Source organism: Diadema antillarum, unplaced genomic scaffold, assembly GCF_040938485.1.
Source record: "Diadema antillarum isolate AM-2024a unplaced genomic scaffold, OU_Dant_1.0 seq00000243_RagTag, whole genome shotgun sequence".
Taxonomy (NCBI): Eukaryota; Metazoa; Echinodermata; class Echinoidea; order Diadematoida; family Diadematidae; genus Diadema; species Diadema antillarum.
The window spans coordinates 1,626,385-1,698,473 of record NW_027271287.1 but is presented as its reverse complement, the minus strand read 5'-3'; the positions used below and the strand labels follow the sequence as shown (position 1 = coordinate 1,698,473).

Below are 72,089 nucleotides of genomic sequence, written 5' to 3'. Positions count from 1 at the left end.
TTACGGACATGTACTGTCTAAGGCAAATTGTCTCATAGGGTATCATGATTTCTATTGCACTTGACTATATAATAGGCAGTTTTTTTTGTTTTTTGTTTTGTTTTTTGTTTTGTTTTTTTTACACCAAGGAAGTTCCAAAGAAAGAATTCTTTGTGTAAAGAAGCCGGGTGAGGCGAACACATGTTCGTACTGTGCATGTCTACGGTGACTTCTCATGTACTTTACAGACAACGATACATGGTCCGGAGCCGAAATTCTGACGGGGGTAAGTATGGTTCCAATTGCTAACCAGGCAGCTGAGATTCGCAGACCATCGGATACCCTTCTACGCCTTTCAGGAGAAAGAACCTTAAAGGACAAGTTCACCTTCATAAACATAAGGATTGAGAGAATGCAGCAATATTAGTAGAACATATCAGTGAAAGGTTGAGGAAAATTGGACAATCGATGAAAAAGTCATGAATTTTAAAAATTTTTGTGTTGGAACTGCTGGACGAGGAGACTACTACAGCTTGTGATGTCATATGAGTACAACAGTATAAAGAAAATGTAAAGAAAATCCAACATATTTTCATTTCTTTTCACATAACAAAAGAGCATTTGACTTGCCTCTTTCTAAAGGCAGGGGGAATAATATTACCCATAACATATGTCAGTAACGAGTCAAGGGAATGTGTACTTTTTTCAAAAGATGGAATTTTGTGAAATTCTCTTTATATTTTCCTTATATTGTTGTACGCATGTGACATCGTACACTGCAGTAGTCTTCTCATCCAGCGGTTACTGCTCAAAAACTTCAAAAAATCATAACTTTTGAACGGATTGTCCGATTTTCCTCAAACTTTCAATGACGTGTTCTACTAATATTGCTACATTTTCTCAATCCTTATGTTTATGAAGGTGAACTTGTCCTTTAAAGAGGAATATTCGAGGCCAGTGGTGTCATTAGAAAGAGTAAGATTTGACAAGTAAAACAGTGAAAATTTGATAAATATCGAATGAAAATTAGAAAGGTTATACAATTGTGAAGTTTCGCTAATTTCTGCAAAACGGAATTCTTGTGTAGTTGATATGAATATGCAAATGAGTGATCTGATGATGTCATCACCTCAAAATTTTTCATTTATCGTGTACAAAATAATGACGAATATTCCATTTGAACTGTTATGAAATATGTAAAACATATAGCAACACGAAAACTAGTTGAATAACTTCAAAATAATGATCAGTCAGATATATCAAGATTTGAGACTGTGGCATAATTGCATTCGAAATTTCAACATTTCTTGTAGACCTACAAACTAAATGGCAAGTTGTGAGGGAATGACATCATCACCTCACTATTTGCATATTCATATTGACTGTTCAAGAACTGTTTTATGATTAAATAGTGAAACTGCAAATTTTTATAAAGTCCTTATTTTTCATCCGATTTTGATCACATTTGCATTGTTGTGGTTAGATAAAATTTTATTCCTGTTTTACATCCTTGCTTCCAACTGCACTAGATTCCCCTTTATTACATGCTCAACTTACACCGGATGACCCCAAGCGCTCGAGCCGGAGAAAAAACAGAAATTCGGTGTTTTCGTCGACGCGACAACACGTCCATCGAAATATACCAACGCGGCGAGGCTGCTCCTGCGCTCTCGCGCGAGCGGTATGATCCCACATGGCGTCGCTGTCGCTTGCATTTGCCCCCGACTTTCAGCGGGACGATGATTTGGTGATCGACAGCGTGATGTTTCAAGAAGGCCCAGATCTTGCTCCCTCCCCTTTTTTTCCTTTTCTTCGAGAAGTTGGCCGCGAGATTAAAGGGATTGGATAGTATTGGTTGAGATGAAGATTCAGCTTTTAACTTTATGCGAGATACTCAGCAACCACTTTATCAAAATGTAAAAGGTCCTGTTTACCCTTAGGAACAGTGATTTAAAACATGTTAAAGATATCACATTTGATGCATAGGTTTAGGTAGGTTGTATGACAAAACATCCTACCATGTAAAATTTTTGCAATTAAGCTTATAAATATAAGGAAATATCAGTATTTTTCTCATTAAACCATAACTGTAAAGGGTTTAATCTGGAAACAGTTTTATTATAACTATTATTCACATTTTGTTTAACTAACAATACTTAACATCGATTACGGATTCAGATTTTTACAGTGGTTGTTTCTATCCCTAACTCACATTTTAGACCTACACGTATTTTAAAGCACTAATGCTGGGTTTTTGTTTCTTCTGCGAATGGTAAATCATGCCTTCGAAGAGCATATACACTTTTTAGAAGATTTCAAAATCTACATGATGAAAATCGGTTTTGAAGTGGCTGACATGTCTACAAACAAAGCAAAACAAAGCGATCCTCTATACTAAAAGGTGCGTCCCACCGTTTATTAGGGCAGTGTAGGATCGCTTTGTTTTGAATATTTCAGCCATTTCAAATCCACCTTTAGACATATAAACTTTCAATTCCTCTTAGAATCATATACTCTTTCATATTTCATAAGAGGTTTCTCATTACCAAAAAAAAAAAAATCGTCCTCAAATAACGTTGGAAATCTAAAGCCCAATCTCAACAGAAAAACAATACAAAACACTATCCTCTAGGATACGGAACGCATCAGTGAGAGGTACGTATAAATGACATCACCCAACTCCCTAAAGACCTACGCGATGATGATTGACGCACATATCTGGAGTACTCAACTGGGCCACACACAACAACTTACTTGCTCATGACATTGAATTAGCTCTATCACTTCTCGCGAAGGGAGGGGGGGGGGAGATATTACCACTATAAGCACATGGGAATGTTACATATCAAGTTTGGTGAAGATAGGTACTGCGCTGGGGTTTTCAAGAAGAGTCTAAAGTTTAGTCACGACGAACAATGACTGATGTCAGGCAGAGTCGTGCAATTGGGTCTGGTGAGCTAAAAGTGCTGGAGACGCAATCAAATTATCCACCTGAAGGAGCACTTCTCTTTCATAAAAAAGAAGGAAAAAGAAACGATAGATCATCACTATCAACTTGTGTGTAGTGTTGCTGATTCAATGGATCATTTATTTTCAACCTCCTGTTTGTATAACTAATCCGTAATGACATTTATCCGTGTATGCACGTCCGTGACATCTGATCTCCTTATAGCTGCTGGAGTGTTTGCGGAAACCTTACCCGTTGGGATTTTAATTTGTCGCGATAGACTGTGATTTATGAATTGTTCTCTGAAACAGGTGATGATGGGTTTGGTACGCTTCGATAAATGAACTCTCAAAAAACTTTGATTTTGCTCCGATTTTTTTTAAAGACTAATAATGCAAGCCAGGCAACCGAGAATCAAGCATTTATCTGTAACGGAATTCACTCTTGGTAAACTATTATTATTTAAGTTCAACTGATTGTATTTCAAAACTGATTACATTGTAAATGCTTTAATTGTTTTAACTTTTTTTAAGTCTTTTTCAATCCTTGAAATTGTTTAGATTCTGATGACACTACAATGAAACATCTTAGTTTTAATGGAATATTATTACCACAAAGCGTAGCGATCATTTACGGTAACGTCTTGACGTACCTGAAATCGCCTCTATGTAACAATAACATGAGATTTCTGTTCGCCTTTCCTAGTTGCTCTTTTCCATTTCTCACGTACACTGCATACGGTTTGGATTAGTTACACGTACTGGTATGTGTTTATCAATGTGTCATATCAAGCTTGTGTGCACCTGCTAATTTTTCCTCTTTTTTGTCTGTTTTTGGTTTTTGGTATGTATAATTATGTACGATGATTATTATTGTTTTTGTGAAAGGATGGAAATAAAAAAAAAATGAAAGATTAAAAAAAAAAAAGTGTCATATCAAGTATATAATATATGATCCCCCACCTCCCTCCCGGCTCGGAGGGGAAAATGAACCAAATCCAGAGATCAAAATTCCAAAAATTCCTGCTAGTTGTGAATGATGTCATTTTGAAAAGTAGAAACATTGGCCCGGAATTTCCCCTCGACTTCGAAAGTAGGATTTACAGCTACCCTATATCTAGGGTTGACATGAAAGCTCACCCGAGATGGCTAGGGGTGCGCATTGACACTGGTTGAGCAGTGTCACTGACGGTTTATTTATCTATTTATTATTTTGTTTTATTTTATTTTATTTTATTTTATTTTATTTTATTTTATTTTATTTTATTTTATTTTATTTTATTTTACTTTTTTATTATTTTTGGGGGTGGGGGGTTCTCTAAGCCAAAAATAGCCTGCGAAAGGCCAGCAAAAAAAAAAACAAAACAAAACAAAACAAAACAAAACAAAAACAGAAAAAATGGGTTCCGACACCTTAGCAGTCGTGAAAGGGGGTGCTTTCAAAGGGAAAGAAGGAGCATAATGTGAACACTCTGAGTCGGGCGTAGCCTCCCATATAAAGACAGACTTTCCCCGGATGTGAGCTTGACACGTAAGATAATAATAAAAACAAAAACAGAAGCAAGCAAACAAACAAACAAACAACAAACAAACAAAAACAACCTGTTCAGCTCACCTGCAAAAACCTGTGTGCGAGTCAACCACAGCATCGGGGTAAGCAGGAAGCCAAATGACAGTACTCGACCCATGATCTAATACACAGCAAGTTTTATCTCGCTAGTATCCTGTGTAGAATAGATCCAGACACTAAAATAACTACAACAACGCAAGGAACTTGATGATGGGGGCGGGGAGTTAACCAAGGTTGTTGTTTTTTCCTAGGTTAACGATACTCTCCTATATTAAGTAGAACTCTGTCATTATTGTTATCCTAGCTTGTCAAGGTGTCCATATCTATACGCCATGTCCCAGAGGGACATTGTGTGGCCAAACATATTATCCAAGGATGAAAGAACCAGGTAACATTAAATTGAACCCCAGACTCAACTGGTCTGTTTTACAAATCCAGAGCCATTTCAAATATACTGTGGTACTCATGTATTATAGGAAAATAAAGCTCAGACGTTTGTTTGCGGATGTACGCTTTTACAGTGCAGTGCAATAATGCATTCTAATTTGTCTGTACATGCATTAAACAATTCGTTACTTGACTGTAAGCTCAGCGTGTTGCGGGAAACAGTCTATATTCGCAATAATTTCGAATCATGGGGGACTATCATTATAAAGTCTTCAGATTTCTGCGAGATTACAGGAACTGTACAGCACTGGTGGAGGTGAAGATTCGGCTTGTAACGTTTTGCGAGATAATTAGAACCACTCTATGAAATATTAAAGAGCATACAATTCTTTGGGGAAGCAAAAGTTTATTTGATGAAAATAGGTTTTGAAATGACTGAGATATCTAAAAACATGGAAGACAAAGAGATACTAAAAAAAAGTCGTGGCCTGTCAATTTTACAAGGATCGCTCTTTCTTTTCTTTTTTTTTTTTGTACCTCGGCCATTTCAGGGCCAATTTTCATCAAATAAACGTTGAATACTTCTTGAAATTACATGCTCTTCAATATTTCATAAGGGGTTTCTCATTATATCACCAAATATGTTATAAACCTGAATCCTAACCTCAACCAGTACTGTACAGTCCTCAAGCAAAGGGTGCAAATCAAAGAAGCAAATAAAAAAACATTACAGAAAGCTACAGATAATCGTATGATTTTATCAAGAACTGCACTTCAATTTTGATCTCTTATACTTTCTTCTATATCGATGTTGTCATCCTAGAAGCTCGACGAAGAGCAATATGTGACCGCAACCTTTCCATAACTTACCGCAAGAACGACTTTTTTAGAGTAGGTTGTGCCCGCAGGTATAGGTTAAGTCACAATATCCGAGAGATCTTGTCTTCGATCCTTACACTGGTAGCTCTCTCCCCCAATTGCTCCCTTTCCCCCGGAAAATGTGGCTTTTGTATACATCTCGGGGATTTTCCACTTTTTTATAGCTTCAGTGAGGCGGATGTGTCGCTCCCCATCCTTGCCCCCTCCTCGTCTACAAGGAATCCTCCCAGGGGGTTGCCGCGCCGCTATGCGACTACATCGCCTGTCTCATTTTGCACCTGCCCTATTTTCGTATCATCTTCAGACTATGACAAGGTTGGGATTTCCAAAAAGGGAGTTATATTTTTCGACTTATTTCACAACTACAGGGAGAATTCATTGAGTGACGTTTTAAGTGAAAATGACCTGGGGAACTACAACAAATGTCGCTGGTTCTCGGAAATGCAATCAAATAATGATTAAAAAACAAAAAACAAAAAACAAGCCCGGTAGATATTTCTACCTGATAAACTTATTCCCTTTATACGTTTGTTCGCCCTAACTATAGATTATGTTATTATGTTTATCAGTGCAAATGGAAACATGAAAGGGGCTGCTCAATAGATGATTTCTTTCATTGCCATCGTGCACTAAGCAGGCCCGTTTGTAATAACCAGAATTTGTTTGCTTGTTTGTTTGTTTTTGTTTGCTTGTTTGCTTGTTTGTTTGTTTTTCGGGGGGGGGGGGTCAAAATTGAAAATAGTGGCCTTTCAACCTGGGTCCCGTTTCATAAAACTTGTTATTAGTAATAACTGCCATAGATTATTTCCATGACAAATTTGGTCTCAGCCAATCAGATGCAAGAAACTCAGTAGCTTATAGCAACTATCGTAACTTGTTGTTGAAACAATTTTTATGAAACGGGGCCGTAGGTGTCAACTTGGACGTGAACAAGACACTGAAGGCGAATATACGCGTAATATACGCGTTTATTTCGGTAACCTCTCCGCATGTTCTTGAAGACTCCATTCACTGTCTTCATTACCCCTAAACACTTCTAGGCATTTCCACACTTTCGGGAGAGGGCAAAATTTTCGCGGCCATTTTTTGTTTGTTTGTTTTGTTTTTTTTTTGATCGAGACCAAATATGGAAGAGAAGATGAACTCTCTGACACTTTCGGCAGTTTGTCTGCATTGTCGCGAGGGCATCGTCGGGGCATTCCCCCTTTCTGTAACACATCCGCCTCAGATTTTGCTCTATTTTCAACCCTCCGCACAAAACTTTCACTTGGTGGGTATGGGAGACAACGATCCTGAACAATGGCCAGGATTTGAATGCTCTATTACATTGTCATGAGAAATTCCACTATCACAGCTAGTCTTTTTTTTTTCATCCTCAAATGTAGTGTATGCAAACACATGAAAACAACTGCTAACTTTTTCATGTGCATGCATTTTACCCTTTACCATGAATTCAGACTAGCAGTACCCAGGACAATCGATCATGAATTATCAACAGAGCATTCATGTGCCTTGGAGCAACCAGGGAGGTGGAAACAGACTAGAAGCCTAGTTAGCCAGAGCTCTGAAAAGGTGGTATTCGTGGTATTCATGTCTATTGTTCAAGGTCATTGTGAGAACACACTCGCATACACATCATTGGTTCCTGTGTAAAGTTCAACTTTGTACAGAGGGTTCAAATTTGACCAAAATCTGAAGCTTGACTTTAAAATTAATCATGGATTTAATGAAAATGATTCATACTCTCAAATTCAAATCACCTTCAACTAAATTGTACACTATTAAGCTATTACTCACATCAATGACAATGTTATCTGATGTTTATTTTTGAACTATTAAAGGGGAAATCTAGTCCAAATATAAGTTAGTCTGATAAGAAAGAGTAAAATATTACAAGTTCAACGGTAAAATTTTGATCGAAATCGGGTGAAAAATAACGGAAGTTATGATATTTTGAAGTTTCGCTAAGTTTTGAGAAAACAGTTCTTGAACGGTCAATATGAATATGCAAATGACAAAGTGAGCATGTCATCCCCTCACAACTTGTCATATAGTTTGTACATAAAATTGTGAAATTTCCAGTTTTTCATTCAAACGTAATTATGCCCGAGGCTCATATCCTGATATAGTGACTGATCATTAATATGAAGTTACACCTTGTATTCAACCACGAACGACATCATGTTTCAGACTTCAATGACAGAAACATTAAATTTTCCTCATTTTTTTGTACACGATCAATGGAAAATTTTGAGGTTGTGACATGGTCAGCTTACTCATTTGCATATTCATATCCACTGTACAAGAACTGTTTTGTAAAAATTAGCAAAACTTCAAAATTTCATAACTTCCATATTTTTCATCCGATTTGAATTGAATCTTTACTTTTGAACTTGCAAGATTTTACTCTATTTTTATTAGACTAACTTATTTTTTGACTAAATTTCCCCTTCAAGGGTCAAAAGTGGGAATTTTTTTTTGTAACACCTAGTACTACATGATGTGAAATTACATGAATTGCCTTGAATGTCCCTTTAAACTTGCTCCGTTATACAGTCACTTTGCTCGACCAAACCATTGTTTATCAATGGACATGCGAACATGAAATGGATTTGATGATTTATTTCATTACTACCGTGCACTATTAAACAGGCCCGTAACTAGGATTTTATTATTATTATTATCATTTTTTCCTATCACAAAAACACTTCCAGGCACATCTATACTCAATACGCATGAGATTCGTAAAAGAAATGTCGAAGGACACGACATTTCGCACAGTTTTTCTTTTCTCGCGTCTGCCGCGAAAAGAATGCAGAAAAAACGTAATCTACCCCCGCTAACTTTCATACTCTAGTAGACGCTAGCCATTTCAGTCCACCCCAAAGAAGAAGAAGAAGAAGAAGAAGAAGAAGAAGAAGAAGAAGAAAATCGTGCACAACGGTTCGAGCGTTTGTATTTATGAATTAAAATTCAACGACGGTGTATAGTGCACACATGGGGGGGGGGGGATGTGAAAAATCGTCAATCAAAAGGTAAAACAATATTTTGGTTATCTTAAAATTTGCAAAGAAACTTAAAAAAAAGAATGGCAAACTATTTTTTCTAAATTGCTGCAAGATTTTCTCATTAACTGATCAAATTATTTGGAAATAATTCATAACATCGAAACGCAGCGACAGAGAAGGAGGAGGGTGGGGAAGGGATGTGATATCCCCCCCCCCCTCCCATGAGAGAAAGAGCATTTTGCGTTTTAGAATTTGAATTCAACTCTCTCGTGCACATTTCAGTGGAATATTAGATTTTTTTTTCAATCAAAAAACGTAAGACCATATATATTGTTTTCTTATTACCATTACAAACAAAACAACCAAATTCTATACTTGTTGCATGACTTTATCATTTAATGCTCAGATTATTTAAAAATGTCATGTTTAAACGTAGTAAGGCTGTGGAAAGGAGTGTCCTCCCTCCCACACAAGGAGCGTTTGCTTTTGTAAAATTTAAATTCAGCGACCTGGTGCCCATGTTTGGGAAAATATTTGGAACATTTTCAATAAGAAAACGTTAGAAGACAGGTTTGCCGTTAATTTAAGTTGCACTCCCCAAAACGCACATTCACTTACACACACACAAGACTAAATTGTTTCATTGTTGGCGTGTAATGAAAATAAACAACGGGGATGGGATTACCTTTTGCATTACATTATAATAGCTGGCTTCACGGAAGCCAGCTATGGCTGACAGTGCAAATATGAATTATGATTGTAAAAGTGGCAAAGTGGTTGTCCAACCTCTCGGTTATTCAACCTCAATACTGCCTAACGAAAGAGATATGAAAACTACGCTTTTCTCTGAACCTCTCATAATGATACCGGTATTTTAACCTCATAACGACAATATTAGCCTGTCTCATTCAAGTGTCATCCGGGCTTCCCCCTCCCCCCTCCCCCCCCCCCCCCCCTCAAAAAAAAAAAGTTAATGCTCCAGATTCGTGGTAGAACCAGGGAGGTGGAAGAGCCCTGATAGAACGTGAATATACATATATACAGTCTTGTTATTTTAAAGCTCCCCTAAGTGGGGGGAATGCACGGACGGCTAAGGAATATTGGCATAGTTGACTTATTGGGAAATTTCGATTAAATGCCATGACATCAAGTCAACACCCCAAACAAGACATTGACAAGGAAAATTAGAAATTACGCCGTGCGTAATATATGTCCCCGCCGGAAGTAGTATTTTGTAGCAAATGTACAATATAGGTCAAAAATCAAGGTCAAAGGTCAAAGAAGTCAAAAGTCAAAATTCTGTGTAGAAGTTTTGAAGCCCTCACCTTGTGCCATCATATAAAGCAAACGGAATCGAAATCGGGTTAGAAATGGCGAAGGAGTAGCATTTTGTAGCCAATGTACAATATAGGTCAAAAATCAAGGTCAAAGGTCAAAGAAGTCAAAGGTCAAAATTCTGTGTAGAAGTTGTGAAGCATTCACCTAGTGCCATCACATAAAGCAAACGGAATTGAAATCGGGTTAGAAATGGCGAAGGTGTGGCATTTTGAAGCAAAATGTACAATATAGGTCAGAAATCAAGGTCAAAGGTCAAAGAAGTCAAAGGTCAAAATTCTGTGTAGAAGTTTTGAAGCCCTCACCTAGTGCCATCACTTAAAGCAAACGGAATTGAAATCGGGTTAGAAATGGCGAAGGAGTAGCATTTTGTAGCCAATGTACAATATAGGTCAAAAATCAAGGTCAAAAGTCAAAATTCTGTGTAGAAGTTGTGAAGCCCTCACCTAGTGCCATCACATAAAGCAAACGGAATCGAAATCGGGTTAGAAATGGCGAAGGAGTAGCATTTTGTAGCAAAATGTACAATACTGGTAAAAAATCAAGGTGAAAGGTCAAAGAAGTCAAAGGTCAAAATTCCATGTACAAGTTTTGAAGCCCTCACCTAGAGCCATCACACAAAGCAATCGGAATCGAAATCGGGTTAGAAATGGCGAAGGAGTAGCATTTTGTAGCCAATGTACAATATAGGTCAAAAATCAAGGTCAAAGGTCAAAGAAGTCAAAGGTCAAAATTCTGTGTAGAAATTTTGAAGCCCTCACCTAGTGCCATCACATAAAGCAAACGGAATCGAAATCGGGTTAGAAATGGCGAAGGAGTACAAGCATTTTGTAGCAAAATGTACAATATAGGTCAAAGGTCAAGGTCAAAGGTCACAACTGAAATTCTGTGTAGAAGTTTCAAAGCTCCCATGTAGTGCTATCACATGAAGCAAACAGAATCAAAATTGCCTCATAAATGACAGAGAAGTAGCAAATTGAAGATTTTGATCACACACGGACGCACACACGGACAGACGGACAGACACACACACACATACGGAGCCCGTTTCATAGTCCCCTGCTCGAACTCGTTCGGTGGGAACAAAAATCTTTGTAACATCCAGGCCCTGCCTATTATGAGCCCTTGCGGGAATCGATCGCCAGTTAATCAACAGAAAATCTTCTCGTTAAAAAAATACTAAAGCAATAATATCTATATTTTCGAATTAAAAAAAAAACAATATACGCGTGTATGTATATATATATATATATATATATATATATATATATATATATGTATATATATAAATTAATATATTTATATTCAACTGTGTATTCGACATTTTGTAGCTAAAACCGTTTCCCAAAAAGTCATAATTGTTGATGGATTACACAATTTTATGCATCAATACAATTTCATACAAGAATACAATTAAGTCACTCCTTGTTTGCATAAAGTATTAAAACTTTCTAGATTTTGTTCAAGGTATTCCGTCTGGGAGACCTGCAAATTGCCTCCTCATTAAATCACGCAATATTCTGAAATACCTTAACTTTCTCAAACCAGTTCCTATTTTGATGTACCACTGTTTGAAATTTTAATGTCCAATGACCCCAGTCGTTGGTACGTTAATGAATAGAACGATATTTTTGTTCATATCACGCGATTATATATTAACGTCGGTAGCCAGCACAAAGGTCGCTATCGCGCAACGCGATGGTTGCGGATAGCGACCTTTGTGCGGGCAAGCAACTTCCTGGTACATGTACTGAAATCGAAGACGGAATGCTACTGTATCGTAGGCTGTTCTCATTACAGAGGCACAGGAAACTTCAGTACATTGCGACAAGAGCATAAATCTCGTCCATTTTCTGACTGGAACAGAACTATGAAAGGCGATACGAATTGCGTGCAGGGATTAATAGAATGATGACCTATAAGGCGTATCTGGTTAAATGTCTGCGCCATGAGATAAGCTCGGGGACGTAAACCATCTCAATTCTCAATTTGTCAGGTAGGACTCTTTTAAAGCCGACGCAGAAAGGTTAAAATATAAATAAAAAGATAGATTTTAGCAACAGTTCCCAAGGCGCCCAGACAAAGGTAAACAATAGTAGCTTTCAGAACACATCACGTACACTACTAGTAAATGACAGTAAACGGGGTAAAAGCATTTTTCACAGATGATTAAATGTGATCCTTCAATATGCATGCGACATTACACTGTGGAATGCCACCATCTCCTCTCCCCTGGTCACCATAGAAACGTGCATTGCTTGGTCGTCTCTGTGTGAATGTCTCCTATTTCACTGACGTGCATCCTTAGCATCTGCGGACCCTGATGAACTCTGCGAGTCATGCAGCTGCCTTGGAACTCTCCCGCATCAATTTTATTGCCACATCTATCTCGGATTATCTAAAGGACAGGTTCACCTTCATACACAGGTGCATTGACAGAATGCAGCAATTATATACAGAACACATCAGCGAAAGTTTGAGGAAAATCGGACAATCCGTTCGAAAATTATGAATATTTGAAGGTTGAGCGCCGTTATCGCTGGATTAGAAGACTACTTCAGCTTGTGTGGCAACATGGGTAAAACGATATAAAGAAGATAATGATAGATAAAATTCAACTTATTGTCACTTTTCTTGCATAATAAAAGAACACTTGACTTGCCTCTATCAGAAGGAGGGGGGGGGGAGGTAATATGATTACATTGTATTACCCTTAATAAATTCAATGACAAGTCGAGTGAACGTATACTTTTTTTAAAAAAATCAAATTTTGTGAAATTCTCTTTTTATTTTCCTTATATCGTTCTATGTGCATGTGACATCATAAACTTTATAGTGGTCTTCTCATTCAGCAATGACTGCGCAGAAACTAAAGAATTAAAAATTCAAATCTTTTGAACGGATTGTCTGATTTTCCTCAAAACATTCACTGATGTGTTCTATCTAATGGCTGCATTCACTCAAAACACATGCATGTATGTATAATCATAACGGTGAACTTGTATTTTGATCGTATAGTGAAAGCGGAAACCCACAACCCTGCAGTCTAAGGGCTCCAAGGATCATAGTAAACAACTCCCCCGGATATTAGAGTCGGGCATTGTTTACCAAGTCCATGCGAATGATATATGGCATCGACTATAACTTTCCGGATCATTCCCAGGAGACTGATCTCTATGTCATACGAGGAAAATCATTCACAAAAGAACAATTCATGTAGGCCCTACTAACACTGCAAGAAAGTACTGTAACGGTTTTAAAGCAGCTCATTTGAATTGTGCATCGCTGATATAGTAATAATAATGTTGAATTAAAAGCAAGGCATTTGGCATTCAATGCATTCCTCGATTGTGACATTATTATTACTATTCATTTCCAGTACTGCCATGCGCGAAGCAAATACCATATGTGTATTATGTGTGTATAATAGCCTACATATGAAATTCGTATTTAGTTAAAACGAATGTTAATTCATTATTTGGCGAAACCCATCTGTCTGAATTTATTGTATATAGAGTCTGAAATGATATGTAATACAAACGTGTACCAGTGTTATTATGTTGAACGTAGAGCAGGAACAAAGCAGGTGGAGGTGTTTATCATTATGTGAGAGAAAATTTAAGTATACTGTTGACCTGATTTATATGTTGATAATCTAGAAAGTTGGTATTGTTATTGAGGTCAAACGTCAATATTCACGTCTCATTTATAGGCAGCCTCATTCTAATTACATAATTTTCTAGTCTATTAAAATGGTGTTGGAGAAATTGATGTATCAAAGTAATAGTGAATGTATTATTCTTGGTGATATACACGTGATATTTTAAACACAGACAGAGCCTCTCATACAAAGTTACTTGTGTGAAATAATGGAAAGGCTTAATTTCCACCAGAGTTTGGCAGTAACAGTTAATACTTCGTCCGCGATAATAGGCTTAATCTGGACAAATCAGCAAGAAAAAAAAAAAGGCTGGCAAATGTTGAGGTATATTTCGGTGATCATTGTCTTGTTTACTGTACCACAGGTAAAAAAAAGAAAAACTAGAAATGTCGCTATGGCGACTGATGCCTCCGCCATAATGCATGATTCTCCCAATAGGTGTATAGTACAATGTCTTCACAATGTGTGATGACAGTTTTACCAGAAATATCTTGAATATGTTCACTTTCCTTGAACTGGGTTTGCTATGATTGTCTTAGAGTGCAGGTACACATATTTAGGGAATTGAGAATTTTTACTTGACTTCTGACGGACCCTTTTATTTAGATAAGTTTAATGCATTGAGTAATTTCCAAGGTATGAAGAAAGAGTGTAATTACAGTACAAAATACATTTTTTTTTTTTGGGGGGGTCATTGAAACCTGGCCTTTGACCCTTAACCTTTGACCTTTGACCTTCTGGCTGGAAATTTCCCGGAGAATCTCCATTAGGTAATGTATGTATATGTTAAGTTTTTAAACTAATAATGCAAGCATTGCATATACTAGTATATGAGGGAAATAGTAAAATTTTGAGGATTTGACCTTGACCTTTGACCCCTCACTATTGACCCATGACCCCTAAATTCCCTAGATAATCCCTGCCAGTCAGTACATACATATGTACCAAGTTCCATGAAGATACATTGAACCATTTGCGAGAAAAGTGATATTGCAACATTTTCACCTAACCTCTGACCTTTTGACCTTTGACCTTATGACATGAAACTCTCTCTGGAGAATCTTAACACAGTAGTACATGTCTACACTAAGTTTCAAGAAAATACCTTTGGGCATTGCATAGATATGGGGGAAATAGCAACATTTTTAGCATTTGACCTTGACCTTTTGACCTTTGACCTCTTTCCAAGGTCACTAAAATCTACTAAACTAATTGTCCCATCATACATCATCCTTGGACCAAGTTTGGTGAAAGATGCTTTATCCAGTTTTGAGTTATCACATAAACAGGTAAATTTTATGATTTGACCTTGATATTTGACCTTTGACCTCTGTCCGATTTCACTCAAAAACTAATCAAGTAATTGCCCCATCACACATCATCCTCCGACAAAGTTTGGTGAAATTTGCTTGATCCGGTCTTGAGTTATCGCGTAAACGGATACAATTTCATGATTTGACCTTGACCTTGACCTTTGACCTTTGGCCGATTTCACCCAAAATCTAAGCAAAAAATTGCCCCATCATACTTTATACTTTGACCAAGTTTGGTAAAATTCCAGTCAATATTACTCAAGTTATCGCGTAAACGAAAGCGGACGGACGTACGGACGTATGTACGGACGTACGGACGGACGGACGGACAACCCGAAAACATAATGCCTCCGGCACCACTTCGTGGCGGAGGCATAAAAACAGAGGCTATATTATATAAAGAGAGTAGAGATAGGCACAAGGTTGGGAGGAATATGAGGAAGGTAAATGTCGAAAAACTTACGGATGGTGTTGGTTCTTATCATGGGAAGAATTACGAACTATGAGCAGTGTAACCGATGCCTGCTTATGACTTTTAATTATATATTATGTATACCCAATAGACATGCACATGGAAAGAAAAGTCAGATTAAGAAAACAGACTCTTCTTGGACTAACAACGTCAGAAAAAAAAAATCTTAAATTAACAACACAGTAGTATTTTATTACTAATCACACAAAGGAACGAAAAAAAAAAGAAAAAAAAAAATACCGCGATGCTCATGGGTGCTACACAAAGGAACGAAAAAAAAAAGAAAAAAAATACCGCGATGCTCATGGGTGCTACATACATGTACAGAGAAAAGCAATAAGGTTGCTGCTGTATTCGTCAAGCACAGAAAAACTATAAAAACTCGTAGTATATGCCTAAATGAAAATACAGTGTAGCGGTCAGTCATGTGATATATGGAAATCATTGAAGTCATTACTGCCATAAAAACATAATTCAATATTTAGAGTGATAATGTTGCTATCAGTGATAAAACTAAAATCACCGATTGCTTTAATTCTCATTTCATAGAATCAGACGTGAAGTTCAAAGTAGTATTGCGCCCCCTGTTGGTCGCAACCGCTCTCCAAATCGTGACGGCACTTTGCGTTCTGATCAAAGAGAGCACCACCAAGTTCGAAGAAAAGAAAGCATTCGGACCAGATAATATACCTGCCATGTTCTGGAATATAACTGCAAATCAAATTATTAATCTCCTAAACAAATTATACATTTGTTTCTGAAGAAGGGAGTAGTCCTTGTGCAATGAGAAAAAAATCTCTATTCCAGAATTTAAACCAGGCAAGAAGTGTGATATGAATAAGAACATCGATCTATCCATTCATTCAGTCATAGCGGAAAATCCTGAAAAAATTAATGCTGAATTAACTTTACACTTATCTGAATCAGAACAATATAAAGAGTTGTCATCAATCTGGCTTCAGACAGAAACATTCTACTGTGACGTCACTGTTGAACGTCACGGATGACTTGATAGTTTTAACAAAGGTGATCTAGTTCTAGGAGTGGTTTCTCTCGACCAGAAGAAAACCTCTGATTCCATTCTTTTCAGTAAGCTATATACAGCTTGCTGGAAGGGACAGTTTAGCTGTAGCTTTAGCTGTAAATCGGACGCAATACTTGTGCAAACGGGGTTCAGTTTCACAAAAATGTAACAATGCAATATACCACTGAGTCTAACCTTGGTCCAGTGTTACATTTTATTTGTTTTTATATATAAACGATCCCACTTTATGTTTGAATACATGATTGTAAAATATCACGTTGATGACACTTGCCTTTACTATGTCAACGCAAATCCTCAGACATTAACTGATTCATTGAATGCAGATTCGACTCAAGGTTGAAAAGGAACAGACTTGCTTTGAATGTGAAAAAAGTGTGAATTTCTTTCTGTAACAAGACTGGAACGAGGAAAGAGTATTAAGTCGGCACTCCACACCGGCATTCAAAATGTCCACTCAAACACGTTACGCACTGTCAGTGTTTTAGGAGTTGTATTGTTGAACATTTGAATTGGAATAAGCGTATTGATTGTCTGAGAAAAAGTAAGCAAATTACAAATATAATCATTTTTATTAAGAAGATTAAGACCATTTCTATTATCAAAGTTACACAACAAACTGCTTTAACATTTTCAAAAATCTGTAATTAAATTTAAAAGCAGGTTTCACTACTGCAGCATGATACTATAGTATGGGGGAATGCTGGGAAACGGTGTTTAGAAAAGTTGAATGGAGATTTCCAAGTCGAGAAGCATTTAAGTGTTTGAACACTGGTAATCTCTCGGTCCAGAGAGATTTACATTTTTCATAAAGGCCTACCATGCATGTACATGTATAAGATTTTCCGTGAAATGATGCCTGGTGAATCTATGTGAAATATTTGTATTCAAAGAGCTTTCATTACGGTTGGGAAATACATATATACATGTACAAGAATTGGAATTACCAATTTAAGGCCTCGTACAAACTTTTAAGAAACAAAGCGTATCCAACAAGAGAACTGCGCAATGGAATCAGCTTCCTGTGAACTAGAAAAATAAGTCATTCGCTGGATTTAAGATGTGTTTGGATGTTGGGTTGCAGTGGCGTCTCATTTCTTATTAAATATATCTGATGATTAAAAAATGTATGCAGATATTATGAAGATCCAGTATTTTGCTCTGAATGGACGGAGGGGGTTGGGGTAGGGGGTAGATAGATGCATTTGTGTTCTTGTCAATGCATTATGTTCTTGTTTCGTTTGTATGAGACACTCCTGAAATGGTGTATACAATTGTATAAAAGTCACATGACCAACAATTAACTGGACAGTCATATTTTTGTTTAATCTTTAAAAAAAATGTTCACCAGCTGCTTCGCTGCTTGTAACTTATTTGTTGGATCCAAAACAATTCGCAATATGCATTCAGGATAGGTTTCTCGGAGTAAAGTGTTTCAGATTTGTTATTGTCCAAAATGAACAATTTCAATGCAATTGATTAGGGATTTACATGGGTTTCTCACAATGAATTTCATAACATCCACCAATAAATCTGTTGGAGAAAAAAACAAAGCGAGTGCCAAATTGTGTCTGGCCATTTGCGTAGAAGAAATTAATGTTTTTCTAACTCCCGGAAGTTCATTGACCCACCTATGACCTTTGACCTTATGGTGACGTTCAACTCCCCAAAGGACATTTACCATCCAAGTTTGGTCTCAAACGGACATATACGGTACATCAAAAGTCATAAGCCATAATCGAAATACGCCGTAAAAACTTAACATTGGGCCCTAAGGTTCATTGACCTCTGCCTGTGACCTTTGACCTTGAGGTGCCCTTAATATTTCGTAAAATGTGTAACTTTGTATGACCAACTTTGATGGAAATTGAAGTCCACAGTAGGGAGTTATTCAAGTTTTTGTAGCATTATGGACGGACGACGGACGGACGACGGATGTACGGACGACAGACGGACAGATGCCGCAGGCGATCCCTTAGTCTCCCCACACCTCCGGTGGGCTCGACAAAAAACCACCAACAAATCATTTACATAATACATGTACTCATCACTAGAATTTAATTCATGTAAATCATATTTATTATTGGCTTTTCATGCTTTTTGTCCAATACAAATTAATTGGCAATATGGTCATTTCAGCTCATAAATTTGCAAACGTAACATTTTAACACTGCATGTCTCTGGTTTTAACAGTAACATACCACAAAATGATTGTCTCTTATAATGTGTCTGCTACATACACTGTACATGCACACACACTGCATCTATCATGGCAAACATTAAACATTCTCCATACACCTACAATAAGATGGCTGCACCAATTCAGCTATTCTCAAGCTGGGAATACAGTTGTACGGATTAATCCCTACTCTAATACCATTCTGATACTTTCATATAGCCTATATCATTTTCATCTTTCATTATATAACTAAGTGTAAAGAAAATAAACCAACAAAACAAAAAAGACACATGTACAGCCATGGGCAAATATTCCAAAAACATGACTTTACGTACTCTATCATATGCCAATAAGTCCTATCTTATTAAGTCATAGCTGCAATAACACCTCTGGTGATGATGAAAGATTAAACATGGGGGATATTCTCCATCTGACAGTTTGTCAACTAAGCCTAGTTTCCATGGGCCAGTGTGAACAACACATAACAGAGAAGAAGCCAAACTAGACACCTTTTTCAATACAAAACCTGCACCGACAGAGATTTGATCCCAAACTCTTAACACTTGCATGAAGCTCCACACCTGCAAGAGAACTGTCTAAAATTGCTGTAAAACCAAAAATACACCCTAAATTAAAACAATATTTTACTCACAAGCTTTAACGGCGGGACTGTCAGCTACAAACAGTTCTTTGCAATTGCAGTAAAAAAACACCACCAAAAAAAAAAAAAACCAAGACAAAAACACAAACAAACACTTCTTTGCTGTATTATAGTGCTAGAGCACTGCAACATTTATCATTTGGCTGTTGTTTAAAAACTTTGGAAAAAAAATGCCTTTACACTTGCAACTAGGTACAGCTGGAAAATTGTTCAATGTAACCAATCATCTTCATCTACTACATGGGTAGACCTGGCAAAATAACACACCTGAACAGTTACACATTTTTGAATGTTACAATGCTGTCCAAAAGGGCTTCTGCAGTGTCACGTTCTACTAGGTCTGACAATAGTCCCTAGATTTTGGAATACATGACTTGTTCAAATCTATGCCAAACATATGCAATTTAACCACAGATATTACATTGTTTCTCTATTGCATGCAGGGAAATACATGAAAATTGTCATGCCAACATCAAAATATAGAGCAAAAGTGGATATCGTCTACAGTGTATGTACTTTTATCTGGTAACATCTTCCATAAAGCCATCACAGAAACCAGTGTGATGAAACTTCTCTAAAAGCTGGTAAAGTGCTCACTGCCAGAGTGAAGTGGTGAATGTGACCTTTGAACTATGCACTTCTGAACTGGTTGCAACAATTGATACCAATGACAAGTGTAAAAAGAAAGAAAATAAAAATGCAAACTTCCTTCAAATTTAATTTTTTTATGAATCACTCAAAGAATTTCCCTAATCACAATTCAATCATTGTACCAAGTAACTAGATTAAACTGGCTGAGTTGCTCCACAAACAAAGGATTAAAATGTGAAGTTTAGGATCATTCATAAAACCCAACTACACAGATCAATTGCCACTGCATAGTCACACAATGCATTTTAACAATTTTTTGTCTATTTATTTTTTCTTTTCACTTTTCACCCCACTCTGTGACACTGACGTTCTTGACACGAAGCAGGCCTGGGCTTTGGTGAGGCTACATCTCTCTCGTCCTATTTCTAAAGGAGAAGAAAAGTTAACCAGGGGGCCACTTCATCTGTCTACCTCCAATGACATGGATGTGAAGGTGATACACAGACTGACTGCCATGTTTACCATTGTTGATCACTGCACATACAAGAGAGAGAGAGAGAGAGAATACATTAATTTATCACATCTATTTGTTATTTAAAATTCATACACTCTCTGGAAGACACCACGCCTGCCTTGAGCATTTTTATTTTGAGGTATAATGTTACCCTTTTCCCCGCACCTCACACATCTAGGAATAAAGGGCTAAAGTTGCTTAACCCTAAAAAGACTGGGCTATTTTGGTAGCTCGAAAGACTGGGGGGGGGGGGGGGGGTGGGAGGGCTAAAGGGCCCCCCCCCCCTTAAGATCTCGGCCGTGGATCGCACAATGGTAGTGTGCGATGTAATCTACAAGATCGTATGTTTAAATTTTCCAAAATAGTCTTCTTTTATTTCATTTTGATTAATTATGCTAATTTATGCGAGAAATCAGACTCTTTGATCTAAATCAGTAAACAAAGCTCCAAAAAATGCTCATTTTTGGTCTAATTATTCTTTATGGCATTCTTAGCAAATGCACTTGAAAAAAAATTCAGTATCAAAATTGATTTCCTATTCATTTTATTGTTTCATGAATTTCTTATGTATTTCTTTGTTTTTTCGACCTTTTGTTTTTGTTGTTTTTTTAACAAAATTTGTGGCAGACATTTTTTGAAGCATAATGCTCCTAAAACAAATTAATTTTAGCCATTGAGAGTAAAAATAAGCATATTTATATGAACCATGTGAAAAAACTCAATTTGCATTGACTTTGTACACAAAATCACATTTTTGAGCCATTTTCGGCCTCACATGCATATACAAAATGTTACGTAACTTCAGAACCGTACCCCCGGGCCTCACAAATTTGGTGTCAAAATGTGCGGGAAACTTGAAAGAAAAAAGTCATAGAGTATCGCAGCAAGAGCATTGCGTGTTGCAGAGTAATCGCGCGAAATGTCGAGGGGGGAGCCTTTTAGGGCCCCCCCCCCCCCAAGTCTTTTTAGGGTTAACTCGTTGAAGATTTGTCCCGAGTATACTCCGGCAGGTGTCTATGCAACATGTACATGTATGTTATAGCAATGTCAGCTTGTCCTCAACTGAGTTAATGCTAGCTAGGTCCCTTCATTTGACAGAACTACTACAGGAAGCTTCACATCCACCTTGCCTGTCTTGCCCATACTCATACACACAAACAGACAAATTAACCCTACACGTGTAACTACGCCAGGAGGGAGGGGGGCCTTGGAAGCCCCCTCTCGACATTCTGCACAATGTATCGCCATCGTAAAAAGCTATCGCCGTAATGTTTCATGACTTTTTTCTTTCCAGTCTCCCGCATGTTTTGACACCAAATTTGGGATGCCCGGGCACCTGGTTCTAAAGTTACACATAAATGTACATGCATGTCAGAACAAAAATTGCTCAAAAAATAAGAATTTTTGTACTGTATAAATTCAATGCAAACTTTGCTTACAGTCAAATTTCATAAAAGCATGATTATTTGGGGGTTTTATCGATTAAAATCAATTAAAAGCACATGAAAAACAATAGAATACTTAAGAAATGTGTTTCTGACGGCACAATTTTTTTCATCTGCCTTTGCTGAGGACACTAGAAAAAATATTTACACAAAAATGTGCCTGTTTTGAGGTTTATTTAGTGATTTATAGCAAAAAGTCTGATATTTATGCATCATTATGCTTAAATTAGCATAATTTAGCATAAATGATATATATATCTTTTTAAATCAACTTTACAGTTTTTTAGATTACTATCACAGACAATGTGTGTGCTAATTTTCATCATGATCGCTTGGTCGACGGCCGAGATCTGGAGGGGCGCCTGGGAGGCCTGCCACTCCAATCAAAACAAGAAAATAAAAATAAAAAAAAATAATAATGATAATGATAATACAGTCAAACTCGGATACCTCGACGTCGGATAAGCCGAATATCACTTACCTCGGGGGCAAAATGAAAGTCCCGATTGTTCCTATGGAGTTTCCGTGTATTAAAATTTGCGTAGCTCGAAAAAGATAACTCGAAGTTCGGTTACCTCGAAGGGAAATCTAATGTCCCGATCTTAATTAACTTATTGTTTTTCCCAGCATGTTGCTCGAATCGAAATTGCAAACATCACTCAGCATCTCCGATTAAGCGCGCGTGGACAGCGAAGACATGTCCAAATGTTTTCACACTCGATTGTAAATATTCTGAGACCAGAACAATCGCGCGCCCAAGAAGAAATACCCGATACACAGCTGACAAGGAAAATCCCCAACACCTACCAACACACGTACATGGTATGCACATAGCACCCGTGCCAATGGAGTGCTTTGCGATAGCACTACGCGCTGCCTCATCATTCGCTTTTCTTTAACCACTGTGTTTTGATTTTTGATCGAGACAGTCATACCGTGCGCGTAGATTTCCCAACCGTCGGGGCGCACCTGCTTACGTTGACAGTTATATCTTTGCCATTAATCACGCTCCACTGTCAAAACATCAATCTTTTGCCTTTCACGAAGTTTACTTCCCCGAGAACGCAAGCACTGAAACTTTTTTTTTTTTCCAGCAATGCGATTATGAAAATCTGGAAGTATAAGCCGATCACAATGAAGAATAGAATACACAGGGCTCCGCACTAAGTTTTATCGGGCCACCAATATCATTGATTTTTATTTTCTGGTGGTCGAAAGTAAAATCTGGTGACAAAAAAAAAAAAATCAGGAAAAACAGTAGAAAAACTAAATCGGTCCTACTAAATATAGACAAATTAATATTAAGCATTATTGAAGTGATACAGATGCCCATGTCTAAAACAAATGAATAGAAAATTCAATCATCTTACTCTGTGTTTAAAGATTTGACAAATAGGTGTAGAGATTATTATGAAAGTTGATGCCCATATATTGAGGAGGTCAAAACTTACGTTTGAAATGAGAAAATGGGAGGATTTGCTGACATTTGTTAGCATCCGACATTTGTCTTAGCATTGTAAAAAGCCGTAAGTTACCGTTATTCATTTTTAAATGTAAAAGCAAACAACCGACATTCATTTTAGAATCTTACGGAGCTGAATACTATCCTAATCCATTTCCAAACGTGAAAGCAAACATCCGCTATTTGTTTTAGCATCTAACTGAGCGGATTAATACCATTAATCATTTCCAAATGATAAAGCAACAATCTGTTATTTATTTTTGCATCGTACGGAGCAGAATATTACCGTTATTCATTTCAAACATCCGACATTTATTTCATTATCGAACGGAGCCGAATGTTACTGCTGTCCACTTCCGAAAGTGAAATGAATCATCTGACAATTATTTTATCATCGCACGGAGCCGAATGTTACTGTTTTTCATTTTTGAACGTCAAGGCAGACATCAGACATTTTGGACCATGAAACGTATAGCTGAATGTTAGTGATATTTATTTCGAAATGTACCGTAGCAAATATCCAATATTTTTTTTATCATCGTATGGGGCAGAATGTTACTGCAGTTCACTTCCAAATATGCCAAACGTAAAAGCAATCATTCGACATGTATTTTAGCATCTTCCGGAGCTGAATGCTATTGACATTTATTTTACTTTCGAACGTAAAAGTACACATCCGGCATTTATTTTATCAGCGTACGGAGTTGAATATTATTGTTATTCACTTCAGAACATCAAAACAAACATTCAACATTTATTTTAGCATCTTCCGGAGCTAAATGTTATTGCAATTTAGTTTCGAGCGTAAAAGCAAACATCCAGCATTTATTTCATCATTGTCAGGAGTTGAATATTATTGTTACTCTTTTCCGAACGTCAAAGCAAACATCAAACATTAATTTTACCATTAAACGCAGCTGAATGTTACTGTTATTTATTTCGAAATTTAAAAGCAAACATCATACAGTTATTTTAGCATCATATGGACATGATGGAGCAGAATATTACTGCTATTTTCTTCCGAACATAACAACGATCATCTGACATCTATTTTAGCATCTTCCGGAGCCGAATGCTATTGCTATTTAATTTCGAAAGTATAAGGAAACATCCGACATTTATTTAACCTTCGTACGGAGTTGAATGTTATTGTTTTTCATTTCCGAACGTCATAGCAAAAATTCGACATTTATTTCAGCGTCTTCCGGAGCCGAATGTTATCCTTATTCATTTCCGAACGCAAAACCAAATATCTAACATTAGTTTTAGCACCATACGGAGCTGAGTCTTATCGTTATTCATTTCCGAAAGTATGAGCAAACACCCGACATTTATTTTAGTATCATACCGAGTCGAATATTACCGTCATTCATTTCCACAATTAAACGCAAACCTCTGACCTTTATTTTAGCATCTTACGGAGCCGATTGTTACCGCTGTTCATTTTCAAAAGTAAAGGCAAACATCCGACTTTTTTTTCTTTTTTTGGTGGCGCGATCGGGCCACCAAAATCTTTATTTCTGAAATTTTGATTTCATTTCCGATTTTCACTCAATTCATTCATATAAAAGTTGATTCTATTCAAATTGACAAGCATGCAAATAATCAATAGGCACTATAACAGACACCATGTTGAACATCGATAAACGTCGAACATCGATAAACATTGGATAAGTCGAAGAAAATTCGACGTACGCGTACCTCGAAATTCGCGTACGTCGAACCATTTTCTTCAGTCCCGACGAATTCGAGGTATCCGAGTTTGACTGTAATAATAATAACAATTATTACTATTATAATAACTATAATAGTTATAATAATGATAATAATAATAATACAAATAAAACTAATACATGTCTGATGAATTACAGGAACTAGGTAAGCCAAGGGCTATTGCATTATTTAAGAGTAAGCACATTAAAGTACATCATGTTTTATTTCAGGAAACTATGTCCATTCGGAGAAATTAAATCTGACTTTAAACAACAAAAACAAACAAATCTGTCCATAAGGGCACACCATCAATGTGTCAATTTCTGGTACTTTATACTAGGATCAAACTTTCTGTGGCTGTGTGAGGAACACTTTGCATGACGTAAAAAAAAATGGTACATCTTCAAGAAAGATGCACAGTACTAGACATGGTGAAAATCAGACACAAATTTAGGAATGCTGAATGACATTAATCCTCACCAATTCTGTAGCCTTCCTCAAGAGGTTCAGTGGTGGCAATCTTCCTGGCAACAGTCATCAAGTGTCCAAGTAACTGTTGGATACAGAGCATGGAGGAGAAATCTTAGGACAGATGAACCACTGAGGGCAGTGATATTCTTGGCATGCGGAGAAATACTTCATTAAACTCAAGGCTGCACACTAACCCATTTTTTTTTCTACTGGTCCGACCTGTTTGTCGGACCAGTAGGCACCCAGTTTTTCCATTTTTTTAACTGGTCCATTCCTTAAAAAGTTACTGGTCCAACAGTGATTTTTACTGGTTATGGACTGCCAGACCAGTGCCAGTGTGCTGCAGTGATTAAAGGCATAATTTACCGTTTGCAGATGAAACAAAAACCCAGCATTAGTGCTTTAAAATAGTGCTAAAATGTGAGTTAGGGATAGAAACAACCACTGCAAAAATTTGAATTACTAAAGTGAACAATAGTTATAATAAAAATGTTTTCAGACTAAACCGTCTACAGTTATGGTTTATTAAGAAAAATATGTATATCTCCTTATATTTTAGGCTTTATTGCAAAAATTTTTCATGGTAGGATGTTTTGTGGTACGTCAGACCTACTCATATGCATCAAATGTAATATCTTGAACATTTTTGAAATCACTGCTCCCAAAGGTAAACTGGACCTTTAACTGTATAGTTCAACTGGTCTTGCTTATACATGAATGTGACTGGTGAGAGGCTGATTGGAAATGGCGACTGGAGGGGAAGAAATTATACAGAATGTTCCATTATCCCATTCTAAGCCAGGGACATTGGATGCTGTGTACAAAGCTATGGGATTAGACAGGCTACTCAGGCACTTTCTGGTGTAACCTGCCCAAAATAGCTTATCATCCCCTGAGTGAAGAACGTGTTGGTATGTCTGAAACAAGAGAAGGCTTCTTCCCTTATGTTATAAAGGTTTAGAGACAGGTGTTTGCAGTCATACAAACTGTAGCCATAACACAAACACAAAAGATCCATGCATGCTCAGGCAAAACCAGACTACAAAAATATTCCCAGGACCAGGGAAAAATCATGATTTGGGTTGATTTTTTTATTTTTTATTATTATTTTTTTTTTTTTGGGGGGGGGGGGGGGGAGGGGCAACTGTATCAGACTCAGATCAAAATTTGGCCAAAAACAAAACCGACTAAGATTTACAAATCTAACAGGATTTTTATAAACTTTTGGGTATTCTGCGACACATTTTGCCATGACGCTACAGCAAATTTCTTGTGTTTGTCATATGAATTCCAAGTGAAACTTGGGTTCTTCCCTCCAGCTGTACACATGGCATGCTGCTAGCCTCATTGACTGCTGTGAAGTCAGAGCTCTAGTTACATCAACAGACTGCCGGGCCAATAGTGCATGAGCACTGCGGTGGCAAAAACTTGCTGCATATCTTTAATACTTTGTCAATGCTCAACTAATGCTTTGTGAGTGGAATGCTCACACATCTCAATTTTTAATGCCGCCACGTTTCACATCGAGAATAGGCCTACTGATACAAAAATTACATGATTTGAGCTTCGTCATAAAACTATACAGTAATCAAAAGTGTTCCAAATAAAAAACACACACACACACACACACACACACACACACAAAAAAAAAAACCCAAACAAATATTTTCCAGTTACAAAGCAGATTTGGTTTGAGCGTGTGTATGTGTTTGGTTTTGTTTCTATTATCTTATTTTTTTTTTTTTTTTTGCAAATTAAGGAGTCAAGACGTCGGAAAACCATTTTACTTTTGGGTGTGGGCCCTTAGCTCATCAGCTATACAATATTGCAGTCACTTATCTAACGGTACACACCTGAGAATCACCGTCCTCCGCCTCACTAATGGTCGGTATCTCCTTCCTTGGGATGACCAGGAAATGGGTTGGTGCAACTGGATTCACATCGTGGAATGCAATGCACTGAAAAGAGACAATGAAATCATTTTTACAGCACATTTAACTTGACTAATAAGGCACACAATTTTGCATCAAATTGATTTTACACTAAAGATGTTGTCAGAAAAATAAAAACAAACATGATTCTAATTTTGAATATTATGCAACACTCATAATTTCACACCTGCAATTGATTTTTTTTTTCAAGATTTTTGTTTGTCTGTTTGCATACATATGCACAAAACACATTTCACAGCTCTGCATTATCAAATTGTCTATGTAATGCACTACCAATTTTGTACATATCAAAATAGAGTATGGAATCATTTTGCAATGATAATGATACCATTAATGTAAATGAATGAATGTTACCTTGTAGGAGCAAACAGTCATGTTATACAAGCTGTGAATGATTAACAATTTATTCTATACCTGGTCATCTTCATAAATAAGGTCAGCAGGAATCTCCTTGTTCAAAATCTTGGTGAAAATGTTGGGCTTGTCCTTCTTGCGGTCAGTCTTACGAGCTTCTGATGCCAGAATGCTGGCTTTGACCTCTCCATCATCACAGAATGGACGGAGCTGCATCACAGTATAAAGAAAAAGAAAAAGAGAAAAAAAAATCCATGAAATCTCTCCGTTCTTCCAAAATGACTAAATTTACTTCATACATATTTAACAACTGTGCCTTTGCTATCCACCACAAACTTCTGCAGTTCCTAAGCATCCAAACCTTTCTTACCTCAAGTGCCTTGAATTTGAAGTGAACTTCAAATTCTGATTTATTGTTACCAAAGATTAAACAAAGTTCCATCTCCTATTATATGAAATTGTTTTCAGGCATCATTCATTTCTAATCAAGGTAGCAGGGAGAGATAGAAAAAAAAAATCACTCATGACCATACCATGACTCATTCATGACCATGTGTATTCATTTTCCAACTCATTTCAATTTGCAGCTGCGAGCTGACCTGAGGATTTGACATCACTGACAATTTGAATTCCTCTACAAAATTCCACATATACACATGATTACTGTAAAACGTGATATATTCACAGCATGAAATTTTTGCGCATTGGAGCCGACAGCCTTGTTCATGGAATGAAATTTTCGCGAATTGCTACTGGCATTCAATGCATGTATGCTGTAGTGTAGACAAAAACTTTCGCGTGCAGTTTAATTTCGCAAATTTTGGCGCTCGCAAAATTCGCGAAATTAAAATGCACGCGAAAATTTCTTGTTTTACAGTAGTTGGGTAGAGTCTAAATAAATTACAACAGTGTCTAAAAAATCAAAATCTACAAAGAAAAAGCAGAGTTCTACATCTATTTTCTTGTACTTTTTTTTATGATGATAAGATCTAACTATTAAGTTGTATGTAACGTTTGAGGTAGACCCCTGCCCCCCCGCTACAATGTTGCAATACAAATGTCAAAAATACATCTTGCAAATTGACTCAAACTAAAGATTGGTTGAAGAAGATGAATCGACAAAGGACACAATCAATCAGTTGCAACAAATTGGACAGCTATGACACCTATACAATCCAGGTACCTCTTCGTACCATACAGTAGCTTTTGTCCCATCCCAGGTACCACTGCGGTCTGCAGCTCACAGCTTAGCTCAGTACACACAAAATATAAGCGCTCATTATATAGTCCATGGGCCAGGCCAGATATTGGTACCATCTGAGGTGGCAAAACCTTTTTGGTGTCATTTTGTTTGTCGGGCATAGATATGCTTATCAAGCTATGATAGCATTTCCAAATGAGTAGCTTAGTCATAGTAAATGAATTTTTAACCAATTTGGTCTCGTTGTTATATCCCTATACTTCTGAATCGAAACTAACCGCTATACAAAGAAGAGCACTGTCTTCTGTATGTTCCATAGAGCTGTAAAATGCAGCTCTATGGTATATTCACAGGTGTTCTATTGTAAACGTGGTGCGCTTAGTCTTTATTCAAGGCAGCGAAGGGAATATCCAAAGGTCATGATGTCCACAGCGCTTAGTCTTTATTCTAGACGGCGAAGGGACTATCCAAAGCGTATGATACAGTGTATATCCTTTTATCTAAAAACAACAACAACAACAAAAGCAATTCCTCGTGAATTTCACCGTATCTTTCAATTATTTATCATTTTCCGGCGAAAACGTTACGGTGAAAACGCTGATACCACGCCAATGTCGCTTTATTTCCCTCCAACAATATAAGATAATGCAAAAACAATGTACCGGTACACTACGATACATTATAATGAATGATATTGTAAATGAACAGAGTGATTTTTGTTTAAAACTGATGTACCGTAGTTATGGGTAAACTCGGCCTAGCGGGTAAAGTCGGCCGCCAGCGCGCACAGTACAATTTTATGTACTGTGCGCGCTGGCGGCCGACTTTACCCACTAGGCCGAGTTTACCCATAACTACGGTATTTGTTGATAGGGTAGTATAAAAACAGTTTAGATAATCCCTTTTATGAGGAACTTTAGATTATGATAACGGTACATTGGTCTAGATAAAGACTAAGCGCATCGCGTGACAGCTGTGCCTGTGGACATCATAACCCTTTGGATATTCCCTTCGCTGCCTTGAATAAAAACTAAGCGCACCGCGTTTACAACAGAACACCTGTGGACATACAGAAGGCAGTGCTCTTCTTTGTATAGCGGTTTAGTTTCGATTCAGAAGTATAGGGATATAAAAACGAGACCAAATTGGTTAAAAATTCATTTATTATGACTAAGCTACTCATTTGGAAATGCTATCATAGCTTGATAAGCATATCTATGCCCGACAAACAAACTGACACCAAAAAGGTTGTGCCACCTCAGATGGTACCAACAACCCATTTTTCTGGTCTTGGCCCATGGACTAATACAGTTAGTGCACTGCACTGCATGATCATTCGCCGTATTGATGACAGCATAGTCTTCAGTCCCATATACTTCAAAATACGTCGGCATTTCAAAGTTTAGATATTTTAAAATCATTTTCTGATCTATCATCGTCAGTGGTAACCAGAACTTTACCCGTACATGATGGGGAAACATACCTGGACTGCAGTCAAATGCCTAGACACCGAAATATTCTTACGTGCAAACGTTTTTGGACTGCAGATTGAAGTCCGCACTGCATACCGCAGGAGTTGGCTCACGCCCCTGCAAGCAGCCATGACTATTCTGTACAGAAACACGTACACATACACGATCGAGGGCGCACGTACTGTTCGGTTCGTACGGCGCCACGTGCGCACTATGGGGAAAGCAGCTACTGAGTACTAGTATTTCTTACTGGTAATCAACAGATTAGTGATTGTTATAAGAGTTGAGATTGAAGACCCTGCGCCAGCAATGACAAAAAAAGAAGACTGGGATCCAAAAAGATCGAATAGAAGAAGAGGAAGGAGGGAGAGAAAAAAAGAAGACGAAGATGAAGGTTGAAGAAGAAGAAGAAGAAGAAGAAGAAGATGTGGAGGAGGAGGAAGAAGGAGAAGGATGAGGAGGAGGTGGAGGTAGTTGTCTTTACAAAGCATCTTATAAACATATAAAAAGATAATTTTTAAAGAATTTTAGAGATTGCTCCTCAGCAGGGACGGATCCAGGTATTCCGTAAAGGGGAGGCCCGATGCGCTCCCGCCTCAGTATCTGTCTCAGTATGTCTCATTCAGCCCTAAATTCCGCGAAATCGGTGCTGCAACAGCAAAAGAACTACGTGTATCTTCATAATTAGCAGGGTATATATTATCAAACATGTTATACACTGCATACCAAAATGAAAGTAAACACAATCTTAAGCACAATGAGCATAATATAGATGTATTAATATACAGTTTCACAATCCTGCAAAAGTTGCAATTTTCTGCAGCCGCGTATAGTCCGCTGGGCAATATAAAGCGCGGTCTATTGCTAGTATTTCATCAGTTGCTATTATAAGACAACAGTAGAGTAACACAAATGAAGAAATATGAGGTCTATAGCTAGAATCGCGCGTATGTTGCATAATGTCGACAGATTGTAATTGTAAGACCCGGATATAAGACCATGCAGAAAGCACTGTTACAAAATGACACTGCTCTTTATCGGCGTTGATTTGTTCTTTTCTTTCAAGAAACAATACTTTCTCAGTCCTTCAAAAATAAAAAAAACAACAACATAGATCAAGGGAAATGAGAGACTGATTATGTCATTTGAATATTTCATAATCAGCCTGAGTATTTCAAGTTCGCCTTCCACATAACAAAATTATTTATGTTACGGTATAGTGACTTGGATATAGTGAACAAAGATGATTCATTTGCAGAGGGAGACAAACTGAAGAAACTCAACCTGAAAGATGATTTCATTTTAGATGGGAAAAATCGAGAAGGTACTGGCCGTTATCATCTTGTTCACAGCGTATGAGAGCTGCAGCATCCGTGGACTTTATAACGCAGGAGGAGAGCCTACAAGCTATTAGCTATCATGTATCACGATTGAGCACTGATGGGGTGTTAGAGAAACGTATGAAGAGTTTGTTTGCAAAAACCGATAAGTCCATATTTGCTAAAATGGAGATATTTGCGATTAAAGGTCAAGAAAAATAAAGAGAATAATAAGAAAATTTTTGCTTCTTTTGACCATAACTTCAAAAATATACCTTTATATGTAATGGCTAATATATAATTTAAAAGGTATCATTTTGTAATTTATGACAGAGATCGTACTTCAAAATCTTCAAAAATGGACTTATCGGTTTTTGCAAACGAACCCTTCGTATGCAAACATAATATTGGAGAAACAAAGGCATTCAATTAAATTCAATTCATTAATTTCATTCTCATATTTCTTCCAACAAGAAACACAACACAAGGCAAATCAGAAAATCCATCGATAAGCATCCACAGTAAAGCGCGAAGGATAAACGATAGTCAACAAACTAATAGAAATGAAATGTGCACGTGCCATGGGGGGTTACAGTTATATTTTGAGGAGAAAAAAAAAGAGAGAACTGAGAGGTCCACGGTGCTTGTCAGTGCTGATGCTTGTAGATTGTGAACCACTCAAGAATTCATGACTTGAGTTTTGGATATACATGTACACACGCATGCACAGATGTGATACTATAACATGATAATATAGTAAGAAACGGGGAAAAATTCTGCAGAACAGTGTGAAACTTAAAATGGGATTAGAAATAAGGAAGTTATCTCATTCTGATATTTCAAAAACTTTTCAGAACAAACTTCAATCAGCAAGTTAATGATGTCACGCTCTCAGAATTTCTTCAATCGCCTTACACAAATGATAAACATCTCTTATTTCAGTTGTGTAAATGTAAAACTTGCCTTAAAACCAACCGAAAATAAAAAGGAACAAATTTTAACTCTGATATCTTCTCTTTTTTTTTTTTTTGGTATGGGAATAGGCCTTTGCTTTCACATGTATTAGATAAAAATATTATTTTTTCCTAATTCCATAATGATACAATCATGAAAAATTGTCATGGTATGACATAATCAACTCATTTTGAATAATCATAAGGACTGGTCAAGGAATATTTTCAGAAAAAAATTCAAAATGTCATAATAAGTATACTCTTTCTTATTTGTTATCCGATTTTTGTCATTCCCTGGTTGGAACATTGTGGAAGGAATTTTTCTTTTTGAGTTTATATGTTATTTGGGGATGGATTTCCTCTTTGATAAGGGGAATGCAAATAAGTGATGATGACACCTCTCAGTTTCCCGTTGATCGTGGAAAACAAAAATCAGCTAATAAAATCGGCAGTAAACCATAATCTTATTCCTGCTGCTGAGGCCTATTTTCAAAATATGATCGGTAGGAAATGAATTATCAGGATTGAGACTAGTTCATAACTGCATAAAAAATTGAAGTAAAATGGAAATTTCAAGATTTTGTAAAAAAATGAAGGGCCTATTAGTTTGATAAAACTCTAATAGCAAGTTGTGAGGCGCGGAGGCATTACCAACTCGTTTGTTCATATTGACCGTTTAACAATTCTTTTTTTTTCTCGAAAATGAACGAAACTTCACAATTTCTTTTCCTGATTGCGATCGGATTTTCATTTTAATTCTTATCACTCTTTCTTGTCGTATAGGCCTGTTATATAGTTCCATACTAGAGTACCTTAACAGGTCCGGAATTCAATTTAACCCTTATACTTCTGGATCTAGAGAAGATTTGTACAAATTCGGGGCTTTTGAGTTCAAATTCAAGTTTATTGTCATCTAAAAAAAAATATTCCCTTAGCAGAGAGAAAGAAACCCCAACACTGTCAGTTAGTGTTTTCAGCAATGATTTACAGTATTGTATCATGAGCTGCTATTTTCGCGAATTTCGCGAATCACAGTTGGATCACTTGAAAATGTCGCCTTGCATTGCACTGTAGCGCATTTTAGGATAAGAATGTCGGTGTCAATTCGCGAAAACAACATCTTGCGAGAATGTCTGTGACTCCTGTCATTCGCGAAAATATATGTACGCGAAAATAACAGCCTATGTACAACTAGTACTTGTATAGGTGATAGCCGAGAAGCTCGAAGATCAAGGCAAGTTGTTGTGAGTATGTGCAGTGCTAGGTGGTATAAGTGAGGTGCTCTGCGGCGGAGCGAGACGGTTTGATACATCGTAACACCACCTGCTGCTGATATGCTGCTACGATCGAAAGACAGGCAAGTTTGGAGTTTTAATGATTTGTAGATCACAGTGGTTTGAAATGTGACTGAGGTTTTTTCATGAGATGGCATGATCGCCGCCAACCAAGTTTTTAGCAGAGGTGAAAATTAAACATAAATTGGATGGGTATAATTACGCCACTAAACTTGTGGCGCGCCGCGTCGTAGCTTCACACTGGCACTGCACTTTGGGTGAAATACAACATGTATCCGTCTATCCGAAGGCGCCGCGCAAGGCATTCTCATAGTCCGGTCTGTTCATTTTATTGTTAGTTGATGTCTGTTGCGTAAATTTATACGGATATGCAATTAATGTTTTGGAACAGGTCAGCTTTTGCTCTCCAAATTAAATGTCCATTTTCATTTGATTTGTCAATCTTTGTACACTGGTTTTACTTTCTTTACTTAATACTTTAATCAATCGATGCTATAGCCTAGTAGTAGGTCCGGGCCTGTTCATCGATCGATTGGTACAATGCAGAATGGTAGTCATTTGAATCAATCTTTCAATTAGTAGAATTACGAGTGGTTCTATGCCGTGACTATGGCAAGGTGTGTGTGTGGATGTGGAGAGAGAGGATTCAACTTCAAGACATCTGTTAGTATCCTTCAGGGTCATATACAGATGGTAATTCTTTCCCGTAGTTGTTCAGTCTGTTTTGTCCTTAACTTACATATTTGTAAAGGAGGGAACCTGTCTTACAATGTAATTTATTAAAGCACATTGTCATCGATTTGCATCGATCTGATCATTTCTAGATCCTAACTGAGTTAGAGTAGTTGCTAATTACAATAATTCTTTTTTATAGTAAATTTACAGGCGTCTACACTACACTACACTACACTACACTACATTACAGCTTCTTCTTCTTGGATACTGTCCAACACCCCTTAGTAGGGCTAGGGGCCAACTAACTGCGACCAGCCCCAACGTGCAGTGCAGCGTGTTGGCGGCGCGGTCTCCGGGGCTAGGGGCCAACCGGATGGGAGTGCGCTGGTGTTTATTGCGCAGAGAGAGAAGTTTGGAATCTAGACAATTGATAGTAGTACTAAAATTTAGTTGCTTTGTGCCTTTGCTCTTGCTGGATGTACTGAAGGATTGCTGCTTTGTCTTGAAGGAGTCTTTGTTTGTGATGCCGGTGACTGTCGGTGTGTTCTAGTCTGTGATACTACGTTGTAGTTCTTGGGATGAATGGGTATTTATAGCAGTTTTTGTTCATATGGCAATTGGGATGTAACTTGTACAAACGTACTTGTAGATGGTGATTTCCAGAGAACCCTAAAAATAGGGCCGGACACAGGGCTTGTCGATATAACGAGGTACATTTACTGATGTAGGTCCCTATAAAAAGTAGATAATCATAAATCTAGTAAACTCCCTACAGTGTGTATCTAGAAGCTAGATACATCATTTGTTACATGTACATGATAGACCCCTGCTTTGCATATATCGTCGGTGTTTTCACGAACCGACGCTATTTCGATTTTGGTCAAAATTTTCAAAATCGAGATATTGGTACCAAATGAAAGTGCTTTCTAAACTCTACCAAATCCCCAAATTTTAGATCACAAAATTAATTATTCTTAATTTTATCAAAGAAAGAAAAAGACGACGGTACCCGAAATATCGAGAAATTGAGAAAAAGGGGTTTCACGAACCGACGTAGGAAAGATACGCCGGTTCGTGAAACCCGAATTGCTAGGGTGAAGAGCAATGCGGGTTTTACGAACCGTCGCGGTTGCATTATTTTGAGCTTTCTTCAACTTACTGGCCTAGAATTAGGTTTTGGCCCTAATCCAGATCTCAGAGTGAGAACCAAACCTTCTGAAAGATGAATGACGGCCTAAGCCAGCCCACTGTCCACGAGTGAAGTGAATGGTAAGCTATAATCCTATTAAAATCATGCTCAAAATAACAGTTTTAGTTGGACTACCATAACCATCAATTGCGGTAGAGTGTAGTCCCATGTATTCAATCGCGTGATGCTTATGAAGCCTAGTCTGTAAACGCCATCCAATTTCAAATTACATCCCAAATCATATTATTTATAGTTTCTTTTCAACTTATGTCGTTACTTCTGAGACTACTGAGTACTGTAGTCGTAACGTCTGTGTGCAAGACATGCAAGATGTCAAAGTCTCGAAGACACTCATGGCTAAGTCTTGACTTGAGTTGAAAATGAAATCATGAGATTGACAAAGTAGGCCTACTAAACTAAAAAAAAAAGTAAAAAGTCTTAAAGTAAAACTCAAAGGAAGAGTAAAGAATAAAGGTAGACATGTTAGACTTTAACTTTCAAGTCTAGCTATTAAGTCTAAGTTAAGACTTTACTTGTAATACCAGTTACTAAAACTAAGATCAGCTGAAGTCTAAGACCAAGTCAAATTAACACAGAGTCTATAGTCTACCTCTAGATCTACATCTAGACTAGTGGTAATAGTAGGTAGAGTCCATCCATTTTTCCCCCCAATTTTTACTGGTCCATTCCTGAAAAAGTTACTGGTCAGTGTCCAACAGTGATTTTTCCTGGTCAGGGACCGTCGGACCAGTGCCAGTGTGCAGCGTTGGTGTAGATGTCATCTATGACACTGACAGTATGTGGTCTAGTGATACTACCTAAACACTACGAGTACTCTACAGGTTAGGTGGCTTTCCTGTACAGTGCAGTGTTATAGTATACTTGTGAATTCAGCCCTAGTACCGTACTGTGTGTAGATGTGTGACATTATGTCTAACGTTAGTTCGAGTGGAGTACCTTTGAAGCACAGCGGTGGGGCTTTTTTTCCCTAAAACTTGTGAATGCGGCCCAACCAAATGGCGTTTACATATTTACGCGTGATTGATAGTGATACAGTAGCGCTGTCGATTTCCACAGCAGCCATACATAATCTGTTGTCCTTTCTTCTTTCCTTTTTTCCCTTTGTTCTTTCACCCTTTTTATTCTTGGAATCGAAGGACTTCTAAGAAATGTCCCTCGACTGATTTAACCAGGACTCTTGAGTCCTGGTAAACCTAACCTAACCGAGTAACCGTTAACGTTTGTTAGGCCTAACATAACAGTAACACTGACTTAGCCCTGTATTGACTTTGTCTTTGGCCGACTTACTGAGATGGCGAGTCTAACTCTTCAACGTTAGTCTAAACGTAGTCGTTAGATCTGTCAGTGTCAGTGTCACCGGTTATTGTATATGGTGCCATCTCTAATGTACGTTAACAAGTTGATGTTAGTTATCTATGTCAACTTACTGATTCAGTAATAGTGGTACTGTCATCCTGTTGGATATCGCCGCAATATCATCCGTGACGTGTTAATTTCGTGTCACAAAGACAAAAGTTGCCAAGATCTAATAGTATTAGATGTCTAGATCTAGATGTAGTCTAGATCTAAGTAATATAAATTCTGTGTAACTTAAAAGTGAAAGGTCTAGACTTCACTTAGTCTATAATTAGACCAGACATTCATGAGGCAAAGGCCTATTTAGTAGATCTATTCTTATTCTATTTTAACGTCAATTCCTAGTAACTCGCCACGTGTTATTCCTAAGGCCAAGGACTTCCGGGTTAGTGATTTTTTTTTTCATAAATACCAAACAGCAGACGTGTTTTCATTTGCATTCTTGCACAGACTTCATGAAAATATGTGCAGTATCAAAGAAATATGATGCACATGACAATGCCAGTGTTTTATAGGTGAATGGTTAATACCTTTAAAAGCTGAATGATAATGTAGAGTCTAGGTCTAATTAAGATGTTACAGTCTCTGATAAGAAACAGGTTTGATTGTCATAGACTGTTTCCCAAATGCAGGTACATGTAGTAATATTCAGCTATTTCAATGCAATGCCTTGTTTACAAGTACATGTAGATTTATATTCATGTGAATGATAATTCAATTTCTACATGAGGCTTACTAAGTGCTAAACATAATATCTTGCATCAGTAAAATGTGTAAATGACGAGACAATTTGAATATGCATCAAAGACGAACAGCAGCATTTTTTGACATTCTTTGATCCTGCATAGGCCTACCATTTTGTTTTATGTTTAATATAAATAGAGCAAAATAATTTCAACTTCAGTTTTGTTGGCTGATTTTTTTTTTCTTCTCAAAATTAAAGTTGTATCTTGTACCATTATGTTTGATTTTAATCAAAAGTTCTTAATTTCTTTCTTTTCTTTCAGATGACTGGTGCCATGTAGTAGCGAAGAACTGGACTGTCTCAGAAAAGAAAAGGAAAAGTACAAGGTCGTGTACATCATCAACGGATGTGAATACAATGGTAATGTAGAGTCTAGGTCTAATTAAGATGTTAAAGTCTCTGATAATAACCAAGTTTGATTGTCGTAGACTGTGTCCCAAATGCAGTTAGTATATATTCAGCTTTTTTCAAAGCAATGCCTTGTTTACAAGGACATGTAGATTTATTCATGTGAATAATAATTTAATTTCTACATGAGACTTACTAAGTGCTAGACACAAGATTTTGCATCATTAAAATACAACTGTATGTAAAAGGCGAGACAATTTCAATATGCATCAAAGACGAACAGCAGTATTTTTTTGACATTCTTTGATCCTGTATGCCATTTTGTTTTATGTTTAATATAAATAGAGCAAAATAATTACAACTACAGTTTAGTTGGCTGATTTCTTTTTCTCAGAATGAAAGTTGTATCTTGTATCATGATGTTTGATTTTAATCGAAAGTTCGTAATTGCTGTCTTTTCTTTCAGATGACTGATGCCATGCAGTAGCGAAGAGCTGGACTGTTTCAGAGAAGAAAAAAAAGTACAGCATCATGCTAATCATCAAGGAATGTGAATACAATGGCTTAGGAAAGAGGACAATCTACAGATAGGATAGAAGGGAGAAATTGGGATGAAGGGCGACAACATAAGGACGGTATATCTACAGTGAAATGTGATTGTAAAGTGGAAACATGAAAGGAGATTTTAAGATTGAAGGTGAAAACAATGCATTCCATTCTGTGATGTCGTAATTACAATTTTGCTACACTTTAATAACACTACAGAGAGACATTTATGTCAAGGAAAGCTTCATGTGGATATGGAATGTTAGATTTTTTTAAGTGTTCATTGGCATGTATTTCATGATAATAAATCTTGAAGGTTTTGTGTGGTAATCATAACCTTGTGATAAATCTTGATAGATTTCTAAGTGCACATTGGCAATATTAGATGATGCTGTAATCAGATTAAGTTCTATTCTCCTTTATTCTTTTATTTATTATTTTGTTGTCTTCAACCCACTCTGAATGTGTCACGTATGATTCTTATAAACATGGGAACATGCACTCCATGTAACTGATAGGACTTATAACAAATTGACATAATTATTCAACCATCACTAGACAGTTCTGTTATAAGATGTTCTTTATTTAACTAAAACTGTAAATTATGATACGTGTATGTTCCCATGCAAACTCACAACAAAATACAGAAATATGATTTCTTTTAATAATAATTCATTATGTCTCTAAATTTACAATTAAAGAAAGTGATTGCAAAAAGGATGTCAAACATTGTATATTAAAATAATAGATTATTAATTTGTCTCCATCCGTAGTAACGCACGCAACTACAGTGTGCAGTTTGTAGGCTGCTGTGAAAAAAAAAATCACAGGCAGCCCAAGCAGGATTCGAACCCACGATCTCTGGATTACTAGACCAGCGTCATAACCACTAGACCACCGGAGTGCCCTGGCACTACCTTTACACATGAATAATTAAATATAGAAGGGCTTGGGAGCGCTTCCAAGTTTACTGCTCTTATTAAATATGTACATGTCATTTGCAACTCAACTAAAGATGATTAACACACTGAAATTCTTACTTTAAATGATATTCATAATCTGTTTTTTTTTTCTTTAATAGCTTGGGATGGACACTTTATACACTGTATCGGTCTACATTTCGCCTACAATATGGAATTCTTTACTTCGAGACGTTTGTTTTTAAAAAACAAAAAATTCAGAGTCCTTTAAAGGTGCTGTAAAACAGTGGTGTTTGTTTGCTTGTTTGTTTTTTGGTGGGGGGGGGGGGGAGGGGAGTCAAATTAGCCTTGGCCACTCTCCACCGTCCTTTTTTTTTTTCCTTTAGCTGCATACTTTTTTAGTCATCACATGAAAATTCATCTGCATCCACCCCGTAGTTTTGCTGATGACCTTTCTTTTTAATTATTTTAGCCACACACATTATGGCCGAATTTCCCCACCCCTCTTGTGAATTTGCTAGTACAGTGTACATGTGCTAAGACACATTCTCAGAATGTGTTTATAGTACTGATGGATTAAGGATTCACAGGGGGGGGGGGGGGGGTCGGCCAAAATTTCTCTTTTCTCATATGTAACAAGCCTACGGGGTGAAAGGCTGATATTATGGGCTTTCTACACACATTTTTAGATGCTAATTATTGGTTAACAGGAGCACGATCATTTATGTTGTGATTAATTTGTTTCCTTATGTATATGTATGACTTCTATTAGAGACTTAATTGGCTTGGCACTCCTTACATCGACCTATTTTAGACACCCATTTCCTTCTCTCTCTCTCTTGCTTTTTCTCTACTGTCCTGTGAATAGTGTAACTACATGTACATGCAGTACATCTTCTCTTTTGTATGATATACATCAAGTTTTTATCTGAGCATATGGGTGTTGCAGCACTCTCAAGCTTCATGCATATGCAGCAACATCTTTGTGTGTTCATATACATAGTTATGCTTGATATGTTAATTTGAGAATGTTATTCTTTCTCTTGTATATGTTCCGTCCGCACTCTATAGATGTAAATGTACGATGTAAGATTTGGTGTGCATGTTCGAACTGTGTTCCTCTTTTTGTGAACACACAAGAACTGATATAATAATGAACTTGAATTACACATATTCTTGAATCTTGATTCCATCTCCATTTGCCATTAGATATTTATTGATTTATGGAGCTCTTCCACAATTGTTATCCTTCCCATTGTCATTACTCATCTCTGAATAATTCAAATTTGATTTTATTGAGTACCTATGTTTCTTCGATTACATAATGTACCTCTTCAATATATTGCTGCAAAAGGCATAATAAAACATGACCATTATCATATATTTAGAATGAAGCTTGAAATTCTGATAGTGTTGATATTTTTGTATTTTTAGGAGTTTATCAGTTTCGAAGAGTGCATGCAGGATGAGTTTTATGTTTTCATATCAAGTGCAGCTATCATAGAATCTGTTGAGCAGGATAGAGAAAGATGGAAAATGAGGAATTGTGAGTGAATTCGCATGCGAGCCAAATGACAATAATGACACCGATAAAAATTGTGACAAAGTAAAAGTCACAAATAACAGAGTGCATGAGTATGAAAGATGAGTAAATGCAAGTAATTATTACTGACTGGCACGTCTTTTCCCCAATTTTTAGCGGTATCCTTCATCTTAGAACAAACATTCATAATTATTATGAAAGAAGTGAACTGAATTTGAATTTAAAATAATGTGAAAAAATAAAAAAGAAAGTTAAAAAAGTTTAAAAAAAAACAGTAAAAAGTAAAAAATATGAATCACAGTATACCGAGTACATGTAATACCAAATGATAGATGTCCACATGCAAAAGTGTTAAATAATATATCCACAAAAAGGGGGGGGGGGGGGCAAAGAAATCTTTGGAACGATCAACGACAGCTCTAATAACAATACTAAATGAAGATGAAAACAATGACAACATGCTTTTTAGAACAATTAAGAGAAACTGGCTTGTATTATCATCTTAATTATCACTAAATGTATTGTAATCATCACAACAATCATTACATGACAATTAATTTCAATTAATAAGGTTATTGTTGATAAGCAGGTATAGCCCTAATAGTATTTGTATGTAAACACATACGAAAATGAAATCAACAATCATTACATGACAATTAATTTCAATTAATAAGGTTATTGTTGATAAGCAGGTATAGCCCTAATAGTATTTGTATGTGAACACATACGAAAATGAAATAGCGACGGTTCGTAAATTACACGCGTATTGCACGTTACCTATTGTGCAGGCCCTACAGCGCGGGTCTCACGAACCGGCGTAATACAACTTACGTCGGTTCGTGAGACTCGCGCTTAAGTACATAACCTATGGTGCGAGCAAGAAACGATGGATTTACGAACCGACGCAGTGAGTTTGAAGACAGAAATATCCTAAATTTTTTGGATTCACACTAAAATTACACTATGGATAGGAAGAACAACTTCCACTCTCATCACCCTGTCAAAATTTTCACACACAAGACAGGAAAAGTCATTGAAAACGTTGTCTAAAACTTGTGAGATCTTTAAACGCGATTTTCTCAGAATTGCATTTTCGCTCAAAAACGAAATAGCGTCGGTTCGTGAAAACGCCGACGATATGAGGGTAGACATTCTGTACCATACACTGTAATTATGCATGATCATATCATGGTTGAGCATGCGCATGCCATGATGATGGAATCAAAGTGGGGCCGATCAGGCCGAGGTTCTTATGAATTTAAAGAATCGGTGGCAGAATCTATATCTTGAATCTGGTGATTCTGTCCCATGGGCTGTCTTTTTTTTTCTCCTTTCTTTCTGTACAACCAGATGTAGAGAGGCATGCGACCTCATTTGTACCTGACATGCTGGCCTGCCTTTCAAATTACCAAAATAATGGCTTTCCTCTTCTTCTATGATAGTGACCACAATTGCTTGCTGATTAAATTCTGTCACTTTCCTGACCACTGTGTTTAGATTATTTATGGTAGGTATGTAGACCAAAGGGCTCCTTTCAAGGTAAAGAAGAAATGAAACAAGTTGTGTACAACTTACAAGACTGTTCATGACTCTTGATAACCTGTTGAAGATGAGTCCCGACTAGTCTACATGGGAAATGACTGTTGAAGCAAAGTCAGTCCATCCTCAATAGGTTAATAGATGGATTTTTGGTCAGTTTTATGTCATAGTCTGTGATTGAAATTTGAGTGACTTTGAATCAAGTAATGACTATCATCCCTGCAAAATGTGCCATGCTACATCCTGTACAGTGTAGATAAATGCAGTATACATTGGGTGTAACTGTTTAATTTCTGTGCTGTAAAATGAATTTAGTGTTGAATTAACCTTTTATCCCCAAATTACATACAGCGTATAGTCATAATGTATGACGTAAAAATATATTTGTGTCCACCTTTTGCACTATAGGCAGTTAAATGGGCAGGGGATCTGCAGTGACCAAACAAGGAAGTCCAGTCAACATGGAGGTACCAAGTTGTAGCACCGAAACCACTGCAGAGGTTTTCATTGCACATGTAGTGAAAATTGAACCCAGAGACTGGAGTGAAAATGGTAAGAGAAGCTGCATTACAAGTGCATTTCTAGACTCAAAATCCTTTGATGCCATTTTCAATTAACATATCACCCTGGTAAGAAATGATCATGCAACTTGCATCATAAAACCCATAAAATATTGCACACAGCTCAGTTTTCAGGGAAGCCTGAAAGGTTAGGAGGTCAGCAATATTAATTTCTATTTTTTTTTTATTATTCAGTTGAGTAATCCACCTTCCATGAAATAAGATTAAATGATTTTGTGTCTGTTTGCCAGCTGTTCTTGCTTGATTTCCCCCAAACATTGAAACGTTTGATTTTCCCCATATTTTCCCGTCAAAGTTTGTGAGCAAAAACGAGTTTATGCTCTATGTTTATTGAGTACATAGTAGATGATAGATGGTAAAAGTTTTGTGAGGTGTATAATATGTTTGACCCTCTCCCACATAAACCTACAGTAGGATGACTGGATTTTTGCTTTATACATTGTACGTTTACCAAAGGGTATCTGTTAACTCTTAGCAAGGCTTACAAGGTATATCTATCAGGATCTCTTTACCATGCTCAGTACATTTAGGGTACTTCTTTCATTTGTTTTCTTTAGATTTAGATTTTTTTTTTGGGGGGGGGGGGCGTAAGGATAAGATTGATAGGTTTGGTGACAAGATTTTTTTTTTCTTTGTACCCTGTAACTTGTCAATACATTGTGTGTTTGTTTGTGGTTTTTCTTTTCTTTTTAAGAACTCTGCTTTTGAAGTCACTCATTTTTCATAGAAACGTAAGCCCATTCTTACTCTGTCATGTTCACATTCAAATCTTTATTGTAAAAGCATAATGCAATGTCAAACCTTTCACATGACTTCAACTCAATTGCTTGATGAGGTTGTGCTGTTACAGTAACATGTAATAAAAGACACTGTCTGTGATATGTGACATTTTACCCAAATATTGCTACTGGCCAAAAAATATGTGAACAATTGTAGTGAAATTACAAGTTTTCTGTGATAATATAAAAAAACTGTCTTTTTGTTTTTTACACTATTGTTCATCTCATGGTTAGCAAGACAGTTTCAGAAATCTTTCTTTTTGTTTTTTAGTCTTCTTGTGAAAGTATTATACATGTACTACAAATTACTTTCTGTGACCATGGTCATATGTCATGAAACTGCATAGACTGCTCCCAAGATCTTCCAGAAAAGTACAATGTAAGCATGCCATCACACTACAGACATAGTAAGTGATGTGAAATTGCTCTTAGTTTAGCTCTTAAATTCTTGAGAAGCTTGCAGTCACTTGCCCAAACTACACAAAGCAAAATATGTGTGGTTTTGCATAGAGCAACCGTGGCTATTGCGACTCAGATCTGAAGACATAGGCACTTGTTTTGTTTTCCTACTAAAAAAATGTCAGCCATGTGAAATTTTTCCAAAATTAAAAATTTTATTTTTACGATTTCTTATTCAGATACAGCCATTGAAGATCAGGGTCAAAGCTCATCCCAGGAACAACAAACCAACACCAAGCACATAACCAGTGAAATGGGGACAGAATCTTGTGATAGGCAAGATGGCATAAACCTGGGTCCGATTACAACGGAGGACTCTTGTGAGGAGGAATTAGATAGCTGTGAGGTGTGCCACAAAATGTTTGATGACAAAAGCCACCGCAGGACAATATTCCACTCCAAGCTCCATGACTTTGAGCTGGTGCTATGCAGCGTCTGCTTCACGTCAATCGAATCCAGGCAGATGAATGCAGAAGACAACTGCTTGACAGATGGTGAGATGACAGTGACCGATGAAGATGTTAGTGAGAGTGAGCCAACGGAGGAGGAGCTGGTATCCAGCGGGAAGGAGGAAACTCAAGAGGGCCTCCTTCTAGTTGCTTCTGCCAATAGCATTTATGCAGGGTGTATCCCCTTACTACCTAGTATTGACCCTGAGGAGCAGCATACCAGTGTTGCCAATCATAATCATATACCACAGAGCCTGCTAGATGGTGACCAAAGTGACCAGAAAAGTGAAAAGAAGCAATTTCAGTGTCACCTTTGTCCCAAATCGTTTGCCCAAAGTGGTTGCCTTAAGAGACACATCAGAACACACACTGGTGAAAAACCCTTTGCGTGTAAAGTGTGTGGCAAGACCTTCGGCCGGTCCAGCAACCTGCACTCTCACATGCGCAATCACACAGGGGAAAAGAATTTTGAATGCCCAATCTGCGATAAGAGGTTTGGTCAACGGAGCTGGTTGCTGAGGCACATCCGAACACACACAGGAGAGAAAATGTCCCAGTGTGAGCTGTGCCAAAAGAGTTTCAGCTCACCAAGTAATTTGCAGTCCCATATGAGGACCCACACGGGAGAGAAGCCATTTCAGTGCCAGGTGTGTCATAGGGAGTTCTCAGCAAAGAGTACTCTCATTAAACACAGCAAAACGCACACCGGTGAAAAACCGTTTGAGTGTGCAATCTGTCACACTTTCTTTTGTCAGAGTGACCAGCTTGAAAGTCACATTGCGACGCATAATGAAGGGAAACAGACATGTAATATCTGTTTGGAGGAGTTCGATGAGCGAGACAGCCTGAGAGCCCACATGCAGAACTGCCACGGGGAAAATCAGTTTGAGTGCAAGATTTGCAACATGGTTTTCAGGAACATCCAGGATCTCCGCCGCCACATGCTGATCCACATTGGGGCGAAGTCGTTCAAGTGTCACGTGTGCGAGAAGGAGTTTCACAGGAAGGACAACCTCAAGGCGCACATGAGAGTCCACACGGGGGAGAAGCCGTACAAGTGCGACATATGCCACGAGACGTTCAGTCACAGCAGCCACGTCAAGATCCACATGAGGAAGCACACGGGAGAACGGCCCTACCAGTGCAACATTTGTCAGAAGACGTTCACTCAGAGCGGCAGCCTGAAGAGCCACAAGAGAATTCACACGGGGGAAAAGCCCTACAAGTGCCACATCTGCCACAAAGTGTACAGTCGCGGCACGACAGTCAAGAAACACATGAAGAAGCATTATGCCGCTAACGCCGTAGTAGCGCCAACAATAGAAATGAAAGGCTAGAGTGTGAGATGACCAGTGAAAGAAAAAATTTGACTGCAATCCAACGGGGTACTCAGTGCAGCTGACACATTTGAAACATACACACTTACAAAGTTGTTGTACATGTAGTGTAGTTGTGCTAATGGGATAAATGATAAGAAACTAACTGCTCAATAGATTTAAACCTGTGTAGCAGAGGTGGGGGCACTTAATAAGCCCATTCTAGGCATTTTTGTGATAATTTTAAAATGCATTATTTTTTGCTGAAATTTCATGACTTTTTTCTTAAACAGCTTGCGCCCATCTTTCCACCCTATATGTGTAAAATCATGGGAATGCTGGGACATAGCACATTTTCATGGCCAGTGTGTCTGAAAATGGCATTATTTTGATAATGACTTTTATGTGTGGGTTTGGGTTTTACAAGATGTGATGTCAGATTTACGTTATTCCTGTTTTTACGGAATAAAAAGAAAGCCAAATAAGGGGCCACCTACCTCCCCCCCCCCCCCCCCCCCCCCCCGCTATACAATTTGAAATAGCCAAAGCTATTAAGTCATCAAAAGTGACAACACAAGCAGTGATGATAAAATCAACAATTATCTGAAATGAGAGGGTGACTTCTACAACTTCTGTGATGGAATTACGGATTACACATATTTTTGTATTGAATGTAACATTTTAAGCATATTGGAATTTGCTCTCTGTACTATACACACAATTATTGTGTTTTTATTGTATTATGCACTCCATTCATATCTGGCCTTAAGCATTCTGTGTGATACTGCATTTCTATTTAATTCCATTGTAAAGTGTTTAACGTGGATTTCATCATGAGCATCTATTGTAAATATATATACACACAGGCATTTTTAAGGATAAATATAGGTACTATAAACTGTTTTATGTGTACATGATCAACAAAGATTATGTATAGTTGAAATATAAAGGGTTGTGAATCCCTTTTACTGTACTGTAGGAGGGAAGAATGAAGACAAATTGTGCAGTGAAGGCTTTCCATTCGTTTGCCTCACATTCTTGTCTCTTGGATTTACATATTTTCCCTGAATATCTGTGTTTTTGATAATCATTTTCCCACCTGTCTTATCTGTTCTGCCTTACTTTACAGCCATTCTTCCCTCTAACACTCGTTCGTAAAGAAAAAAAAATCACAAAGTGTGCTTCAGTGATTCATGAGTTTTACATTGTGTAATTCATGATGGAAATCAGCTGAGTAGGGTTTTAAACTGCAGCTGAGATGGGAGGCCCTTCAAACTTTCTCTGGTGCATGGTGAACAAGCTTCAGCCCCCTACTGTATACCACCTGCTCTTCATGTATAGGGTGGTGAGATTTGTGTGGATATCATAACTGGTGAATGGATCTACTGTACAATGTACTTGACCCTGGAAACAGCAATAGCTAATGGCCTGGTGTATGATGTTAATACACTGCCTAATTTCTAGCTCATGCAAACTGCTGAATACGTACTGTTTGAATACTGCATAAGCTGTTATTTTCGCAAGGGTTTAATTTTCGCGAATTTTGCGAATCACAGTTAGACCTTGAATTTAACAACACGCAAAAATGTCCCCATACGCTTTGTTAATAGAGCATTAACGTAAAGGTCGGCGTCGATTCGTAAATATGTCTATGACCTTGTCAATATCTGTACGCGAAAATAACAGCGTACAATGTATGCAGTACATAGGTCACATATTACAAGAAAAAAACACATTCTGATTGTTACAAATAGTGAATGGCAGATTCCCATCTTTATGCTCTATAAAAAGGCTCTGAATAAGGAAAATGAATGGCAATGAGTTTGTTTAGCATAGGTGCTGGCATTATCTTTGGAGCTTACATATGTATATTTCTGAACTTAATATGATTGATCTGCACATTATGCATTTAATTATGTCTAATGTCCAACTGTATCATTAGCCTTTTTTTGTTTGTTTGTTTATTTTCACATGCCTATCAGAACAAAAAATCAGTTATCAGGAGTCATATTGGCCGAACAGTCAACTTTGCATTAGGTCATATCTTTCATAATTGGAGAAAATACTTTTGACTTCAAAATACATGTACTTGACCTTTGACTTAAAGGACAAGTCCACCTTCATACATGTAAACATGCAGATTGAGAGAATGCAGCAATATTAATAGAACACTTAGTGACGTAAATACATGAACATTCGAGTAAATTCAGACAATCCGTTCAAAAGTCATGAATTTTTGAAGTTTCAGTTCCGCTGTTGCTGGATGTGAAGACTACATTGTACTTCAGCTTGTGATGTCATACAAGATATGTGTAAAACGATAAGAAAATGTATAGAAAATTCAATGTATTTTCATGTCTCTCACAAAATAAAAGAGCACATGAGATGCCTCTTTCAGAAGGCAAGGGGAGTGATATTACCCTTAAAATATATGTCAGTTACAAGTTGAGGGAATGTGTACTTTTTTCACAAAATGAAAGTTTGTGGAATTCTCTTTATATTTTCCTTTATCGTTCTATGCATGTGACATCATCAACTGCAGTAGTCTTCTCATCCAGCAGTGACTGCACAGAAACTTTGAAAATGTATAACTTTTGAACAGATTGTCCAATTTTCCTCAAACTTTCACTGATGTGTTACACTTATATTGCTGCATTCATTCAATCCACATACGTGTATGAAGGCGAACTTGTCCTTTAGGCGGAGTTGACCCTGCTTTGAAGAGCCTGTGAAGTACAAATGACATTCCAATACTTGATAGTTAAAGAGATATAGATGCAAGTCATATGAGTTGCACTACAGATACTGTCATTCTCTCTATTTTTTTTTTCTGGATTGTAATTGAACGTACAGGTGTTTATGTTTAGGTGCAGTGCTCACCCATGTTTCTGTATGTGACCCTGCATCACAAAACCAACAAAGAGTCGCCATACATGGATTTTTAGTTAAGTCAGATTCTGAGAGAGCAGGATAACTCCATTCAAATGGACTCTCCTAACCAATCTAAATAGTGAAAAGAAAGCCCACCCTCTGGAAAAGTGTGAACTGAGAAAAGAGGCTGTGAAGTAAAGGGTCTATTCAAGCACTTAATCTTTACCAAGCCACCCTAGCTGTGGATGAGTGGGACAAAAAAAAAACCCCAACAACAACAAAACAAAACAAAACAGGATGTTAACCACTGGAACAATAACAATGAAGAGATTATCAGGAATTAAGATGAAATTAAGCATGCTTTATCAACACATTCTGTCCATGATTTATGCTAACTTTCAAAGCAGTAGCATGCTGTAGCTTGCTCTTGCAGAAAACATGAAAAACTCAAGATTGGTTAGGTTGACCCATTTCACCTATTATCAGTCCTCACATAAAATCACTGCATGCAACTTTTTGTTTGTTTTGTGATGCACAGTCACATATTATGAAGTGGCCTTGTGAGAATACAGTGCACTCTCATTACGACAAACATGGTTATAAGAAAATTAAAGTAAAATATGGTATATATGATATCAAGTAAAAATTCAGCTCCCAGTGTAATTATGTATCTTTATATTCATTATTTGTTCGACTATGAAGGAATTGCAATATAAAAAAGGAAAATTGCCAGTCTCAAAGACTTTGTTATAATGAGAGTCACTTGTACAGTGTATAAGAGTTGAGACCACACCATTGTAGAGTAAAGTATCATCAAAAGATGAAGGTAGATACAGTCGCTGTATGCTTTGCAATCTGTAACATTCTTTTTTTTCTGTCTCTGGTGTTTGTTGTAAATCAGGGTTTTTGTTGTAATTATGTTACTTTCATCCATTGTATACAATGTACTGTATTCTTGTTGTTTGTTTTCTATGAGTTAATGTTTAAAGAATATTATGTACATTGTACACTAGCACACTGCGCTACATTTACGTATCATTGTTGTTCCTTGTGGGCTGGGAGAGAAACATTGATACATGCACATGAAGTATACATATAATTGTCCAAGAAGCTCTTTAATAGATATTCCTCATATCTGCATTAGAAAAAATACATGTACTCTAAAAACTAGAAAAGCACTCTTACCTCTGCTAAGCAGTTCATTTCCACCTATCATTATACACACATGCTGAAAATCATCAAATTTCCTAAAATATAGAAGCCTTTTGTTCAGGTCATCAACTTCCAGCTACACGGCACCTCGCCCAAGCAGGGCAAGCACTTTAGAGCGTGTGTACAGTTGTACGTGCAAACCTCTAATACTCGCAGCTTGAACTCCCAAGTTCATTGACCCTCTCTGAAAAAAGATAAAAAATCCTTTAAAATCCATACAAATTCCCGGATCACTTCCAAAATTGAATCATCTGTTCCTTTTGTCATAATTGACTTTTCCTGCTAGTTTCATTCATGTCAGTACACAACTTTTTGAGTTATTTTGTAAACAGACAAACCAATGCAGATGATCACTTAACCTCCTCCTTCCTTGGTGCAGGTAATGAATACTCTTGCATAGCCTAACACTCATACTCATGATGTAAACTGTGATATTGTCAATACACTGGGAGTACTCCTTGGTCTTGTGAGCCATGTTAATATGGCCAAGTTCTACAATACAGAGCTCTGCATATAATTATAGTAGTCTGAGTATGAAACTTCTACAGTAAAACCTCATTGTAATGACGGAGGATATACCGAGATACCACATATAACTAGTTATTGTGCAGGTCCCGTTCCTCTTTTATTTTCTTCTATCTGTGATATGACAAGATATCTATACATTTATAGTGAAGAAATTTCAGTGGTCTCTAGCAGCTTGTTTTAACAAGGTTCCCATGTATTTTGACATTTTCTCAGGCCCAGCCAAATGGAAACCCGCTGTGTCCGCTTGTATTTTGATTCGTGTGAGTTCTCATAGAAGGCTTTCTATCATTATTATTATTATTTTATTAATGCATAGATTTCTTGGTTGGCTTCTGAGGGGCATTTCATGAAGAGTTTTCGTCAGATATTTTTCTGACAAACTGTTACATGCTACTGAAATCCTTGTATCTGAATGACCGAGAGCAAATTGGTCCGACAAATTTGTCGAAGAAAATGCTTCATGAAATGCTCCCCACGTCTTCTTTGTTGATATGTACTTTAATTAGCATAAAGAGTTTTTCATTGTGACAATGTATTTAGCATGCCTTGCTTGAAGGAGGGAAATTACAACTTGTAATCAGCATTGTCTGTCAATGTGAGGTTGTAAAACAAATTTATGATATTTGAGTGTGTATTCATTGTATATGTATGTCTTGGTACTGGTGTACTCCAGTATCCAAATTTCCCACAAACAGGCATTTTTGTGTTATCATATTTCTGTGTTGATCATATGTATGTGTCATATTTAAATTTGAAATAATATAGTATTAAATACTGACTCCAAAAATAATTTTACACATGTACAGTAGGAGCACATTCATGGCACTTTTGACAGTATTGTACAGCAAAGTGTACATGGTAATTATGCTATTTAGACCAAAATGGGATCTTAATATTGGTAAATGTTATGCAATGAAATGAAAGGAGTTAACTTTTCAGGGTCTTTTTTTTTATAACAGTCAAACATTAAATGAGCTCCAGTAAGGAAAGTGCAAAGCGTAGAACAACCCCTGACTTATTTTGTGGAGCAAATAAGTCACTCCTTTTGAGCAGAATGTACATATTTTGTCCCAAAAGCCATCAAAGACATCATTGTTTTAATGTAGGCAATTTGTCTTGGTCACTTAAAACAAATCATGATGATGAGGAATCATTGCTACCTCTGTTAGGTTCTTGGAAGAATTTTATTTTTGTTGGCATTCTGCAAATTGTACACAAACACATCCAAGGCAGAGCCATGCTTCACAGTTTCTTATTTCCCACAAATACACTGTATATGGTTATGCATTGTGGTACACTATAGTTTGTTTTGTAAGTGTGTGTGAGACATACGTGTACAAAAGTAGGAAGTTGTCCTCAATGCGTAGATAATAATGATAATGCTGCTGAATCAAATTTATCAAAGCCTTAATATCATGCACTATTTGAAGTGTTGGTATGAAATTGTGCTGATGAGTCTTCATGTCTTTCAATATAGCTTCTGTTTTAGGGAACATCACGTTAGATAACCAACACTTGGTGTAGATTTTAGGCTGTAATTACTGATACTGCAGAGTTTAGAGAAATAGTCAAATGTAGTACAAGATGTTTTACATTGATATACAGTTTATGATTATGTGATGCCTACAATGTATGTAGTGGAATTTTAACATGTTTTGAAAGATTGGTTTCATCTTCACTAACAGTATACTAAAAGTATACTAAAAGTAAATTATTGCTAGAATTGCTCTTTTCATTATTAATGCATTCTTGTAACTCTTATTCCCTCTACCTATTTCTGTTATGTGTGTACAAAACAGTTCCATGTTAGCCACATTTTGTACTATAAGGTGTATTAACATTTCCAGGGCCTACGGGATTTCTGTGTATTCAGTCCTATTAAATGTGGTGCAATCTTTGTCTGTTACACTTTTGGAATACTTCACATTCTTGTACAGGTTATAGAAATAAACTTTTAAGTAATGAAAGACTGGTGGTACATGAACATTGAAATAATTGTCTTCATGTTTTTGGGTCAGTCACCATCTATGCAGAAATCTCTGGGAGTGCATACTGATTCAGATAAAACAAATAGAACACAAACACACATCACACACCTCTCACATGTACATGTATTACACATAACTTTAAGTTACCAGGAGAATTGTGTTCCATTTTCTTTTTTTGCTTGCCTGTTAGGTTGTTATTTTCTTCCCTGCTCTCTTACATTTGTACCTGCATTTTTTTTCCATGAAGTGCCATGCATTAGCACTAAAAGGTATACCTGAGGGCTGGTACATGTAGTTACTGTTATTATTATCATTATGAAAAAATAAACAAATAGCCAGACATGAATACAACCATTTACATCACACTAACAATATCAAATCTGCAGAACTAGACACAGCTAGCAACTAATCATGGCACACAAATTCACACACACACACACACACACACACTATTATAAAATATATATTTAATGTAGGTTATATACCTCATCTGGCTCACCTCTGTGTGTGTGTGTGTGTGTTTTGTGTGCGTGACACAACATGTTTACATTTGTTTTGTTGCGAGATGAAAATATTCAACAATATAGTAATACATGTAGGACCATTGAGTCTATTCTAAGCTAATGAAAGAAAACCTATGACTTACAATCAGACTGTATAGAAAGTTTCTTGCATAATCTGCTTTTATGCTGTAGGGCTAGGGCTTTTTTACTATTTGGATGTCACTGCTTTTAATCATTTTTTTTTTAATGTGAGCTATAAACAATGAAAATTTAAATTCATTGAAGCTTATAGAATGTGCAATAAGTACAACTACACAATTAATGTTCATATGTGTTTTTGCCGCATTTATATATAATTTTATGTTATATATATATGTGTGTATATATATTATATATATACTCATATAATATATATATATACACATATAATATATATATATATATTATATATATATGATATATATATTATATATATGTATATATATATTACATATACAATATATATATGTATATACATGTATATATATATATATATATATATATATATATATATATATATTGAAATTTCACGTATTGGCTCCATGAAGAAATGAAAAAAAAAAACAACTGGTAATGCATTTTTGGCAAATAAAGTATGAGTTTGTTCGACTCAAATTTTCAATGACGGTATCGAAACAAAGCAAAACAAAAACTGGACATCATAATGTTATAATTTTTTTCACATATATAATATATAATTGATAGCATGATGCATTTCTTGAGTTCTGTATAATAGGCCTATATATCCTTCCCTCGGATAAGACGTGAAATAAGGTCATCATGACATATTGTGTGAGAGAGTCACAACTCGTGCACGAATTCAAGATCCCCCTTCATTCATTCATCGCAAAGAGCGGGTGCATATTAACCCAGTGAAGTGGTCCAGCCTCACATCCAATTGGGCTCCATGGAGGACCAGCTAGCGGAGCTGAATGGGGTATCAAAGCCCGCTCGCCTAGTACCTCCATGAGCTATCATAGACATCTTCCCAGATGGAAAATGAAACAAACATTAAGGGGAGCGGTCTCAAAAATTGTAATCCAGAATATAATCATCCCTACGAGTAGACGGTATTTAGTTAAAATTCATAGTGCCGAAAAAAATAAGTAAAATGGACTAAAATCATTAAACCCCCAGTTTTGTTTGTTTTATACTGCCGGTATACGTGGTTGATGGTCAGGATGGGCCAAACCAATCTGATTACATTATTTTGAAGACCTATTCGGTAGAATGATGTCCCCGAGCCACCCCTTACAAGGTGGATGAGCAGAATATTTGTCCTGCATGTCAAGCAAAGTGAATGAATACCGTGCAGATCATGATTCATTCTGCTAAACCTTGCGTTTAAAATTCCTTCAGCTAAACCAGCCGAGGTGAAAGAAGCTACCGCGATTTTCTGTGTTATTGTTGAGCTATGAATGATGTTTTCTTACCCAGGTTCCCCTTCTTTATTTCTTCAGAGTTTATTCCTGCCTTCCTTTACAGGGGTGGATCCAGGAATTCCGTAAAGAGGGGGCGCGTTTACATTTTTTTTCTTTTTATTTCTTTTGTTTCAACAATAAACTAAAAGGGGGGGGGGGGGGGCGGGCGTGCGCCGGTTGCGGTCCTCCCTGGATCCGCCACTGCCTTTATAAACTTGTCTAATTGATATGTGACATATACTTGTGAGAGCCCGGGCGCTTTCTTTGTTGTATTGCAGACTATCAATGACGCAAAGATGCTGCTCATCATCATTATCATCATCATGGCAACTCTTATCCACAGGACATGGCATCGGGCGTATGAATCATGATAATAAAGTCGATTTTATCATCTGACAAAGCAATACTATAAAGGCGATTAAGGGGAGGTTCATGCACTGGTGATGCCCTCTTCCCCTGAACCCCCCCCCCCCCCAAAAAAAAAACAACAACAACAACAACAACAAAAAAAACCAAAACAAAACAAACAAAAAAAACAAAACCAAAAAAAAAAACAAAACCAACAAAAAAAACAACAACAAAACCAAAAACAAACAGACAGATAAAACAAACAAAATAGATAATAAACCCAACAAACGAAAACAAACCCATCAACTCAGATTCAGACCTTAAAGGGATGGTATCTCTAGTAGCTAGGCTATTAATGGAGATGAGAATTGGGCTTTTAACTTTTTGCGAGACACCGAGAAACCACTTATGAAAATACTAGTACAGACCATACCATTCTAGGAGGAATTCAAAGTTTATATGTGGTGATTTATGGGTTGTGGAATGACTGAGCTCAGACATCCAAACAAAGTAAAACAAAGCGATCGTAATATATGGTGGGTTCCATCTTTTATTAGGATTACTCGACATTTTTGGATATCTCAGCCCTTTCAAAACCAACTTTCATCAAAAGTATGCTAATGGTTGAAACCCTCTTGTATAGAATTACACGTACAGTATCCTCTTTCATATTTCATAAGAGGTTTCTCATTATCTCACCCCCCCCCCCCCAAAAAAAAAAAAAAAAAATGTTAGAAACCTGAAGTTATGTCACAACGACACATACGATCCTTTTTTTTTTTCTTTTTCTTTTTTTACGATGATGTTTAGGGTTATAGGGCCTACACTACAGGGAAGTCTCATTTCCCTGGTATGTATTGAGTGCAATATATTTGCTCCCCCCCCCCCCCAAAAAAAAAAGGGATAAACAGTAACAAACCTTACAGAATGTTGGAATATTGTGGCATCATTAATAATGATAGGCAGGCTTTAGACCACTAATACAGTATCATGATTTTATTCACCCTTGAAAACCAGAAAAACACGGTTCCTGCCATGGTGCAATAATATACAAGTACTAGTACCCGGTTTCGAGGTATCGGGGGAAGTCCACAGAGAACTGTGTGTTTCCACACATTGGTGATGAGTGTACAAACTGTCATCGAATCATGCATATCAGTGGTATGGTACAGAGAGACTTGTATGAACTTGTATGAATAGATGAAGAGATGTGGAGTGACAGTGATCTCATGTAAGGAAAAACGAAAAGGGCGGTCGTTTCATTGAGGAGAAAATGTAAGTATACAAGGCTGGAAAAGATGGTGCATTCATTTGCAATATTTACCATTAGTTATTTTGCAGCATGTCACGGTAGTTTTAAACCAGGAGGAAGTATTGATGATGGTAGTTCCAGTTTAGTTTCTGCAATCGGCGCTTGACTCGTACAGTCCCATACGCGCCTGCTGACGTATGTTATTGGTTATGTGAAGGGTACTTGCCGCTGTAACTTGTGACGATGACGCATCTATCAGTCCATTCACAATCTAAACTACATTGCTTATTCTAATTGTTGTTGAACCAGGAAGTGTGATGAGAAAAACAGATCAAGAAGTCTGTGATAAAGTATACGTTTGTAGCGTGTTGAAATTACCGCGGCCACCAGTTGTACATTGTATGTATTGATAGTATTGACTGTGTTGAAATTAATGTTTGTTGAGTCTTACGAGATTATTAAAAGATATTCTCGATCCTGAGTGAAAGTGAAATTTAGTCGCTTGTGCCTGCTGTGGAAGGGAGGATGACTTAATCATTAATGTTGAGAACTCAGAGATAACGCAAATAAGACAACTTAGAATCAATGTACTATCTTGTCGGATCCAGTACTAGTCAGTAGTAGGGAACACCCCTTTGCTGGTCAATAGCTACACATGTGACAGGAATGGAATTGCAAAAAACGCTTTATTGTACTGTGGCATTTGGCGATTGGTCTTGTGCATTAGAGCTAAATATGCAAACTAGGCACACCGTCAACTAGTGTGCGAACATGGCATGGCACATAAGGAGTTTAATGATGATAGTTCACATTTATGTATTAATATTAGAAATCTTTAATCATTTAAGTACCGGTAGTCTTAATTTATTGGACCCATTAGCAATCCAATGATGCATAATAAATAATGTAATAAAATGCTAGGCCTACAGAGGCCATTGCAGAAACTGACAAGTGTAAATAAAATATGAGTGTAGTTGCTGATCCTTTATAAGTAAGTTCAAGTTTTCTAAAGTAAACTTGTGTTATTTCACAGTACAGTATTTTCTCTCTTTTTTAATATCTTATCTATTTGGTTGCCTTGTGTTTGTGCTGCAATGTCTATGTTTGTACGTGAAAATGATTAGATGCAGTCATACATGTTACCATACAGTAATGTTAGTGGCCCCTTTTTTTTTCTTTCTTTTTTTTGCCAGGTATATTTGTAGATGTTTGATATCTTTTACATATAAAGTCATTGCAAATATTTGTGTTGACCCAGTATTCCAATGTTATAGTGATTCCATTTGATTTTTGATGTTTGCCTTTTGGTCTGAAAAGTTTGAAAGTCATAACCCTGTCCTTTCATCTAATAGAATTTCATTCTCCTCCTTGAACGGATGCCACAAGACAGATTAACTGAATTGTCCTTGTCATTCCCATAACAGTAGTATGGGACTTCTAGCGATGAAGTGTTGGTGCTGCTTTCATAAACTCCTGGATAGTCACTATTCACAGCTTCACACAGATTTGAGTTAAGAGCAATATGAGTTTCCTGATATATTCATCACTTATATATTTCTTTGTCTCCACCTCTGTCCCTCAGATTCTAGAACTTTCTTCTTGTACTTCAAAAGGTTTAGCATCCCAACATGGCAGATCCTGTGGAAACTCCACAGGAGTTTAAGTACGAGACCAAATTCGTGGTCTTGAACTATCTGGGCATCCTTCCAAAGTTTGAAGAAATGGGAGGAGATTCAGAAGAGAGTGAGGCTGATGACGAAGACAGTGAGGGCAGCAGCTATGGAATGGGCAGCCAGGCCAGCTCGCATTCGAGAGGTGAGAATTATGGTGCTCCCTGATGGGTTTACTTTCCTGCCAGTTCAGTTTTTTTATGAAGATGACATGTTGCATTTATTCTCTGTATTATTGAACTTGGAAAGGTCGCAGATTGGAATTCTCTGTAATGGACCAAAAAGTTTCATTTCGGTTAACCGACTCATTTTTTAAATTTTTTTTTGAAGTTTCTCTTACCTGAGAGACTAGAGTAATATTTTCTCTACCTTCTATCAGAATTTGGCTACTTAGAACAAAAACAAAATTGAGAATGTTCTGCTGTATTTGTGTGTTTTTTTTCTCAACAATATTTGTTTCTGCATTGAAACTTCTACAAAGCATGCATGGGTGACCCAAGTTTTTACATGCTTGATCGTTTCTCTCTTTTCTATGAAATTGCACCCCATCATTTTCTCTCATTTCAATCACTTTTTGATTGAAGTAGGACTGGCCAATTTTTGCCTAGTTAAATATCAATTTAAAGCATAGAACTTACTTACTCTTTTCCATTATATACAATAGTGGTAATTCATTTTGCCCCCTTTTTGTGGGTTTTGAGCGAGGCAATCACATATTATGTTATTGAATAGGTTATTTTTGCATGTATACCATTACAACACAATCAAACTGTAACTACTGAACATTTGGCCTAAGCTGTGTCCTGAGAAACAGTGGTCAATAGTTCATCACCCAAACATGGCCATGAATAAGTAATACACATGTACATCTGTACATTATTTGACCCTGTGACAAGTCACAGTTAAAACCAATCAAACAGCATTATTTCATTTGACTTCCAGTCACTACAGAACTTATCATTGCTACAACAGAACAGAAGAAAAGCAAACTCACAAGGGACCATGTAGTGTCCAACTGCTAGGTGAATGACAGGGAAATCAATTGCCCTCAAAAGGTCAAAATAAGGAATTTCACATTGAAAAACTCACAGCAACATGGTTCTAGTTGATAATGTAGAATCTTAACCCGTTGAGGACGAGTCCCGAGTATACTCGGGCAGGTGTCTATGGGATATATGTGTTGTAGCAAAATCAGTCCGTCCTCAACGGGTTAAAGTTTTCCATGTTGAGAGAGAATTCGTCCTACTTCAGGACTCCTTGCAAAATCTTCCTCCCTAGAAGGTGAATATGAGCGAATGATAATACTCAAATCTTTGTTTATAAAACTGCAAATATCTTTCCTATAGAAACCTCATCCAGTATAGAGAGTGATAGCAGAGATAGTGAAGACTTCCGACAAATCCGACGGCTGGTGGCAGCATCCGTAGCAGTTCCCTTCCGCAATGAGACAGAGGCGGAGCCGCAGAGCCGATCCTTCCCAAGGCTGGCCGCCGCCCAGCCTCGCTCGCTCCACCTGGATACTCCACCACACATGGACGACTCGCAGCTGCTACCCAAGATCAGTGAAGACACATGCGAAGGGTTCAAGCTGATCTCGGAGGATGTGGTGACGGATGCTCTGCCAGATGTCTCTCAAGCCAGCTATGCTACCACCGGATCATCTTCACCATCTGTAGGGAGCAGCGCTCCTCCATCTTTAACCATCTGTAAGTTGCGATACTGGCATTGCAATATGTTAGCAGTGTCTTGAGAAACAAGGCACTTCATTACCACATCAGTGCATTTGAATAATGCACTTTCTGCACTAAACTTGTGGGTCAGGGCATGCCCATTAACTTGTCAAAAAAAGTATATATTCATGGCATACTTAGGAATGCAAGCACCACCGTTTTTAAAAATAATGACTGCAGAAGTATTGAGGACATTGATCATATCACGAGTGCCAAAGTTAAAGCTCGGTTCAAGCTATACTCTATAGAACGGCACGTTTTATCAATGTTTCCAGTTTGACAAATCTGAGTTTCATGGTCCTACATGCTACTAGGGTCTCTGTTACTGGGTATACTCTGCATTTGAAGCTAAGAAACAAATTAAGTTTTAGAAATAAAAGACCTAACTTTTTCTTAGTTACTTTTTGTCCTGATTTCCATTAATTTCTACATGTTAGTTAATAAACACATGTGCTTGTCAGATTTCCCATGGACTATTGGATGTATAGTTTTTGATACATGTATCTCTAGTGCATATTTTTTTTTCTTTCTGTAGTGTTGACATCTAGCTTGCAGACATAACAAAGATTTTGATCATTTTTTTTAATATGAAGAGACAGCCTTGGAAATGAGAAAATCCCCCTTTCAGACTAGAGAGTTCTAGTATGGATGTAAATGATGGATATAGTGCTGTATGTGTCTAAATGCCTGCACGTTGATACATCATGTCAATATACCAGGGCTCGATATTAGTGGTGGCCATTCCAGGGGCCACCAAAAATTGATATCTGGCCACTAAACTTCCAATAAGGTTATCTATTGGTGGCCCGATCAGGCAACTAGGATTCAAAATGGATTGTTAAATGTTCCTTTTATTTACGACCAATACATTTTTTGGGGGGAGGGCACCAAGGTTTGCAATTTAAAGACATTAGTGGTGCGAATGGCCTGTCAGAGAAAAAGTTAGTATCGAGCCGTGAATATAAATTGTACATTCATACCATCTTAATGATAAGGTGTTCACTGATTAGAGAAATTGCCTGGAAATGAAATTGTTCATTTCCTTAACCCTAAAAAGGCCGGGGGGGGGGGGGGGGTTTGAATCAACCCCCCCTCAACATTTTTCGCGACTACTCCGCCGCGCGAAATTTTTTGACCGCGCCGTTCGATGACTTTTTACTTTCAAGTCTTGCACATCTTTTGACACCATTTTCGCGAAAATCGTGCATACCGTTACGACGCTGCATGACTTTTTATACATGCCTGTCAGACCGAAAATTGCTCAAAAACATGATTTTGTGTATAAAGTCTATAGATGCAAATGGAGTTTTCTCTTCTTATTCATAAATATATGATTATTTTCACTTTCATAGGCTGAAATTAAGTAATTTTAGCATAATTATGCTTGAAATAGGTTCTGTCATAATTTTTGCGGAAAAAAATGATAAAACAAAAGATCGAAAAAACAGAAATACATTTAAAAATTCATAAAACAATGAAATACATAAGAAATTGATTTTGATACCAATTTTTTTTTTCAAGTACATTGTTAAGAATGCTACAAAGAATGTTTTCACCAAAAAATAGGATTCTAGGAGCTTTAATTTCTGATTTAGAGCAAAATGTATGATTTTATGCATATATTAGCATAATTAATTATTATGACAAAAATTTTCATTTCTTTTTGTATAGCTTGGTAGAATACGCCACAGGTAATGCATGTGCCAAATTTTATGGCGATTGCGCGATCGATGGCCGAGATCTCGGGGGTGGGGGGGGGGGGTTGAATCAACCCCTCCCCGGCCACAGAACACCCAAAAAAGCCCGGCCTGCAATCCACTCAAATTGTTTAGGTCATAAAGATTTACTAAACCATACCAGCATACCAAAAAACGTATGTGTGATCGACATACTGTACTGATGCTTAATTCTATCCATGCAAGAAAGCTTGAAAGGGACATAGTCTGATCTACGTAGAGCCAACAGAAGTATATGATTTGCTAGTCTGTTTATGTACAGTATGACAACTGTTGGTGTGCTGCCTCTATACACAGAAAAGAAAGAATACAGTGTATGTGCATTTGAAATAACTTCAATTTAATTTTCCTTTTCAAAGAGGGAGGAATCAGCATGGTGAATCACCATTTCATACATCTTGTCAGTGCTCTCTATGTCTTTTAACCCGTTGAAGACTACATGTAGTTCTGGGTACATGTGGGCAGGTGTCTATGGGAAATGTGTGTTATACCGTAGCAATATCGGCTCGTCCTCAGTGGGTTTAAACGATATATTATGATTTCAATCATCTCCCTTTTTCTGTCTTCAGCGCATTCGGGCTCCCCCAGACCAAGGAAGGTGGTAAAGAAAAGAAAGAGTAAAGATTTACTTTGTGATGAAGGAACAAAAGACAGAATGAAACTCGTCCTGTCAGAGTTAGAGACACAGTTCAAAAAAGGTAAGTGCAAAATTGACACCATGTCCTGCAACACTGTAAAGGCTCATAGCTCATTATTCTCAAGACATGAACAATGAATTGATCACTGGTATGCATATGTATCTGAAAATTCTAGTGATTTTCCAAGAAAGATATATTTTATGTTTCGATATCTAACAAAATGTCTCCTGAAGGATTCCCAGTTGATTTAGTGTGAGATAGACGAAATTTACGGAGTACTCTCTCTTTAGATGAAAGTTATAGAGGTTAAACTTTTGTGTGAGGATTTTCAAATTGTTTTGCTATCAGATGATCAACTAACCTGATCCTCGGTAGAAATTCAAAGAGCTTGGGGAAGATAACAGCACAAAACACTGCCAAACAAACAAACGAACAAACACACAAAGAAACAAACAAACACAAGGAGCGTAATGCGTTTTTATTCAATGGATTTTCACGGTATTAAACAGAAATGCAGGCTGAGGGCCTGAACTCGTCGGCAGTGCTCTGCGCAATCAGTCGCGAGGCCCTGGTCGCCGAGAGAATCGCGCAGATCGGAGACTGCATCATGATGCACCACCAGGGCGAGCTGGAGACGGCCTTCCACCAGGTCATGGGTCACGGTGAGGGCTCCATGAACTATGGTGTCTTCAAGAGTGCCATGAAGAGTCTAGTGAAGAACACCGTGCCGGGCTGGTATCATGTAAGTTTTTTACCTTTTAGAGTCTCTTCCACACAGCTCCATAACTACACTTTCAGATCTAGCCTAAGTAAAGTCTGCTGTCCAAGGGATAGAATCAGGTAAAGAAATTGACTGAAATCAAACAATTAAAAACCAATAAAAGTTTTAATTACATTGGACTACAAATTGAAAAATAATGGTAGGGTAAATTTTCACAAATTTTGTTGAAATTATGATTTCAGTCACAGTAGTATGAATGTCATGACTGATCTGTTGGCTTGCACAAGCAGGTTCACTATTAAATGTGTGATCTCACAAGTTCCTTAGGGTCCTGTGGTGCACTGTAGATTATCAGAGAAAGCACTTTGTTATAAGGATGGCTTGGTATGTACTTATCCATTTCACTGTTACTTCGAACCTGAATCTTCAAAATGAGTAATTTTTTGGAGGTTGTACATGTATCTTACTCAAAGGGCAGAAGGCCCTTTGTAGCAACCAAGTTTCTGAACACTGAGTTCAGCAGATTTGAATATCCCGTGTCACATCCATCTCCTCTTCAGGTGGAGCTTACATAGAGTAGCAATTCTGCCTAGAATTCTGGGGACTCGGGTCAGAAGCGCCTTAGAAGTACACATCAAAAAGACATTTCACTACCTCTTAGCATTAAGATGAAACAAACTAATGAAACAGTAATTAAGTTTTGTGCACACCTTAGTATAAAAGTTTGTAAGCATTTTTCAAATAAAATATGCACATACATACACTTAACTATAATACTACAATACAATAAACAAATAGAATAGAATGCAGTCATGAAAATGCTATAACAATGTGTACAAGAATTCAAAATCAGGTTATGCTTCAGACATAAGTTGAAGGAATCAAGTGATGTAGAATAACAGATAATAATTGCCAAAGTTCCAAAGTTCAGGGGTGTAAGCAAAGAAGGCATGATGCCAAAATGGTGACTAGGGGTATATTGGAGACAAGAATCTCTATGCGATCTTAATATACATCATGGAGTCATTGGTTGGAGATCACTAAGATATAGAAAGCTTTATAGCTGACTTGATGGTTATGTGATTCAATCCAAGATATATCATAATCACTGGATGATAGTGCTCCCTAGTACCATATTGAGTGCCTGATAATCCAGCCTCAAAGGTAGCTCCATCCAAGAAGTAGGTGAGGTATGACAAGGAGACAAACTTCCTTATCAGGCAGGTTTCTTGGTTGTCAAGCTATGTCAAAACTAGAAATCATTTCCTTTATTGGGACAACATCTTTGGCCTAGCATGGATTACCTTTAAGTGGATTAATTACCATTTATTACCATTATTGTTTGAAATAATGAAAGACCCAATAATGATTTCTGTATTTTTTTTTTTTTCATGGGCCAATGCAATGGCTGTGAGTTAAATGCAGCATTGTCTCCTATCATTGCTTACTTAACCCGTTCCTTACAGGAACCTGGTATACCAGGTTCCCATGGCGTCAATTGATACTTAGTATACGGGAACCTGGTAAGCCTGGCTCCCAAAATGTAAACAGGAGTGCCTGCATTCGTGGCCTAAATTCATGTTAATTTGTGTTATGCTGCCCAGGAAATTGGCTGTTACAGAAACATTAGAGTTTGTGTAACGGTATCCGTTTCTTTCTGTATGACAACTTTATGTATTGCAGTATTATTTGCCTTTTCTCTAATGTAGTGTGAGCTTGTTTTGCTGTAAAACTTGTCTAGAGATGTACATCAGCAATTAAGGTTGAGCTCGGTAGATATTTGATTTCACTGACCCCATTCAGGTGCCTCTTTTGTGTATAACAGAAGAGATTGTAAGCCCAGGCTCTATTCATACCTTGCGCCCAATTGATATTTCCATTGTTCAATGGCACATAGTTGACTGTTGACATGGGGTTCAAGTACCACTTGACTGCTTTCGCACAGGTGGCAATATGTCCGTTCTTTGTTGCCTGCTAAAAGAATCTCATTTTGGGGCATTGAAGGTGCTCAGAGAATATTTGGAGGAACGGGTTAAGAATGACCAAACATCGCCCTCATGTAAATAAATGAAACCCTTTATTCAATCAACAAACAATTAAAGTATTAACAAACAGCACAATGAGGAATGAAAAAGTAGTATGAAAACTGAATTCTGCGGCCAAATATTGAAAGGGGCAAAATCAAACTGTGTCACACTCCCGTCGCTATCATCAAAATCACATGACATAAGAGAATGCCCATCATGGAGCAAATAAAGTAAAAGATTTATTGTAAGATAATCAAGATTGCTTCCTACGTTGTACAATGAGTGTTCGATGAATTTTTTGCTTTCCTTCTGAGCTACGTATAACACATGTTTGTGCTTTTACTTCTATTGTAATTTGCTCAATGAAAGTAACATACTTCCATGATGTGAAATTTTTCCCTCTGGGGACATTCCACAGTTAGCAGTGATGATGAAATTCACGCGACAACTGGCCGTGAACGTCCTCCACCAGGGTAGCAGAGGAGTTGCCGCGGTGACTGATTATGCTTCTAGATACATAGAAGAGAACCTAGCACAGGCGATTCTTGAGCAAGGTGGTTGGGTAAGTATTGGCACAGTTGACACCGTTTTGCTGGGGTCTCGGATATTCCCATAAAGCATGAACTCTGCTTTGAAGAGACAAAACCATGACGATAATTTGAAGGGAACTTAATTTCTGTTGTCTGAAATGGATACAGCGGTTGAATAGGACATATTTCTCATCAGATATTTTTTTTATTTTCAAAGTTAATTGTACCAAAGGAAGAATATTACAGAGCAAAGCATTAGCCATGGGTATCGAAAAACATAATATCATTCATGAAAACTATGTGTGTGAAGGCACATTCACCAGTAGCTTACAGTTTAAAACCAGACAGCACATTAACTAGTTGTTTAGCATGCTTAGCACAGCATAGCCCTAATTTCAGACCTTTTTTTATTGGGACATTGCTTCTGTGTTGTCCTGGTACCAGTGACCTGTCTCTTGTGTAGTATTATGACAGATGATTTAAACTTTGTGATGTGTGCTCAGATCCAAGGCAATTGTGGGCCAATCTCTGTTGTTTTCTCACATGCCTTTTCATTCTCTCACTTTTGAATTTCCCCTTCTTTGAGACAACAGTTAAATGACTTTGAATGAAGCTCACAATTAGATGAGAGAAAAGCCAAACATCAAAGAAACCCACACCTGTTTGATTACCGTTTCAACTGTCGATGACAGACTCTAAGTTCTGTGTGGAATGTGTGTTCAATTTGCTACTTTATGGTTAACAGGCAATAGCTAGTTGTAATGGCTAGATACAAACCCTTGTTAGATGTATTAAAGGAGTCTGCGCCAAAAACCTACATGCACTGTTTGCCCTGTCTCCTAGGCTTTGTACTGAAGCTGCTCCCATCTTGTCGATACATGATACATGTAAAGACCCTAAAAGGGATGCTTTGGGCACAGACTACTATAATGACTGACAAGGGTTTGTGCTTGCAAACTAGGCAATGGCTACTTTGGTATGAAAACTTTTAGCACTGTAGGCTGCTATGATTACTATTATCCTTGCTGCTATATTTCTGCAGTAAGTCCCAAGTCTACATCAGGGCATGTCTGCTTTGTCAGTACAAAAACTGTTATCAGTTCTTTTCTTTTTCCCCCTGGTTCTGCAGGATGCAATGACCATGGTCGATCTGGACAAAATTGACAGTGACACGTGGTCAGAGATTTCATCAGGCAATCCCTCACCCTTCCACAACCGATCACCCATGCCGGCCTCCCCGCCCATCTTTACAGACCAGGCAGGGTTCTTGACCCCTCATCACCGCTCAGTGGCGGGGACAGGAAGAGGCAGGGACCAAGCAGATTCCGCTGAGCTGGGCGTCCAGCCTGCCCACCAGGAGGTGACGATGAGCCAAACAGACTCTGCCGGAGCTGGTAAGAGGAGAGTGAAGTCCGATACCGACGCCAAGGATGTGGCCATGGGCGATGATGATTCTTCGAGGGGCAGAGCCTCCAGCTTTGGGACTGGGTCGATGATCGCCGCCACGGCAGCCGCGGCCACTGCGGCCGTGGCGGTAGGTGCAGTTGTGCTCCTGAAGAAATAGGCAGAGAGGTGGCACAGATGTATTGCCAAACCTGCTATTAAAGCTGCAACAATCCCTGCACAAAGGCCATGTGTCTGTAATTATGGCTGCAATGTCCTTTGCATGCAGTTTGAATGTGATGGGACCCGGGGGTTCCCAAAACCTGTGCAGGGAAGACTTGCTCTGCCACTTTCCATCAGATGGTCATTAATGCACTGGCTCAACTGTGCTGGAGGCAAGGTAAATGATATAGCACAGAGAGGACCGATGTTCTGCTCTGGCATGGAATGTTGACATACATTTCAATTTTATCATGTGATGCTGCTTTAAATGTCATACTTTGGGATAATTTTACTCTGCAGTACATGTAGGTGCAAGGTACCCAGACAGCCACTGCAAAGTAATGTTTTCTTCTGATTATAATTATGTGAAGATTTGAATTTTTCATCCACATGTAAGTCGTGATATAACTGGGGTAGTGCATTATGGGATAGGACACAAAATCTACTGCCTTTATTCCTTCATACCTATGTACTAACATATTACTGATATCATGAGGATAATGAAGATGCAGGTAATATTTGTATGGACCTATAATCATATTTGCTTATATCTCAGATGTGGAGGTATATTGCTCAAATGTATCCTATTTTAGATGTGTGATTCAAGAACAACAAATTTTGCGCAAAGAAATAAGAAAACTGCCATATTGTGAATCTGATTCCAGCATGATCATTGCTGTTCTCTCCTCTTTAAAAAAATATTATTTTCATAGGGATTGTGCACAGCTACAACTGTAGTAACATTTTCATATGGCTCAAGAGTTTCCTCCACACTTACAAACCACATTTCAGGCCACCCATTTTCTGCTGTTTTATAGAGCACAGCCCCATATATGACAGTATTTTTAACCTTTCAGAATCATAGCATGAGTAGTAGAAAGTTACACTTTCTGTGCCCAGGCACACAGCTGTAACTTGCCAGTAAATCCAGTAAATCCAGTAAATCCCCCTCAACTTGAAATTTATTGTAAGTTGGCGAGACCATTCAGGTAAAGCAGTGCGCCTCAGGTCAAAGGAAAGGCCATGGTGACATTACAGGTATAAAAAGTATGAAACAATCTCATTTGTACTCGCATGTACCTGTGCATTCCGATACGCGCTCAATATTTATAATATAGTTTTCATGAAGACCTATATCCAGTTTTTAAATATATTTTAGCTGGGTATTCACAAAGACTTCGAGGTGATCCCCTAGAACTTGACAATTAAAGCGAAGCTTGCACGAAATTAGTGAGTCACATGTGTTCGTCGTGCTGAGTAACTCTGAAAGCACTTGTCGACACCCAAAGTATGCACACCACAATTTACAGTACGTTCTCACGAAAACAAATACATGTTGCTACAGATCTTTCTTTGAGAGAAATTATTTGGAACAGGAAAATCCTTGATATTGTCTGTGGTGCAATGTCAGTTCAATTTCTCCACTGCACTATTTTTTTTTAAACGCTAGATAAACTAATAGTATCGAGGAGGTTGAACTTACTCATCATGGCTGCTTACAGTGCAGATATGTCAAAGGGACGACACCAAAATGTTCTCTAAAAACCTGAAATATTTGATGTGATGTACATTATACGAAGATTTTGAATATTCTTGTCTATTGTGTGAACTTGCTATTTTCTTTTGTCAGAAAATTACGATCTGCACTTTGTTAGATGTGGCTGATATGCTCCTCTTTTCTTCTTCTTCTGGTGATCAAGTAGTTTAGTGCACTGTGCAGTTATGTAATATTGTATGATGGTAAAGATATGTATGGTTGAATGAATGGTGTCAAATATTAGAGAAACTGTCATGCACTTGTGAAGAATTGAGGAATGGCTTGTAGAACCAAAATGTAGTAAAAGCAGCAATAATAACAAAGGAATAGAGAATGCATGATATAAGTGATGCACAGAAAGGGAGAGAAACTTGTGTGAAGTACTTAGTGGGGAGCAGAGGACGATGAGTACAGCGTGCTCAGAGTGTCTTACTACATAATCTGGTTAAGATTTTCTTACTTAACATCTACTGGTACAAATAGCATAAAATATGAAATTATATGGCCATACTGTAGAGTACCACAGCGTGATGTCATAACCATTCATCGCCATGGAAACTGGTTCTAGACAACCTCACCCAGCACCTGGTTGTGAACACTGTTGTTGTTAAACCATGCTTGCACCTGGTTCCAACCTAAAGCTGTTACTAAAGACTATGACAGCTTCTTTTTGGTACTCTATACTATCTTTTATGTTGTTGATATTCAGGAATAGTACATTTGTTTTTGTTTTTGTTTTGTTTTGCTTCATTTTGAAATAGCAGAAGTAATATGCAATGAGATATTCAGGAAGATTTAATGTACAGTTAAGAGATGTATACATGTACAAGTAATTTTGCAGACACTATTGTGTGTCAGTATTTGAGAGGAAGCTACATTGCCAAAGAAGTTGTGGGAATCAGGAAGCAAAACCTGTGCTGGCCTCAGCACAGATGAATTGATGGCAATCACACATTACCCAACTCAGTGTGAACAGCTTGCAGTAAATAGTATGTTTATTTTTTATGCCTCCCACTCTTCCCCCCCCCCCCCGAAAAAAATAAAGGTTTATTCACCTAATGGAATGAATCTCTCTGACAGAAATATGTAAAAATCATGGAGTACAGTAAGATGAACCTGTTACTCTCGCTGTGCAAGTGCATGTTTGTATGCTGATAAAAAAATTGCTTACCAGGCTATTACTTTTGTGACTGCGATATTTGCAGCTGCAAAATGCCAAGTGTCAACATTTGAACTTTATTTGTATTGTCTGTTTCAGTCTTGCATATTCCATTCGTTATTTTACGTACTCCCCTCTACACCCAAAGTATCTGACATGGTTGAACCATGTCTAATTTAAGTTAACTTTCTTTTTCTTGGTACAGTGTACCTCTGTTTGCATTGTTCTGCAGCTACAGACCACAGACTATTTATGATATTTTGCATGCTGAAAATCATATTCTGTAATCGCTTTTGGAGCAGTATGAAGTTTAGAGCCTCAGCGATTATGCAACAAACCCTGTAGTGACTTCTGATTTACTTTGGAGAGGATGCTTATATTAACCCGTTGAGGACGGACTGATTTTGCTACAACACGCAAATCCTATTGACACCTGCCCAAGTACTTGAAGTTGTTTCAGAAATTGTTTCAGCGCCATCTGTGGGATCATTCTGAAACCGACTAACGGTTGATCACAGTGGCTAGTTATTTTCTTCAAATTTTCTATGTGCTTGTAAATATCTGTAAATAAACTGTATTGTAATGTAAATAGCACAGTCTGCAAGAATCTTAAGCCTGTTGAAGGAGGCAGACTTAATCAGAAGAAGAAGAAGTATACTCGGGACTCCTCCTCAACGGGTTAATGCTTAGGTGGGTATCTCATTGGTTTAGAAACTAGGTGGCAACATGTTGGTAACTTGGGTCTTGCTGGTCATGGAGAAGTCTCCTATGAAGACTAGGCTGGTCTCCAGGGAGTTACAAGAGAATTGAACGTGTTCAGAGTTTTTTTAGACTCTTTCCAGTCTCCAGCTGGTCTTGGAGAAGTCTCCCCAATGTCTCCAGGATATTTTTGTAGATGTGTCCCAGTCACAGAGACTAAGTTTGTCTGCGAAATTCTCCAAGATGTCTCCGCGACCTTGCAGAGACCCATGGCACCCTACCAGCAACAATGTGGAGACGTCTCCGGGACTGAGAGGACATTTGGTGAATATAAAGTTTTCGCCTTGTTTGAAGACGTCTTTCCTTCTTGGTGAGAGTGCAAGCCATTCTTTGGTCTTTCGAGTCTTTGGTCTTTGGTCTTTTGCATTGACTGATCAGTCATGGTAGTCGCCATGACATCTCCAGAGATACATGTAGGTCCTTTTGGCGTGTAAACAGTGTGCAAAGCAACAGGTATCAAGTCCCTGTGACAATGTCTCTCACTCTACGTCTTGATGCCGACTTATTTTATATATCAAAAAGAAGGTGAAAGCTTACCATTGTTTTCTTTGCAGATTTCCCCTTGAAGGCCACTCATATTCATTCCCTGCTGCTCGGAAAAGTGCACCATAGATGTTTTGTAGGAAGAATATTAAATTTGTGTTGGGAATAGACATAGTGTGAACATCACATAGCAGATAAAAGGACTGAAGTGATTCTTCTGTAATCACAAAAATTTCAAGATTTTTTTGTTTTGTTTTGTTTTATGCATAGGTGCTGAATAACCACTGAAATCTAACAGGATGCATCAAGAACTGATAATTCTTGACATATCTTTCTCTAGATATAGTAAGCTTTAACAAGAGCAGGGTAGAAAGTAAGCAAATAAGACTCAAGGAAATATATTCCTGCCTTTTGATGCCCTGCATTTACGTTATCATTATGCTATTGTGGTAATATTTAATGTGCAAAAATAAAGATCGTTTACTGTCACCTCCTCCCAAACTAGCTACACTGTTCAACTCCCTTAATAATAAAAGATGAAACAAAAGATTCACCAAGATCGAAAAAAAAAAAGAATAAACATGAAATTTCAAACATGTGTTGCTGTATATTGGAATGAAATGTTTTTTTCACCCGGAAATGATGAGTAGCCAAGTCATATTCTTTTTTCGTCCTCCACAACATGAACATGT

At 37.5% G+C, this 72,089-nt stretch overlaps 3 protein-coding genes and 1 long non-coding RNA gene across 4 annotated transcripts; 3 read left to right on the top strand and 1 right to left on the bottom strand.

The window, feature by feature from the left end:
* Positions 1-18,660: 18,660 nt before the first annotated feature.
* Positions 18,661-30,738, bottom strand: LOC139729498 (adenosine 5'-monophosphoramidase HINT1-like). Its single transcript, XM_071640423.1, has 5 exons — positions 30,619-30,738; positions 27,995-28,144; positions 27,482-27,586; positions 25,638-25,710; positions 18,661-20,557 (listed from the first exon to the last, which is right to left on the bottom strand). Exons 1-5 carry the CDS (start codon positions 30,736-30,738, stop codon positions 20,466-20,468), a joined length of 540 nt encoding a protein of 179 aa, XP_071496524.1. The 3' UTR covers positions 18,661-20,465.
* Positions 30,739-36,003: 5,265 nt separating this feature from the next.
* Positions 36,004-39,029, top strand: LOC139729473 (uncharacterized). Its single transcript, XR_011710872.1, has 3 exons — positions 36,004-36,118; positions 38,423-38,520; positions 38,975-39,029. It is a non-coding gene; the product is annotated as an uncharacterized lncRNA (long non-coding RNA).
* A 6,232-nt stretch (positions 39,030-45,261) lies between these two features.
* Positions 45,262-46,847, top strand: LOC139729496 (uncharacterized). Its single transcript, XM_071640422.1, has one exon. It carries the CDS (start codon positions 45,339-45,341, stop codon positions 46,659-46,661), a length of 1,323 nt encoding a protein of 440 aa, XP_071496523.1. The 5' UTR covers positions 45,262-45,338; the 3' UTR covers positions 46,662-46,847.
* Positions 46,848-56,727: 9,880 nt separating this feature from the next.
* On the top strand, positions 56,728-67,684 carry LOC139729472 (uncharacterized). Its single transcript, XM_071640394.1, has 7 exons — positions 56,728-56,825; positions 58,385-58,617; positions 59,819-60,178; positions 62,508-62,636; positions 63,086-63,318; positions 65,743-65,886; positions 66,984-67,684. The coding sequence occupies exons 2-7, from the start codon at positions 58,431-58,433 to the stop codon at positions 67,416-67,418; spliced, it is 1,488 nt and encodes a 495-aa protein (XP_071496495.1). The 5' UTR covers positions 56,728-56,825; positions 58,385-58,430; the 3' UTR covers positions 67,419-67,684.
* The last annotated feature ends 4,405 nt before the right edge of the window (positions 67,685-72,089 follow it).

Excerpts from the sequence above, each read along its gene's own strand:
- LOC139729498 (XM_071640423.1), bottom strand. The coding sequence starts at position 30,738 with ATGGCTGCTTGCAGGGGCGTGAGCCAACTCCTGCGGTATGCAGTGCGG. Across the intron at positions 28,145-30,618 it reads GGCATTTGACTGCAGTCCAG|CTCCGTCCATTCTGTGATGA; the intron begins GTATGTTTCCCC and ends ACTGTGATGCAG. Across the intron at positions 20,558-25,637 it reads TGAGGAAGGCTACAGAATTG|TGATCAACAATGGTAAACAT; the intron begins GTGAGGATTAAT and ends TTGTATGTGCAG.
- LOC139729496 (XM_071640422.1), top strand. The coding sequence starts at position 45,339 with ATGAATGCAGAAGACAACTGCTTGACAGATGGTGAGATGACAGTGACC.
- LOC139729472 (XM_071640394.1), top strand. The coding sequence starts at position 58,431 with ATGGCAGATCCTGTGGAAACTCCACAGGAGTTTAAGTACGAGACCAAA. Across the intron at positions 60,179-62,507 it reads TCCTCCATCTTTAACCATCT|CGCATTCGGGCTCCCCCAGA; the intron begins GTAAGTTGCGAT and ends TTCTGTCTTCAG. Across the intron at positions 65,887-66,983 it reads TTCTTGAGCAAGGTGGTTGG|GATGCAATGACCATGGTCGA; the intron begins GTAAGTATTGGC and ends CTGGTTCTGCAG.